This window comes from Macrobrachium rosenbergii, chromosome 44 (genome assembly GCF_040412425.1).
Source record: "Macrobrachium rosenbergii isolate ZJJX-2024 chromosome 44, ASM4041242v1, whole genome shotgun sequence".
Lineage (NCBI taxonomy): Eukaryota > Metazoa > Arthropoda > Malacostraca > Decapoda > Palaemonidae > Macrobrachium > Macrobrachium rosenbergii.
Window position 1 is genome coordinate 26,473,785 of NC_089784.1, and position 72,089 is coordinate 26,545,873.

The 72,089-nt window shown below is 38.6% G+C and overlaps 2 protein-coding genes across 5 annotated transcripts in view; one reads left to right on the forward strand and one right to left on the reverse strand.

Annotated features, from left to right (window-relative positions):
* Positions 1-16,532: 16,532 nt before the first annotated feature.
* Positions 16,533-48,211, forward strand: LOC136829444 (kielin/chordin-like protein). 4 transcript variants are annotated; one of them, XM_067088078.1, is made up of 13 exons: positions 16,664-16,795; positions 21,878-21,968; positions 23,839-23,973; positions 24,786-24,941; positions 25,024-25,255; positions 33,200-33,328; positions 33,703-33,831; positions 34,200-34,328; positions 35,434-35,634; positions 44,603-44,679; positions 45,292-45,460; positions 46,603-46,803; positions 46,888-47,164. In XM_067088078.1, the coding sequence occupies exons 2-13, from the start codon at positions 21,899-21,901 to the stop codon at positions 47,147-47,149; spliced, it is 1,890 nt and encodes a 629-aa protein (XP_066944179.1). In that variant the 5' UTR covers positions 16,664-16,795; positions 21,878-21,898; the 3' UTR covers positions 47,150-47,164. The 4 variants fall into 4 exon arrangements, with proteins under 4 accessions (XP_066944180.1, XP_066944179.1, XP_066944181.1 ...); XM_067088079.1 differs by lacking the exon at positions 33,200-33,328 and having other exon boundaries at positions 16,533-16,795; positions 46,888-48,211; XM_067088080.1 differs by lacking the exon at positions 35,434-35,634.
* Positions 48,212-60,902: 12,691 nt separating this feature from the next.
* The window catches only part of LOC136829147 (nucleolar complex protein 4 homolog), a 20,340-nt gene continuing 9,153 nt past the window's right edge, over positions 60,903-72,089 (reverse strand). Inside the window, exons 2-5 of the mRNA XM_067087472.1 lie at positions 70,275-70,377; positions 62,887-62,982; positions 61,182-61,296; positions 60,903-61,025 (exon numbers count right to left, since the gene is read on the reverse strand). Coding sequence (XP_066943573.1) covers positions 60,974-61,025; positions 61,182-61,296; positions 62,887-62,982; positions 70,275-70,377 — 366 coding nt within the window. The 3' untranslated portion in view covers positions 60,903-60,973. The remainder of the gene's footprint in view (positions 61,026-61,181; positions 61,297-62,886; positions 62,983-70,274; positions 70,378-72,089) is intronic.

Genomic DNA, 72,089 nt, shown 5'->3' on the forward strand with positions numbered 1-72,089 from the left:
AATTAACCTCATAATATCTATGGAATGGTTTTATGCTAAAACTGAACTCGGATTATACATATCGTAACAGATATATTTCCCAGTGCCCTTATGATTAGCTTTTTCTTATCGATTTTCACGTGAAAATGTCATTATTGCTTAAGAGGTTGCATTTAATATCTACCCGTTGTATTAAGGGTAATTCCATGGATTTTAGGGGATTTTCGCTTTTCATATGGAAGCGAGTCATTCATTTCCTATAACAAGCGACTAATTTCTGACGTTATAGAAGATACAGGGATATTCAACGTTTCCTTTCCAAGTCCCTGTTTATTGCCGCCATCCCCGTCCTTGGTAAAAGCTCTAAACCTGCCTTTGTTCGGCCTTACTCATCAAAATCCGGCAGTTTTGGGAATCTAGATGATAGGATTACTGAAGATAATGAGATTATGATCACAGTTTATCCCATAAGGAATTCGTAGAAGAGCCGTTACGCTTCAAGTCTCGTATGTTTTATCGACGACCAGTGGCGACCGGGAGGCATTTTCCCGGGATGTAACCGAGTACTGGGGGACCTTTCCCTGAAAAAAAGCGGGACGTCATATCTTAAAAACTAACCATAGAATTTTCTTGAAAATAATGTCATTATGTTTCCCACACCCAAATTACTCTTCGTGGTTCTACGTTAACCTAACCCAACTCAACCTAACCTAACCTAGGGGCATGGCAAAAAAAAAAAAAAACCGGGGCTGGTGCAATGCCAGCATTCGTCTCAGGAATTTGCGACCGGGAAAAGCCCATGAGTGTTTCCAGGAATGAGCATTTTGGGTTATTAAAAGCTGAGCTACTGGAGCGAGAGGTGCTCTCTCTCTCTCTCTCTCTCTCTCTCTCTCTCTCTCTCTCTCTCTCTCTCTCTCTCTATTGATTTCAGTACGTTATGTGGTACTTATGTGGCCATGTGGGGCCAATAATTGTATAATTGATTATTTAGGAGAAAGGTTATTTCCCTTCAGACATCTGTAAATGTTAAAAAAAATTAGAAGACGGGAGAGAAATTTAGATCTGAAGGTATTTAGATGTTTTATCACAAAATGGATTTCAGATAATCGCAAAATATATCCCCTTGTCTCAGTGAATTGAGTATGATGTTGAGCGCTGAAGCTATATCAGTCCTCAAGCGGAAATTAATTAAGAAAACACTAACTGGAAACTCGAACCCTACGAAAGTCATTCCGGTAAAGTTGCGCATATAATGCGTTCAATTAGCAATTAGAATAGATCAAAAGAAATCGGATACAAGACAAACACAGTAACTGCTTTAATAATACTGACAAATACACATATAACCCTAACGAGATGGCGACCTCGTTCTTTCACCAAAAAAAAAAAAAAAAAAAAACTCTTCTCTGAGAGCAAGGGGTCCCCAAACTATGGCCCACCCCAAAGATTTCATCCGGCCCACAGCAACTTGAATGATTTCCCTCCTTTTTTTCTCTCTCTCTCGACAGATGACATGTGCAGTCCCTGTCCGCCAGCCACGCTCCTTCGCCCCCATTAATCTTGTGGAAAAACTCCGCGATTTGTTGGTTAAGACTGAAAACTCTAATTGCCAGAATTGGGTAGAAAGGTCCAGACAGGGTTAATTTTTGTTCGACCTTCGGTAATGGCTCGGAATCGTTTTCAGTTTCTTTGCTTTGTTTGATCCCAGTCCTTTCTCTATTATCATGATGCAAGTGGTCTTGAAAGTTTTTCCTTATCACCTTTCCCCTTTTTAGCTTTCTGTAAAAGAAAACTATTGTGCCGGCTTTGTCTGTCCGTCCCCATTTTTTTCTGTCCGCACTTTTTCTGTCCGCCCTCAGATCTTAAAAACTACTGAGGCTAGAGGGCTGCAAATTGGTATGTTGATCATCCACCATCCAATCATCAAACATACCAAATTGCAGCCCTCTAGCCTCATTAGTTTTATTTTATTTAAGTTAGCCTTAACCGTGCTTCTGGCAATGATATAGGATAGGCCACCACCGACCCGTGGTTAAAGTTTCATGTTCCACGGCTCATACAGCATTATACCGAGACCACCGAAAGATAGATCTATTTTCAGTGGCCTTGATTATACTGAGATGTACAGAAAACTCGAATGCGCCGAAGAAACTTAGGCGCATTTTATGCTTGTATTATTATACATTTCCTAATTGGTGCATGACTGAGATGTAGAATGCAGGATGTATGATGTAGTTGAATCATTTTAACCATTGCAGATAATATACACAGATATAGGAAGGAAATCCTACGAAAAAGGTTAAAATCTTATATTGAGATGTATCTTGGCTCTCCATTTTCAGGTGGTTTGGACATGTGAATAGAATGGAGAGCAATAGGGCGAAGAAAATCATAGAAGAATGGAAAGGAAAGAGGCAGAGTAAGGAATAGAGTAAAGAGATGCTGAAAAATAAGGGCCCTAATAAAGATGATTCGTGGATGTTTGTAAAATAGAGGTGGGTGGCACAATAATATATATATATATATATATATATATATATATATATATATATATATATATATATATATATGTACATATATGTATATATATATATTATATATGTGTATAGTATTATATATATATGTATATATATATATATATATATATATATATATATATATATATATATATATATATATATATATATATATATATATATACACATACTTTCGTCTTGTTTTCTCCACGACCAGCCCCAATCAGTAGAAAAGGCTTATTGCAGAATGCATGTAATAAATTATTTCCACTGAATTGCTGTGTTCTTTGTATCTCATCAAACTTCAAATTCCTGCAATCATAGATATCTTTCCAAAGTATATCATTATGGGATTTATTAATTTTTTTCATTTTACAACGCTAACGAGCACACTTTTTTCTCCCTCTCTTGATGAAAGGTGACTTTGAATACTCGTAGGAGGGGAAGAGCTAGATGCTGCTCTTTTAATTCCCCGACAGAATCTCGCGCCAGAACGGAAATTCGGAGTTCACCATTACGAGATTTAGAGTTCTTCTTCTTCTTTATTTTTTCGATTCAGTTGTTTGCCCCGATCAGAACAACTAATTAAAAGTTTTAATGGAGCGAAAAGTCAATCACTGATTATTTTTTTATGGAGGAGCTGAAAAAATTTGCGGAAATTAATAAACATCGAAAAGACTAATTATATATGTGCATGAAGGCGTATTGGCCGATTGAAAACTGTTTGCTGTTTTACCTTTCGTTAAACAATGATTATTCTGTAGAAAAAAATAATTTTATAAAATAATGGTGAGGTGAAATAACATATGATAACAAAATGGCAAATGTACGGAAGCAAAAATTCTTATTTTTCATCGTTTGAGAAAAGTGAAAATAAGCGTAAACTTTTATTTTCGAATGATTCCCTAATGATCAAATTAAAATCTAAAATTTTTCTTTTGGTATTTAGTTAAATATTGAAATAATAGTCAAATATTTTTCCTAAAGCTCCAACACATTAGAGCTTTTAAGAAACCATTATTTCTATTAGTTGTGTCTACACAAAAACTAACAAGCGAAGGAAAACTTTGCCGAATCTGGGTCATCAGCAAACGTCAGCCCCCGTAGAGAAACTGCGCCATTCGTCCCTCTTCCAGCCTATCTAGCTGACGCTTTCTTTCCTTGTCTGTCTTTTAGACCTTCCTCTGTTTTCGTTACCTAATCCCCCGTAGTGGGGTTGTGCCGTCAGTGCACTTCATGCGGTGCACTGTAGGCATTACTTAAGGTTCTTTGCAGCGTGCCTTCCTTAGGCCCCTAGCTGCAACCCCTTTCGTTCCTTTCACTGTACCTTCTACCATATTCTCTCTGCCATCTTACTTTCCACCCTCTCTTAACAATTGATTCATAGTGCAACTGCGAGGTTTTCCTCCTGTTACACCTTTCAAACCTTTTACTGTCCATTTCCGTTTCAGCGCTGAATGACCTCACAGGTCCCAGGGCTTGACCTTTGGCCTAAATTCTATATTCAGTTAGTCACTCAATCAATCAATCGTTACCTGGTCATAATATTCCATACTATAGAATTTCATAATATATGAAACGTCAAGGGGGAAAAAGTTTTAAAAGTAACATATATCAGTACTCACTAAGGTCAGTCTAGTACTAAAAGCCCCCTGCATTATCCGCTAGCATTATTTACAAAGCGTATTATAGTCTCCTCCCACCAATGACTTGTCACGCCATCTTCAGTCATCTATATTGACCTACTGCCGTACATTACGGCGAGAAGTCACGAAGCAAAGATTAGGAAAATGCTACAGTAATTCATTGTCTTGACCTTCTTGAAACCATGGCGACTCTTAAAACCCTCTTAAGATTGGCCACATGTGATAGATATCAGCTGAAACGTATATTGACAGATTCGATTTGTTACCGGAAAAAAAAGATATACATAAAGTCATTGGTCCAAATAAAAAGTTACACCTTGACTCGGCGCATAGTTAATAAGGGTACGCTTACATAAGAATGTCACAACTATGTGCCAGAGAAATTATTGATATCATTTTGTTTCGGCATTCCTTTGTAAATTAGACACCAGTGAGCTGCGCAACTTGTTATGTGCGTTCCTAGAAAAAGGCTCAATGATAAATGAACTCCCCAAGGAATGGCCTAGAAATGACAGGAAATCTCTTCGTAAGGAACAACACCATTACTTGCGGATTGATAACTTGGAAAGAAAATCAGAGATTGCTAGCTTTTACTAAAAATAACAGTTATAATAATAATGAGGATTTCTCGAGAACCCGTGAACCGTTTTTCACGAAATTTGGTGATAACTTTTATCGGGAGACTACAATTTTATTGAAAATCGACAGACTTAGTTTATTTACACCAAGTTTCATAAAACTCCATTCATTCATTTCCAAGTCATGCTGCTAAAGTTGCCATAAGTACCATGAATTCCAAAAAATTACAGACTTGTTATTCCATTACTGTCCCAAATCACTTTAGTATCGCTCTTTCATTAATTCTCCGTTTTAAATAAGGAGTTACCTCCTAATTCTTGTAATAAAACCCAGACGATTATTTACAAGTTTCTTCTTCAACAAAGAATACCTAAGGAAACAGTCTATAAATACAAAGTCAGAGTAGTAAAATAGCGAAGGAATAAACAGTGACCTTCTTCTTGACCCCATTCGTCTTCTGGCATTGTCAACAAGACCTCCGCCCGCCCCTGGCCTTGAGGACTTCAAGGACTTCCACGGTAACATGAAGGCAAGTCACGAAATGCTCACACTTCGTCATTGTCTGCATAAGCACCTCTCTCTCTCTCTCTCTCTCTCTCTCTCTCTCTCTCTCTCTCTCTCTCTCTATTTGAACTCTTTTCTTTCATCATTTATATATTCTTATTTTTACGATGGCTGAAGAAATTTCCAAATGTATTTATTTGGCTGAAAATTTATTCACGTATTTCATTCTTGTCATTATCATTACTTCATCTTTCTTTGTGTCATAGCTGCAAATACCTGCCGTCAAGCGCAATAGGTGTGTTAATAACTCAAGTTCCTATACTAGAAACGGATACAGCTTCACATTCCCTGAGGTCTTGAAAAATACTAGTCCCATGAAGAGACCCAACACCGGTTTGTTTAAAATTTGCCTTGCTTATTTGAAAATGATTTACTCAGAGGATGTGATCAGATTTTAACTACATTTTGTAAATTAGTCATTTTAATAAGCTTTGCCATCTTGGTAACAAAACGATAAGTAAGAAGACTTAGTTAATTTCTGTTTATTCTCAAAGAAAAGTGTAGCGCTTTAATCACTGATAAATTGATTAGTTGAATTTAAGTTTCTCTGGACCAAAACATCAAAGAATATATCAATAGTTGTGGGAGATACTTTCAGATCGCTTAGCTTTGCTGAGTGCTGAAGCTTAAGGCGATTTCTCAGGAATGATTTGCTTTTCTGAAATATACAAAATTATGGCATTTTTCTTCTTAATGTCAGTGACTTCCTGTAACATCAACATTTATCTTATTTATATTTTTCTAGTCTTTTGCCGACTTTTCATTCATCGATTCCCAGCTACGATTGCTAGCTAAATCAAAAGCTGTAACAATTTATTCTTGATCAATGCAAACTAATGCTTGGATGGCACACATAGTTCCTCTTTGGGCGAGTCAGTACAGTTGTCGGCTAGCACTCGCTAGGCCCGAGTTCGAGTCTCCGGCCGGCTAATGATGAATTAGAGGAATTTATTTCTGGTGATAGAAATTCATTTCTCGGCATAATGTGGTTCGGATTCCACAATAAGCTGTAGATCCCGTTGCTAGGTAACCAATTGGTTCTTAGCCACGTAAAATAAGTCTGATCTTTCGGGCCAGCCCTAGGAGAGCTGTTAATCAGCTCAGTGGTCTGGTAAAACTAAGGTATACAGTACTTAACTTTAACATACAGCAGAACAATGTGACGAAATGAAATATAACAAACAGTGAATGAAAAAAAAAGTTGTATTCAGAGCCACTATTAAAAAAAATATGAATATGAAGAGGCTCCCCCTCAGCCAAACAAAGCCAGCCGTAAGAGGCACTCTCAGAAGCCAGACGTCTGGGTGAATCGGAGCCACAATAGAAGGCGCTGAATCTGTCACGCGAGGTAATCTAACGCGCCCACTGTACTCATTGTTTACCCCCGGATGCATATTTTTACCGGATAATAGTAGGACACCCAGTCAGTATACCTCCTACGATTCTGATGCTAGGTATCACACAACTTTTTTCTCATTTTTTTTTTTTTTGTGACTCTTCTCTTAGTGTTCTGTGGCCATTGGTTTAGATCTCATATAGGAATTTCATTAAAAAAAGGTCATATTTTCTGGGATGATTTTTTGTTACCGGATACACTGGGCTATATGTGGTCTTAAAATATAACTTAAACATATATATATATATATATATATATATATATATATATATATATATATATACATATATATATATATATATATATATATATATATGTGTGTGTGTGTGTGTATATATGTACAGTATGTTTATATACAGTATATGTATAATGTATGCATACACAGTTTTACATTATGATTTAAGACCACATACAGCAGTGTCTCTGGTAAATATATATATATATATATATATATATATATATATATATATATATATATATATATATATATATATATATATATATATATATAACTGCACACACACACAGACAAACACACACACACACACACACACACACACACACACACATATATATATATATATATATATATATATATATATATATATATATATATATATATATATATATATATATATATATAGAATAACCATTTTGAAATAACGGAAATATTCGGAAATATTCTGTATCGCACCAATACATTCTATTCAGACGAATAATCATATACATTACCAGATTATCCAGAGTCCATTTCCAAACGCAAAAAAAAAAAAAGATATCAGCATTCAAAACCTGGATAGCTGTAGGCTTCACTGACATAGCTCTCTTTAAAAATATTCATGAAAGGAGTTTTATCCGGATCAATATATCGCAAAGTTTGGTATTACAGGATTTTATATATATATATATATATATATATATATATATATATATATATATATAGAGAGAGAGAGAGAGAGAGAGAGAGAGAGAGAGAGAGAGAGAGAGAGAGAGAGAGAGAGAGAGAGAGAGGAGATACATACGATTAGGTTTGTATAAAGAACAATATCGACGTCCCTTTTGAATGCTTATGTATGTATGTATGTAAATATATATCTATATATATGTGTGTGCGTGTATGTATGTATGTATGTATGTCAGTGTGAGTAAGCGTGTATACGATGACCAGTATACCTTGTTTAAACAAATGTAAAATCAGTTTGTTTTCCGCGCGTGTATAATCATGAGTATGCCTATACCGGAGGTGTTCCTTGCTTACATACAAATTAACCTCTATCTACTTATACAAGGAATCATTTCTTGAATTAAAAATAGCGTACGAGAAGATGTCAATTTGCCAAAACATTCGATAATCACCAGCTCTGACTCAGTCATTAAAACGAATCAGCGATACCTAACCCAAAATCCTTAAGAAACTGTTGAAAGCATAAGAAGCGAAAGAGACACAGAACAGGACAGATATTTCTGGCCCTCGTGAAATCAAAAACGATGAGTGATGTGAAAAGTTAGGAGAAAGGTCCTCGGAGGAAGTCCTGGGAATCCTTCAGAAGGTTATCGTTCTTTAGAAGATAGAAAACTCGCCCTTAACACATTTCAGGAAGAGATATCGATGATATATTAGCTTTGTATCCTTCCTAACCATTTTTGTTCAGGGAGGAGATACGGTGAGCAGGCTGGATGGCAGCGGGCTGTGTGACAGTTTATGGATCAAGGGTGAAAAGTTAGGGGACCTCTTGCGTCATCTCCGGTCGGTTAATTTTCACGACATGGATCATAACAAAATCTGAAAGGCTTAGTCTTTCCTTTCCTTTCCTTACAGCGAAAGCAGATTTAAATGAAATTCCTGCAGTAACCCTTCTAATAACACCCAGAGTCTAATCCTCGCCCTGACACTGAACCTCTATAAGAGGAATCTCACAAAATTACATACATCTGATTTTGAAAAACTTACCTATATTGTCACTCTTTGTCTCATGGAAATTCCTTGTAATCAGTGTTTTTATCTAGTGCGGATCTGGATCTTCATACTTAGGGGGGGTCTTTGGCTTACCTTCCATAACAGTTTTATGACAACTACATTCAGAGAAATGCAATAATGCAAAAACTAAAAAGCTTTGATCTCTGGATACCCGAGCCACAAGCCAGTTGTGGGACCATCATTGCAGCAGCTGTTGCAATACAGCCTTGACCATCACAGTTATTTGTCTGACTCATGTAGGTCATGGACACGCCTTACCTTCCTGTCTAGTACTACCACATAAATTTGGCCATTGACCTCATTTCAATCCACTTCAACAGCGATTGCCCTCTTGAACAAGTCATATCGAAATATACCGAAACGTTAACATTTCACTCTTGCACATTTCGAGCTTTAAATATTTGCTGTAAATGATAACCCGCCCCATGTACCCCAGCCCCCCCCCCGCCCCCGCCCCACAAAAAACAATTATTCTAAAGAAAGTTAATGAATGCGAGACTACCATGAAGTATAAAACACAATTACCTTTTAGTATAACATACATAATCAATAATCCGTTATGCTTGTTAAAAAAAAAGCCTTTGTTAAAAAAACTGACCTCTGTCAAAGTGGAAAAACCTTTAAAGGTGACAACAAAACTCGTAATCACGGGACCGGGTGGAGCTTTGTGGTATACGTCCTAATTATAAAATGCGGATTTCCAGTTATTACTATTTTCCCAGTTCCGATACGAAATACAGAATGTGTTTTTAATTGACGCTTGTTAGTGTTTCAGTTCGTTCTGTATCGCGTAATTGAGCATTTTACGTCAGACAGTAGAATTATAATGAATTAAGCCCATGCAGTGGATTTTTTTTCCACTCCAAAGTGGTCTGCATATAGTATAAATGTAACGACGTTTTAAACACTTTTTAAAATAGACACATGAGAAATTCGCTTCTAGAATCATTACTACTTTTCAAAGTCGACCGAAAATTCTATATATGGTCTTTTTAAAATTGCGATTTGGAAAATGAATCTTTTAAGATTTATATTACAATGTAACTACTCGCAAAAGACTAGATCTTCTCTTTCATTATCAAAAGGGGATAGACTTCTAAATTCCCATTCATAGGAATGCCGTTACCAGGAGTATGGCTGACGAGATGTGTTATAATGAAAATCTTCATGGAAATTATTTGGTAAGCGGAAGCTCCAATGGGGCCATTTTACATTAAACTTACCGTTATTGGAAGAAACTATGAACTTTATGGAAACAGTTTTCGACTGTTTTCACTGTCGAAAAGAAAATTCATTATCACAAATATCTACGCGTTCATTTTGACACAAGCTAACTTTTCATACAGTAATTCCTTGCCCCTTTTGTCCTCTTTCGGTAAACATTAATAAGCGGAGTCCCCGAAGGTTTTTTGGCAATTTTCCCCCAATTAACGTGATCTGGTACTGAATAATGAATGGCGATGAATAGAACACAATGAACAGTCATTAATTTCCTCTAAGTTGAGAAGCTTATAAGTATTAATGAGATCCACTTGCATGTGCATGTGCTTCTTCTAGTACTGCACATGGATCGTGTGCTTCCTCTAGTACCGCACATGCATCTCACATTAATGAGATCCATGGGCAGTACTAGAAGCACATGCACATGCAAGTGGATCTCATTAATACTTATAAGCTTCTCAACTTCCAGAATGTTGTTGTTGTGATGGCCAGGTAAAATTAATCACCAAAATGTCAGGATAATGAGAAAGGTATATGCTTCAAAAATAACCATTTCTCAAATGGCATAAAGAAGTGATTGCTGGTGTTTATCGAAAAGATAATAAACGCATATTACCTGCTTCCTTTACCATTTTCTGTTTGTTTGTACGATCTGTTTTGTAACAATCTCTCCTTAAGACCGTTGGTCACCCTAACAAATTTTCCTCAGTTAGAAAGACGTGGTCTTTCGCTCACAAAGTGAAAAGAAAAACTTGAAAATTAAGCAGTACTTATAAAAGCCGATAAGGGCGAGAGTTTCTGTGAGAGTTAAAACCTAACTGAAATCTGAGCAGACGGTACATTATTCTGTAGTGTGGGAGCTTTCATATAAGCTTAGAGTTAATTCTGTGTCTTCGATAGGTACTCTTGACAGGCAGCGTCAGTGGAGAGTGGTTTTGAGGCAAACAATCACTTACCACGTAAATTGAAGACATTGGCCTCAAACAACGACTGAACTTCTGTAGTTCTATGCACCGAAATATAAATTTCATAAGTTTGGTTTGCGTCAGATGTTCGTCCATGGGAGAAACTTTAAGCAAAAGTACGTAGAGCTTCAGTGGCTGAAGTATTGCACCAACCAACAGATCGTTTCGTGTATTTTTAAATGATGCTATGATATACTAAATCACTGAACGTGTTCCTGAAAGTGAACAACAAGCTTTCGGCTTGCTCTAAAATTCATGGTAAGTAGTGATTAAGTGCTATTACTTTCACACTGTATATTCAACACTGCGTGATAATACGTATCAATGCAAAGCAATGAAATAGCCATTGAGCCTTTGCTTTTAGTTTTCTGTAAAAGAAAACTATTGCGCCGGCTTTGTCTGTCCGTCCGCACTTTATTTTGTCCGCAGTTTTTTCTATACGCACTTTTTTTTCTGTCCGCCCTCAGATCTTAAAAAGAACTACTGAGGCCAGAGGGCTGCAAATTGGTATGTTGACCAGCCACTCTCCAATCATCAAACAAAATTGCAGCCCTCTAGCTTCAGTAGTTTTTGTTTATTTTATTTAAAGTGCTTCTGGCAACGATATAGGATAGGCCACCACCGGGTCGTGGTTAACGATTCATGGGCCGCGGCTCATACAGCGTCATACCGAGACCACCAAAAGATAGAGCTATTTCCGGTGGCCTAGATTATACGCTGGAGCGGCTGTACAGAGATCTCGATTGCGCCGTAGAAACTTCGGAGCATTTATTACTTGTTTCTTTTTAGATCAGCAGTGTAACTTCTGTAAAACTGTTGTCAGAAACGAATGGAAATTACTAGCTAACCATGAAAAGCATAACAGTTTATGAGACTTCTTTTAATATTAAGCGCGGAACATTTTGAAGGGCGTTTAATGGAAATACCTATATAAACTTGTCGCTGTAGTTACACTAAAATGCTTGAGTGGCAGCACGGTCTCTTAGTCGTACAAGCAAAACAATGAAAAAAGAAAAAAGAATAACACCAATGAAAGATACGAAACATATAACATTTAAGTATTAGTGGAAATGTAACGTTATGTAACCGGATCTGCTTCACAGATTAGCGGAGGTAATCAGATTAACATGGCAAATGGATGTCCCCCTTTCCTAAGGCCTCATTCATTGAAGCATGATCAAAATGTAAAAAGCTGATTACCCAGATAATGAATTTACGTCGAGGGCGGAAGGAAGACCAAAACGTACTCGAGTAATTGTGATATCAAACTGAAAAACCCTGTGGTTTTTCACAAGGGGTTAATAAGCTTTTTTTTTAACGCACACACACACACACACGCACACACACACACACACACACACGTACACACACTGTTGGTTCATGGCAAATCAATTTACGAGGTTTTGATGAAGTAAAATGGAATAAAAAAAAAAAAGAGGAAGAAGAAGCGTCACGGGAAAATAAAATATCTTCCCGGACACCCAAAGGAGAGATAGAAAGTTAGGCGGTGTTTAGGGGAAGCGAAAAATGGAGTCAAATTTTGCCCTCAAGTTTCTGATCAAAGTTTGGGAATTTTTGCCGGCAGTTTTCGAAGCAGAAGTTCTTTTTATGGGAAATTTCGAAAGCATATTCTGGGGGTAAGCGTTTTACCTTTCTCGTCGGCGGATAAAAAAAAAAAAAGATTATATTGAATCAAAATGCGGCTGAATGAATCATCCCCCAAAAAAAGCTTGTCGAAAAAGGTTGGCTCTCTCTCTCTCTCTCTCTCTCTCTCTCTCTCTCTTCTCTTGGAAAACTTATGAAGAACGGTTTACCTGCACGAAGGGTCTTTTAGGGTCTTTTTTTTTTTTGCCCTAATTTCAAGCTGCATCAGAATCGCCTTTGACAAGATTTCGAGCTACAGTGATCAACCTGTTTTTCCCCTTAATGAAATTACAAGAAAGAAAGTATTCAGTACGACTTAATACACTGAGACTCTCATCCGTATTGGTAAACTGAAAATAAAGTTTTGACTCAACTTTGCATTGCATTCTTATGCCGCAACTCCCCTGCCTTCTCCCGGTGCATTTCGAAATTCAATAGCTTTTTTTGTTTATTGGGCGTTTGGGTAAGTTGTCATCCTATCTGCAAATTCCCTGACAATTGTGTTTATGCAAAAGGATACTGAATACCTTTCAAAACACACTATTCCCGAAAAAAAAAAAAAAATATATATATATATATATATATATATATATATATATATATATATATATATATATATATATATATATATATATATCCAGTACTGATTGAGGATAGTGAAGAGCAACTGCAAAGATTAGTGAAGAGTTTCAAATTGTTTGCAAGAGTAAACAAGGATAAAAGTAAGGTTGTGGGGGTCAATAGGAACGAAGAATGGAACAATAAATGTTATTATGAACGGTGAGAAAACGGAAGCACTATTACTGCTAAGCCTTTTGTATAAATGAATAAGATGGTTAGTCTTGTGGAAGCTCCCTGTACATGGAGTTTACCCAAACTTCTTGTTTCAATGGGAACGTAGCGGTGATCATTGTCTCTTCTTGGGAGCCACCCCTTTTATGGGAAAACGGCTTAATGTCGACTGAAATGGTAGACAGCTAAATAGACAGACGCGTCTGAGAACAACGCAGTCTGAACAAGCCACCATAATTTCAGGAGGAATGTTCGAACGCGCGCCTCGGAATGACGAGCAATGCTGCTCGCTGCCTCCTGAATGGCGATGAGAGAACGCATTGTGTTAGTAACATGTGGGAACGGTGATAAATGCTCTAACTCGGCGGTCCGCCTTCCTCCTCCGACCTTCGACGAGAGCAAGGGATGCTTCGCCAACTACCACAGTCAATTTCACTTAGTATGCAAATTGAAATAGTCTCAGACCCCTAATATAATGTCCAGACCTCTATCAGACTCACATGGGTTGAAGGATGCGGAAGGGAAGACCAATTATACAGGGGGTGTTGTAGTAAAAGCAAGATAATAAGAAGAAAGGAATTGACAGAGCATTCCAATTAGTTTGTGCAAGTCAGTGACTTTGTTTGGCTCGGTCTGGCCATAAGCCTGTCTGTCTATAACTCTACCAAAAGTTATTGATCTATTTCTTGTAAAGTCTCGGTTAAAATATATCCACATTATAGTGTATAGTGGAGGGGAAGCTATGTCAAGAACGATTAGGGGATCATTAACGGTAATAGGATGACTGAAGCATTCTACATTTGGTAACACCTCTAACCAATGGGCCTACCATTCCAGGGGTCGTTTACCTTCATTGTCAACAGTCAGTCTTGTTTCAGCGTCGTTCTTCATCAACATTTTTTCGAGCGTTTCAATGAACCTATATTTAGTTAAAGCGTATGTTTAGGCGTCTTGTTATTCAGATGAGACGACAATCTTCCTTTACATTTACGCTAATTTTAAAACAAGTCCACTTGCATGTTAGTTCAGTACGGCACTGAGCTGTAAGAGCATGTGGATGCGTGCATATATCTATCTATCTAGTTATATATATATATATATATATATATATATATATATATATATATATATATATATATATATATATATATATATATATATATATATATATATATATATATATACATGTGTGTATGCATAATATATATATATATATATATATATATATATATATATATATATATATATATGTGTGTGTGTGTGTGTATGTGTGTGTGTGTGTTGTGTGCGTGTGTGCGTGTGTGCTCTGTGTGAAGTGAGGTTGTTTAACGCCAGCTCTCTCTCTCTCTCTCAAAAAAAAAAAAAAAAAAAAAAAAAAAAGTGTGTTCCCGGAGACTGATTTGCTTTTAGAGTCCGAGAAGTTGATGCAATGACTGATTCAGTTCAGCTGATTGGTAATTCAGCCTTTTCAACGGAACCTTCTTCTTTCTTTGCTCAATGCCCTTCATTTAAGCTCCTTTTTCTAGTCATTCACACAGATTAAAAAAAGGAAAAGTTCTTTTCTCTATACCCTCTTTATTCCTGGTTCCTGTTTCCTAAGCGCTCATTCCACAAACACAGTTGCTGGCACACTATACTATTCGCGTAAGGTGCAGAGCAGTCAAAAAAGAACATTTCCAATTCTTTCTTTCTTTCTTCTTCGTCTTCTTGTGGCTTGTGCAAGCCCCATTTTTATCTAACCTCAGGAAATGGCTTAAGTCTTCAGTCTCTGTACCACATGACCTGCATCATAGGCTACACCATGTTGTTCAATGTATCTTCATTCTTCTCTTCTTATTTTTTTCTACATATGATAGTTAAAAGAGTCAATTTCATTCCAAGTATTTTTTTTACCTTTGGTTTTCCACTTCTTCAACATTAATTATCCTTACTAGCCTCCTATTCTAAGCTTCTGGAGATTCTCTCTTTTAACCCTGTGTCCTTCATGTGTCTTTTAGCGTCTGTTATCCCCCTGTGAGTTTCATCCCCTTTTATTTCTTTCATTAGCTTCAGTATCAACTCATTTTATCATTCCTCTGTCACTTCTCGCTGTCACCAACCTACTGCTCTATCATAGTAATTTCCAACAATTCTATTCGCAGGGGCGTTATTTCAGATTTTGATGGGGCGGGGGCGGGGAAGGGCGTTTGGCGAGCGAATCGAGCCTAATCACCCTGGGTTTTTTTATTTTGAGCTATTTTATGTGCTTTTTGAAGCACATAAAATAGATAGATAGGGAGACAGATATAACTTAATGTGATGACACATTTGAATTTCGGTAGGAAAAATGGAAAACCAGCTGCTGTTACTTCTTGGGGCTTGGTGGGGTGAGGGGGGGCAAGTTGAGGCTGGGGGGGCAACTTGAGTCTTAGGGGGCATTTGCCCCCCCAGCCCCCCAAATGACGCCCCTGCCTATTTGCCTTTTAAGTGTACCTTATGCTGCATATTTTAAAAGTCTTTAAATCCCTCTCCTTATACCATTTTCTATTTTCCGTGATCGTTTTTATGTCTATTTTTCCAGTTTGTTTCTCCAATTAATATACTTTTTGGCGGATATAGCTATTAACTTTTGCTAGTTTTTTCTGCTTTCACCAAAGTTGTCCTCTTTCTTTTCATAAACATATTTCACATTCTTTCTATTTCTATAAATTTGTACTTTATACTCTCTGCTGTGTTGAGGCGTTCAGATTCTTCTGATTTGTTTTTTTTTATCATTATTATATGCATTTCTCCATTCACGAGGGCTGGGCTAAACCTATATCACTCTTTGAAGTCGCCCTTCTTCCATCTTTTAGCTTACATTTGATTATATATTCCGTCAATCTTTGACAACATGAGATTACTATCATTTATTGTTCCACATTAATTTTCCACTGGGTATTCCAAGAATCTCAAATGAACTTTGGGAGAAGTCAATAACCTATTATCATTTTTAAAAGAGTCTACCCTAATAGGTCGTTTTCTATATTACCTTTATAAGAAAACTTAATTTAAAGGGGAATATTAACTAAATACAACAGACCACTCATCGTGTCGTTATTTGGTTCATTACAAGGAAACTGAAGCTTTTTTGAACGGATATAACTAACCAACACGTACAAAATGCGTTTCTATTTATTTATTTATTGGCCTTAAAATGACCGAAATCGTTGTTTTGAGGTGAGTTGCCTCACTTTTCTTCTTTGTGCCAGTTATCTCAACAGATGACGCCACAGTAAGCGTTGGCTACTTGAGTTTTACCTTTAGGGTATTCCGTGCGTGATACCTACTGCATTGTACCTCAAGAGTCTTCCGCCTTTCGAGATCCTTGTTCTGTCAAGTTATTTGGTATGATTTGCATATCATTGAAAGAACACGTCACAAGAGAAAGCCGGTTACTTATACAGTATTCGAGACCTTGGGCTTGGAGTAAATTAGTGGCCAGTGCTTTGCAGTTGTTGTACAGTGCTTTTAACTCTTGTTTTAATGTTGGGAAGGTATGTTTTGAGTTTTATTGCTTTTGAACTTCTCTTTTGTTTGTGATTATGATGGGTTTTGTCAGTAAGTTTTATGAGTTATGTTTGATTTCAAGTATTAGGTAAAGTATTAGAGCTGGTCTGTGGGTTGTCTAGATTACCAGGCTTATACCAGCATGGGCTTGACCCAAATGCGACCCTTTAGAGTGGTAACTTGGAATGGTGGTATGAGGCCTGATGTGGACCCATGGACTTTTGATGACAGGAATATAATCCTGGAGCATGAAGATTCTCAGGCTAACCAATGTCAAAAGTGGGTGATTTGTTAGTTCGAAGAGTGATAAGGGTTTGGGAAGTTTTTACCTATGATCCCCTAAAGATCTTTGGTTTAATTTGGCGATAGTTGTTTAAGGATGAGCTTTGAATGTATGGTGTGCATATTTTGGGAACTAAACTTTCTAACTTGGCCTAATCGTGGCTAGCCAAGGCAATAGGCCTATTGTACTTGGAAAAAGGTTTTTGAAACATCCTGTCAAATGTAATTGATCTAGAGCAGGAGTGTTGTCTCTGGTAGCTTCTGTGGAATTTTCCATAAATATTAGGGTAGCCTAATTCTAAGTACTTGCTCCACTTTTGTTTTTACTTTGAAGACACGTATTTTCTACACTCTTGGGGCTTCTGATACTGGCGGTGAGTTACCCATACGTTAAGAAGTTATTGCACTTGCCAGACAGATATGAACTGTTCGAAGCAGATGCACCCATGCTAGGTCTTGTGAAGATTGCATATGGAAACCCCTTGTTGGATGGACTTTGGCGGTTAATTATTCGTGCGACAAAAATTGAAGATAAATCATAATTAGCAACCAAAAATCTGTAGAAGTTAGAAGGAAATTGCTGCTGCACAGCTTAAATCTACCAATATTAGGTTGCCTTTTATCTAATGCTATGCTAAACAGATACAGGATAAGTTTCAATTTGACAACTGTTATTGGACCAGGTACCAAAGTGTAATAAGGACGACGGTGGTCAGTGAGAATTTTGGTTTGAGTAGGTTATTGTTAGTGATGCTGTGGGATTTATCCCAGCCTAACCTAGATCATTAACTGTTAAAATTTGGGGCTTCAGATCTTACTGGGCCCAATGCCCCATCTACCCTTTAGTGCCCAAGGAAGTTTTACCAAATACTGGGATGTGGTCCTGAACTTAACATGGGTTTGATGAACTACCTGACTTGAGTTGTTTGCATAACTCATGACACTATCCCAGAGTGAATGGGGTTCTCATGGCTTGTCTCGGCCCACTCTTTTACTAACCTTTAGACTGGTATTTTTATTGGTTGACAAGGGGATTGGTTTATAGTTACCAGAGATTTCTTAATTGGTTATCAGATCTTACCATATTTGTTGGTGGGCTGTAGAATGTAGCTTAAGCAGCCCTTAGGTTGCATTGAAGGATGGGTGTTGACTTAATTTTTAACAGTATTAGATATATATAAAAATTAGCATAGATATTGTAATTTTAAACCTTGCAGCACATACATTTACAGTGGAGTTTACTTATTGAAGCTTAGTTTCAGAAGTAAAGTGGAAGCAGTAACAAGTTGCCAAAAACTGTCCTGAATGATGTAAATATAGAAATGGTTAAGGCTACCTGAATATCGTTTGTGAGCTTATTGCAGAGGCTGGGTAACGTAGGACACTATCCCAGAGTGAATGAGTGTTTCATGGTTCTAAACTCATTTATTTTCATTAACATTTAGACTTTGGATTTTTATTGGCCTTCAAGTGGGGGAAATGAGGTTTATTGATTGTAAAAAGTTACCAGAGATTTCTTAATTTGGGTATCAGTTCTAACCATATAAGTGGGCCTTTGAGTATTGTTGCTAATAGCCCTATTTTGGTAAATGAGGTTCTTTATGTTAGGTTGCATTGCAGGATAGGTTTTGAAATTTTATTTTAATGTGACATCTAATAATGGGTGCAGGTATTTTGTAGATTTAAACCTTACATTCAGCATATACATTTACAATGTAGTTAACTCATAGAAGTTTTATCAGTTTCAAAAGTTAATAAATTTCAAAAGTTAAAAGTGGAACCAGTTAAAATTAAGTCCTGAGGATTGGCATAAATGAAGGAATGTATAAGGCTACCTGAGTATCTTTGTGGTTTTACTGCAGGAGATGAGAAATAAGACTGAGAAAATATAGTATGATTGTCCATAACTTTCATATGGAAGTAGCCTAGTGAATATAGTGTAGAGCCATGCCAAAAACTTAACCCCGGTAGATATAAGGTCCAGTTATGTTTAATGGGTGCACAAAGTTTCTAGGCTCTTATGCTGGGAATATTAATGTACTTAACAGTTCTTTGCATATTCAAGCTAAAGCCCCTGCAGTATTGGAATTGCTTCAGGTTGCCAGCTCAGAGGTCTGGTTAAACTTGATTATCGGTTGCCAGTGTAGCTTCTGCTGAAATTGAAAGTAACTAAAGAACATGTGCACATGAGACTTTTAATAAAAGCTGTAAAGAGCACAATGCAGATAACTGATTTCAAAGCAGCTGGTCAAAGTAGGGTACATTTTTACTAGGTTATCTTAAATCTACTGAAAGAAATGGTTTGCAAAGGCTGTTCAAATAACCAAAGCAACTAATGTGGCTCCTCAAGCAGTCTTTTGTACTAGTACTTCTAGACCAGTACTGTATGAAAATTATATGGAAGCTGCCTCCAAAACAAAAGGCATTCAATACTTTCTGTAGCAGGTACCAGAAAACAGGTTGAAGTGGGTTAGTGCCTTCTGTAGCAGGTACCAGAAAAAAGGTTGAAGTAGGCCAAACATTGTGGTACAAACATAAAGCCTTGAACTGTGCTGTACACTTCAGGATGATTCCCAGCAGACACAGCCTAACTGTACCCAACCACATCCCAACAGACATAACTGTGCCCAACCACAGAAGTTGGGGAGATCTGTCTCCCTTGCATATGCAGTGAACAGTTAAAACTGTGTGGCAGCACAAACAGCATACCATTCTTGCAAGATTAAAAAAAATTTCACTATACTCCTTGAATGTGAAAGTAAACCTGCTGCTTTAACATCTTTGACCATTCGTGTCTGACGAGTGGTCACAATCATGAAGGTTAAATTGTTGTAATATGGCTTTTGTTGGTTTGGCATTGTGTAGTGGCTGAAACTATTCAGATGCATGCTAATGTGATATTTGTAAAAGGCACTAAGCTTAATCCAAAGCTTGACCCAAGAATTTTAATTTTCCATAGGTATCACATGGAGGTATAATAATTTCCAGTCAACTGAATACATTTGGAACCCAGAAAAGCAGCAAACTTAGCCTTAGTCAGTATGAAGTTGATGACCTGGTTTAATCTCCAGTTTGATTTGAATCAATGCCAGGGATACATTATTTTTTAGAAAAAATATTTAATTTGATGAAAGGTTATTGGAACAAGGTAGTCTGATTTGACTCAAATGCCAGGGATACATTATTAGGAAAATTAATTTGAAGAAAGGTTGCTGGAACAAGATAAAGCTGATTACTGTGATACATGGAACTAAGCTAGTAACCTCGTTAGGGGTCTGGTATTGACAGTTCAGTAAAACAAAGATATTGATGCTTGAGAATGGATACTTTACACAGGTGACTCACTGATTAAGGGGTTGGTTTAAAGCTGTTGTGCATTGTGGCATTTGCAACAAGCTTTTAGTTGTTTACGTATTCATTGTTAGAATGCTTTCATTGGCAGTGTACGAAGGTAGGTTGATAGGTAAGTTACATTCTGGCAAGTACTTTGTACACCCTACTCTGAAGGTCAAGTAAGGGATGTAATAATAAAGAGGATATGAAACCTTCAGAGAGCAGCACTTGCATTTAGAGAACTCTCAAAGCGTAGAAAGTGAAGGTTGTATGGTAGATTGTGCTGTGGTGACCGAAGCTTTCACTTTACTGTAGTTCTCTTTAGACTCCAAGCCCCTTGAAGGGATTTTGAACAGATTTCCAGGTTAGTCTGGAAGCAATGAAAATGCTGTATGTAGGGGCTGTTAAAAAAATTTTTTTTTTTTTTTTTGGTAATATTTTAACTCTCCTCCCCCCTGTAGTCACAACTCGTAACACATGTCCAGACCCCCTAGAAAATTGTAACATCTAGTACCCCCATCCCTGAATTAGTATGTTTCCATTTTTCGAATGCAATATATATTAAAGTCTGGCCTAATTCCTGGAAATTATTACCTTTAGGTTTTTCTTAATACTTTTTAGTAAAATTTGCAGATAAATTAATGTTATGCCACTCATATTTCCTAAGTAATTTAACCATCAACTCTAGAGCGGTAGCCAGTCTTCAGTTTGTGATACTATTCATTGTTTATCATAATACACGTAGACGACCATGCCTAAGTTTAGAGGATTAATTTAATTTGTGATGTTTTTCCAAGTCATATTTATGCATAAAGTAGAGAATGTCGTAGCTAAGAAAAGGGACGAGTTTGTGGTAATTTTGTCGTGTAATACTCGGTAGAAAATGTTGAAGTACAAACAAGAGTTGAGTTTGTGATATTTTTTAAACATGATTATGCAAAAAAAAAAAAAATTAAAACTACCATATTCTCAATATTACTAAATTATAAATCTATTGCAGAATTATTGCTGAATCTTTACTGCCTCTTTTGTCCTAATACATTGATATCTTTTCGAAAGAAAGGAAAATAAAAATGCAATTTATGGCAGCAAAACCCTCCCCACTATCACACTCAGCACTTCACTATAGCCCTCCCACCCTAAAGTGCTAGTAATTTTGAATTGCCCCATACTTGCTTATTTTATGCTAGTTTTGCTCACTTAACTGTCATGCCAGTCCACCATTGACTATTGATACATATCATAAAAATGGTATTTATAAAATTTAGTGTAGTATTAACTTTTGACTAATTTCCAAAAGCTGTTTTTGTAGTTAGACCTAGATCAAAATAGCGTAAAAGGTCACTGTTACTTTTGAGTAGCTTGGCATTACATTAGAGGTAGTACAATTTTCCAAAAATTATGAAATTGGTTCAAAATACAAAGTTCATTTTAAAGTTTCTTTTTATCAACAGGTACATGTTTAGTGTTTAAGAATGGATTTCTATGGAACTGTGTTGTTGCTAACATTACTTGCAAGTTTTAGTAGTGCTCGATGGCTCCCAGGTAAGTGTTGAAATATTTCCAACTTCATTTAAAGGAAAAAACTTAAAATTTCCAGTGCTGAATGTATTGTGTATCCAGTATTGACTGGATGAGCAGTGTGATTAATTAGTAATTGTCATGGTTTGGTAGATAGTGGTAAGGATACATGGAGACTTGAGTTGTAATTTTAGTAGAGGTTGGTCAGTGAATTATTTGCAACTAAAATATTTGGTATTCAGTTGATCTAACCATAAGTTCATCCAGCATTCTCTATTTTTTTAGTGAGTATATATTGGGAATGGCAACTTGATTTCTATAGGTTGAACCATGTACAATATGGTTTAACCATGATGAACTTAATGACAGGATTTTAAAAATATGTACTGTACAGTACATTGAAGTTCTAATTGGACCAGTTTAGTTTTACAAAAGCTTCCCTAACTGTTGGGAGCTAGCTCTTTTGAGAAATAAATTTAAATTCAAACAATTTTATTGAACCTTGACTCCTTAAGCTGAAGGGTAATTTTTAAAGTTTTACCTTGGTGAAAATCTGTAATGGAAGGCATCTGGGATGATTAGGCAGTATTTTTGGTCTTGAACCTGTTAGGCAGTCACAAGTTTTGGCCATACGAAGTTTAGGCCGTAAGACATGGCAGAAGCTCCTTAGGACAGTGTTTAGTACTAGCCCCTTGGGGATCAAAGTATTAAATACACCCATTTCGGCAGTTTGCCAGTTTGGACGTTACGGTTTAAATGACTTGCAGCCAAAATGACCAGGACCCATTGGAAGTCTGACTTGAACACTTGAAAACTACAGGATGATTAAGATCTCGAGCTACTAACTACTGTAATTGTGCTTGAGTTGATTACAAACTAATGAAATTTGACACCGTGACAAAATTCTAACCTATTCCAGTTTCTTTGGTTTTTTGTAAAATTAGTGCCTTTGATCTGTTGTACCCTAAATTCAATAGGGCTTTGCCAAGCAGTTCCAAACCTTAGGACTAGTGATTTAGCAGTGTATTACTGTACAGTACTTGTTTTGGCATTGTCAACCCAGATCAGATTTAAGTGTACTGAAAAGGGTCTTTGAAGTAACTGGTGCATACATTTGCCCAAGTTAATGCAGTCTGTGATTGGGCTGTGAGGAATTTTACTCATTGGTTTTAAGCTTTACTTGATTGAAAACTGTTGACATGAAATATATATAGATGAAAAGAAATGAAAATCCCACAGTTCCTGAATTGGCAATATTGTACTTTATGAAAAAGGTGAAAATTTAAGTTGAACTTAGTTGTTAGATTAACTGAGCTATTGTAAAAATTTTAATGGTTTTTAGTGAACAGATTTTATTTAGGGGCTGACAAAGTTACTTTTAAAGTTCACCATAAAGTTCATAATGCTTTTAGCTGTCAGAGGTAGTGATCTTGTCATATTCCATATTGAAGGGTTAAAACTCGAAGGGTTAGATGCTTCAGTGACATGCACCTTAGTGTTATGGTCTTGAGGACATTGCTTTTCAATGGCTTTGAATTCTAGATAAAGTGATAAGGCAGAACAGTAACTACATCTTTTTCCTTTTAGTGAAAATATTTCAAGTGCCCAGCCACAGTATTCAATGGTTTGTTCTTGAATTTTTGTGTGCTGTATATATTTTAGATAAACTTTTTGGAGTGGAATTTTTACTCTTAATATTAGATATTGCTCTTAATATTAGATAATGAATTGTAGTGCATTAGTTTTGATGGCTGGTATTGAGGTAGTATATGGTTTTATCATGAAATAAGATTTTGATTGCTAATCTTTAATTCTTAAAATGCAAGAGATTGCAAGATCTAAGTAATGAGATGAAAGTGATATGTACTTGTGAATGTGCTAATTTTCTTGTCAGGACCTACAGAAACTGTGAGAGAAGATTGTTTTACTGCATGGGAGTGCTGTACTTTGGAGTTTTTGTCAAAAGAGTTCCAAAGATGCTGTTTTGATCATGGATGCTGTCCTCTCTGCGATATATTTTGGCCCAAAGGTAAGATTTATCTGAACTTAATTCAGTGTGTGCTGCTGGTATGCAGGGATGCTGTTGATCTTATCTGCTTAGGTATTAGGCAAGTTTTTCTAAACCCTGCATTACTTCCCTTAGGGGCTAGTTTCATATTAGGGTGTGGACTTCATTCTGTACAGGTATTGAGGCCAAATGGGTGTTAAGGGCAGGACAACTTTGGACAGGTAAGAGGTAGCCTACCCCAAAGTACTTCAAATGTATCCCTTAAGATTCTGAAGAAACTATTAATTACATAAAGTTGGCCAGATTTTAGGAAAGCCAAACTTGAAGCAAATACTGAATTTATATAAACTTAAACGTTCATTATTAGTAGTTCGAATATTGGTGAATGTGAATATTGAAAAAAGGCAGTGAATACCATAACTGGTTTGCTGGCCAGATAGAGCACATTTTAGAATGCACTTAACAGTTAAGGTGCACTTAACAGTTGAAGGGCATGTAAAGTCCCATAGTGAATTTTGGGAAATGTGGATAGAGAAATCATGACCAGGTGTTAAAACACAACACAGCTGCTCAATTTAATTCAGAACAAATTGCATCTGAATAATCTAGCTTGACTGGTACTGCATTTTAAGCAAAATTGCATCCATTAATCTTAATTCAGTAATTAGTGCTTGCTATTTAAGTGCATTATTTGCAGCTTGGGTAACACTAATTCTTTTTCATCTTACTTCACTGGATGGACAGTGTGGGTTACTATATTAGCCCTCTGGACGTATGTGGGTTGCTATGTCTCAACTAAATTAGGATAATAACTGAAGCTTTTTATCTTCCAGGATGTTTCTACAATTATAAGAACTATGACTTTGGTAGTGCTATAGAATACAATCCACAAGAATGTAAAAAGCTAGTGTGTGTTGCAGAGGTATCAACCTTACCACCATATGTAAAAGGCATTATAATGCAGACCACTTATAATACAGGGATTGCTGGTAAGTGTCATTTTTTCTTGAATGATAAACTGCCTGTGCATAAATTTAATGTACTGTAATGTTGTACATACTGGTATTTCAGGGCCCATCTGCAGGACTACAGTGAACACAATTTGTGTAGATAATTTTGGCATACATAGAGCTGAGAATGAAGAATGGTTTGTAAGCTCTACTTGTCAGCAGTGTTGGTGTAAAAATGGTGCAATACATTGTCAGCGTGCAAAGTGGCAGTGTCCTTCACCACCCCACCCAAACTGTATAGCTGTACCTTATGGCTGCTGTCCTAAGTGGGATTGTGGTGGTGGACAAACAAGGTAGGTGTTTAATGAATTGGTAAATTTAAAGGGTGTATAAACTTACTGTGAAAGCTTTGTTTTACTGGTATGTTAAATTAGTGATTTATGGTTTCTGTTGAGTAAAACTTTTCCAAAATTGATTGGTAGTTTTTGGTAACTAGGAACCCCACAATTTGGTAGAGGGTGCTTGATAATTGAGTCATGAAGCAAGGCTATTTATGGGTAGCTTTGTGGGGTAAGTGAAAGTAGGGAAGGGTTGGCATCAGCAGAAAGTCACTTATAAATTCTTAATGACATTGGTAGTAAGCCATTCCATTAGGTGGAGACATGCTACAGCTAATCCATAGTTGTGCCCTGTGGGTGAATTTTAAAATTTACAAAAAGGATTTTGACAAAGGAAAAATCTATTTCTGGGGAGGGGCCCGTGTCACCCGGTGAAATAATCCATTCAGCACTTATTTCTAGGTAATTCCGTTGCTAGATACCAGAGAAAAGCTAAATGTAAAGCTGGGGTTACTACCCCCAGAGCGAGCTCCAAGAAATGGAGTCGTATATGGTAAAGGGTGAGATTGTCACAATCATGGGACCCTGCCCTATAAAGATTCCCAATGTCAAAAGTCCCAATGAGAGAGGAGCCGATACAAGCCCATGCACTACTCGCGGACTGTACACAAGGCAACACTAGCCGCATTCCATATTAGCACCCACCCCACTAGAATGATGGTTACCATGGGAGGGAGAGAATGAAAAAACAGGGGTGGGTCACTGGGTGACATGGGCCCCTCCCCAGAAATAGATTTTTCCTTTGTCAAAATCCTTTTTCTGGATCGGGGTCCCGTGTCAGCCGGTGAAATAATAAGAGAAATAAACATCATTCTTATGCTAATAAAGACTTAAAATAGACGTTGAAAACTAGGAGAATTCTACCTTGAACATTAGTAAGGTCCTCTAAATTCATGTAATGAAAATGTAAGTGGTCACCGTCTAAGATAATGAGCTTAGGATTGAACCTGAATAGGCTTGTATTAAGAAAATACTTTCTGCCTAATAGCAGACACAATGACAACAGTAACCCCCCCTTTTTTTTTTAAAAAGGGAGGATCTGACAAAATTGCGAGGTCCTGTCGAAAAAGCCTGTAAGGAGAAAACTGGGCACAGAAACAGACCTTGTAAAAGGGGGAGTACTTTCCAAGGTGACCACCGAAAATGAGGACCTTCAACTGTAGATAGAAAGTTAGGGTGAGGAATTCGCAACACTACCCCTGATGAGGGGAAACCAAAATGATTGGTTCCGCTAGACAGGGTAGACAGTACAGGAAAACTAACACTAGAAGCTAAGCTGATTAAAATTTTTGGGTCTTCCCCAACAAGGAAAGGTAAGAACAAGATGATTGTTGGTTACCAAAGCTAACTCCGATACATTACTCAGACCAGGAAACTGAATGTGGACGGAGTACTGGTCTTAGACGAACACAGACCTTAGGGATGAAAGTTAAGAGCCTGTGAGTCTGGTTCCAACAAAACACTTTCCTCGAGGCCAGTGCAGCTGCATCATTACTGTAGCTTTGAAAACTGTGAAGAGTGCTAGTTACTTGACTGCAGAACCATACTGCAGTAGAGTAGGATCCCTTAACTGATTTTAGGAAAACAATAATAACAGGACCAATATCAGTTTCCTCCTAAACTGTAAGATTCACAAAGACCACAAAGCCAGGGCATCAGAACTTGAGGGGGCTGACGCAGGCTGAGTTTATACCAGATGTGACAGCTTGATAGTTTGTGGCTGAATTGGGTTGCAAACAGACCTACTTCCAGGGCCAGGAAAAGGTCACAAGACTACCTGAATGACGCTCCGTCTAAGGACTATTCCGACACCAGGGGGGAGGCCCTGGATAGGGAAAAAGTAGTGACCTTTTGGACCCCTACAAGAAGGGTGGTAGACAGAGGCACTTGTCTGTTGGTTATGGAGAAGAATGAACCATAACCTGAATGAAGCAACTCTAGTCCAAAACCACTTGTTTACGCAGCGCACTATTGCTGTTTTGTTCAGAACCAGCCTAAAATGAAACCTCTTGGGAGGAAGAAGTTTCCCAAGGACAGGAAGACTGCCACAGCCCTCCAAAGCGTTGATAGGAACTGCCGGAACGTGACCGACTAAGTTCCATGTACTTCATTGGGCCAAAAAATATCCACCCCACCCGCCCAGAGAGGTGACGGTGTGGAATACTGAGGCCGGAGGGGAAAGCTGGAGAGGAACTGACTTCGATAAGCACTTGATAGTTGTGCAAGGCCAGAGGCCACTATTCAAACAGGAGGAATCAGGGAGACACGTCCCTGACTCCGCCATACCCCGGTTATAAACTCCAGCTTTGACCTCAGAAGGAGAACCGTCACTGAAGCAAACTGGAGAGAACCCAAGACCTTTTCTTGGGCACGGCGAGAGGTATGTTTGAGTTGATGAAATGATAGGTCGCCCTTGCTATCTCTTTCCCCTTCCACTGGATTCACAACTACTGAAGGCTACCCTCCGGAATCAGGTGGGATTCCTTCCTGTTTACTTAGAAGCCCAGAGACTCTAGAAAACCGATTATAATGACCGGCACCCTCAGGCAATTCCCGACGCTGGGTGCTCAAATGAGCCAGGCAACTAGATATGCAGCTAGCATAGCCTTCTAATACCGGAGCTGTTGAACTATGGTATTGTTCAAACTGGCAAAGACTCTGGAGCTGCATTGAGGAGGGCATGAACCTGAAGGGGTATGCCTGCTCCCCGAGTCTGAATCCCAAGAAGGGATAGAACCTTTCTGCAACCAAGATGTGAAAGGAAGCATCGGAAAGGTCTATAGAGGTGGTTACGGCTCCACGGAGCAGTAGGATCCGAACTCACAAGACTGTAAGCAACCGAGACTTGCCGCATTGAATGAGGAAAATAAACGGGACATGCCCGGAAAAACTTTCCAGTGGAAGGGAACTTCCTTGGCAGACTGAAAAAACCTGACAGGCCATTCACAAAGACCCCCAGAACTCTGGCCGGAGGCAGATTGAACGTGATTGGGGGAGGGGGACAACAGTCCAGCTCCACCCCAGACCTTGATAACTATACTCTGGGCCCAGGGACTGAAGTTCCAGTGGCCCCGAAAATGGTACAGCCTCCCACCCATATGAGAAATACTACAGGGAGAAGGCTTGATTGTCTCCCCTGAAGCGTATGCCTTCCCAATTTCTCGGAGAGGAGTAGGATGCTTCCTGCTCCTATGATAACCCTGAGGGTCAGAGCCTCTGGCAGAATGTCTAGTGAAAATTCTTTCCTTGGGTTTTTCGTATGAAGCAAAGAAAACTCCGGCGGAGGCACATGGGGGAGGCAGAGACACACGGGGGTGTTACAAGGGGCTGATGTGTTGGCTGAACCCGCACACACCGAGGTGGAGGCTGGGAGTGAGAGGCTGACGGCTGTCCAGGGGCAGAAACCTGAAGAGCCTGCACCACCGCCTGAGCAGGGGGGGCTCTTGAACTACATGAACTTCTTGCCGGACTTGGGATAGGGCCCGGCAAGATCAGATTGTTTCCGCTCGTAAGGTAGACACCCACGAGAACAGAGGCTCTGAGTAACATTAGTAGCCCCAGATGGACCGTAACAACGCCCACCTGGGGAAAAGATTAATTCTCCAGGTGAAACTGTTCATAAGATTTTTCGGCTCAAGGCGGAACGGGCAAGCCTGACTTGCACCCTGTTTCAGCTTCTGGGAATTGACTCCGGAAGCTTAGGGAGCTGTATGCTGAATAAATTAGAAGCGTAGTCCGGGGTTAGAAGATTCATTGTGAACGTATCTGATATGTCTCCCGGAAATGCCTCAGCGGTTTATTTTCGAAACAAGCCTGTTGATAAGAGGGGCTACATTCGGAGCACAAGGGGTAGGAAGCAGGGCTCTCAGAGAGCACAGTAAGACCCCATAGCTGGCGTGAACTTGGAATTCTCCGCCTGCCACTCCGTTAGAGTACTCAACGGAGACTGTGCCCAGCCCCTAGGGAAGATGAGGGCTCACTTAGGGAGCCTGCCAGATAGATGCTATGCTGCTCCTGACAGTCTGGTAAAACCCGGATAAGGGGATACCAGGCCGGAAGGGAAGAAATGCAATTCCACCAACCTCCGTGTGCCCACACCCCCGATAGGAGGGTGCCTTCATGCTGGGAAGCGTAAAGGGTTAGGCGCCAAGGTTCCCCAGACTGGAGGGGAAAAGAGGTGGAGGTGTCCGGAATGATAGAATTCTGGAACGGAGCAGGATTTAACAGGTGATCCATTGACAATGAGTCTTGAGATTCTCTTTGGGATTTAAGCTCCTGGGAAAGGGAAGGCACGGACCATGAGGTAGATAGTTTGATAGGTTGACAATGACCCTCAAATCGAGCTCCTTATAAGGAGACCTGTAAAAGAGTCTCCAACAAAGGAAGGAGGGGGTAACCGCCTTGCTTTGCTTGGGCCGTGTCCCTTTCCAGAAGACGAGGCCAAACTCGTAGACGGCACCGGATTAGAGATCCGAGACGTCCTCGAGGGGGCCCCGGAGCAGGTCATCTTGGTTTAAAAAAGGGTCTTTTTTGACTGACTTCACCTTAGGGACGGTAGACCAGGAACCGTCGAAAAGGGATGAGAAGCTAACGAATCCCCTAAAGGAAAAGTGCCTCGCCTAATTCCGAGCTAAGCGGAAAAGGTTTGCCTCACTTATTCTTGCACATACTTATCGCTCCAGGACGATGTTCACAGGTTTGAGAACGAGACAGAAGGCCGCAACGTCTTCAGAAAACTCTCCGTAAACAGTTAACTTGAAGCGAAGAGTTAAGAGACTTGCGGCCGGCCTCCAGGAGGGGAAAAATAGGACCCCAAACACCGGAGGAGCAACTATTAATAAGTCATATTTGAGAGGGAGTTTGAAACCTACCGAAAATCGAAATCTCCGATTTGGCGGGGTGTATATGAAACCTACCGATTTATCGAGAATCTCCGCATGCCGGAGACGGAGTTTGGCGGAGGGAAATCGATAGGCGTATATGAAACCTACCGATCCACCGAGAATCTCGCCCGGAGAGAGCCCAAACACCGAAAGAGCGACTATTAATAAGCCACATGAGGCGGAGCTTGACGGAGGTAAAACAGACAGGTGTATATGAAACCTACGGATTCATCAGGTAGCCTGCTCTGGAGAGCATAGCGTACAACGCAATCTGCCGGGTGCCAAACGACTAATAATAAACCAAATGAGGCGGCGTTTGGCGGAGATAAAACAGACTGGTGTACATAAAACCTACGGATTCATCAAGAAGTCTGCTCGGGGAGAGCATAGCGTACTTTACAACCTTCCGAGCCAAGAATAAGTCACATGAGGCGGAGTTTGGCGGAGACGAAACAGACAGGTATATATAAAACCTACGGGTTCAAGAAGTCTGCTCGGGGAGAGCATAGCGTACTTCATAACCTTCCGTGCCAAACTATAAATTCTCCAAAACAGACTGCGCACCGGAATGGGAACTATAGACTGTGATCGCTGGCTTGTTGCAGGATAGCAGAGCATTCCTGCACTCGACAAAACCAGCTGTAAACGTATGAGAAGTGGGCATGCTGGAACAGATGCCAGAGCAGAGTACCGTAGCAGCGACTTAGCCTAGTCAGACCAGGAAAACCCCCGGAGAAAACCGGGCTAACAGGACAAAACTCAGACATAAAAACAGAGTCAGCGGAACATTCCGAAGCGACCATGTTTGAACAATGTGACGGAAACAAAGTGGGAAGGTTATGAACTGTTCGGAAGTGGGCGCACTCAGAGCCAAGAGAGGAAAACCCCTGGAGGAGGATATCCTGAACGAAGTGATAGCGGTGGGTGGAAAAAACGCCGACCGCTAAACACTAAAATTGCCGGAGCAGTAAGCAAGGAGAGCGCCCAACAAGATAACGAAACACCGAGCAGGTAGTAGCAAAATGGTGGGGGAACGCCGAAAGTAAATAAAACAGAAGACAGTTAGGTGGAAAACGCTAACTGCCCTCGTATGAGATCCCAACAGTGAGGTGCGAACATGTAGGAAGCACCACGAAGGGAAACAGTCGATGTAAAAGGAAGGGGAAGGATAGGCCAGGAGGTTGGTAACCCAAAGTAGCGACCAGGGGTGGGACAGCACTCCCCGGGCGCCCAGAGATTCTCATAGATCCCCTCGCTATGTGAGCTGTGTTGCACGACAAGAGCGAGAGAAAAGGAGAGGAAGGGCAAAAACCTCTACAGCCAGGAGAGCAAAGAAAGGAAAAAGGAGTGTGAACAGGAGTGGGGAGAGCACTCCCGGTCACTTCCAGGTCCAGGTGGAGTGCCAACCGATAAGGTCACACCAAGGGACAACCAATCAGTGCAGAGGGAGGGGATGTAGGCTACAGCACAAAATAAGGATAAATTGCTCTCAAGCCTTGGAAAGTTAACAAACCTTGAAAACAAACCAAGGGGAGAGAGAGAGCAAAGGATAAAAGGGAGAAGGGGATTCTCGATACCACAAAATAATATATAGTCGGTAAAAGAAGTGTGAACAGGAGTGGGGAGAGCACTCCCGGTCACCATTGGTAAGCAACCCAAAGGAGGATTGAACTAGGATAGGCTACGCAGGTAAACCCTTGCTATTCCAGTTTAACTTATTAGGAACATTAGCCTAAGTAAAAAGCTGAAACAGGGAGAGGGTGGACGTAGGCTATATATCCAAGCCAAAACCAAACAAAAGGAAGCACCAGACATAACACATAATGTACAGAACGAGATCAGACATGAAACTCATACGTACAGATCGAGATCGTCCCTCCCTTAACGATTTTTCCCCGAAGGGAAAAAGTGTTATAGCCAACCCCTAGGCTAACCTAACTGAGGCGATGCAAAGGAAGGAAGCCTAGGAGAGGGGTAAAGGCTAACTAATAACTCAAATAATGCATAATAAAACAAAAATTTTCTGTAAGGTACATGTAGGAGGATAGGCAGGCCCAACACATGAACGTGAAGGGAAATGGCCGACCTCCAGTTAAATAAAAGTACACAAAATTAACAAAATTCAAAAGCATCCGAGCACAAGGTCAAAACTAAATGTACCAATGAAAATCATGTTCCCATAAGCTTAGAGAAGTGAGTCTAAAACAAGGCAAAATAAAGCCAAAATAAGAAGCGAATAGGCCCGAGGGGAACCACGTAGCCTAAACAGCAAGACAGCACTTGACCAGGAAGGGAACACAAAATTCACAAAATAAACAAAATTATAAAAACAAAGTAAAAACCGTAACAGTACCAATGAAAATAAGATCCCAAAGGCTAAGAGAAGTGAGGGACAAAATTAAGGCATAATGAGGCCATGATAATAAGCGAATGGGCTCGAATAGCTTGTAGCCTAAACGCTCAACAGCACTTCTCGTAATGAAGCCACGATAAAAGCGAATGGGCCCGAGGGGGTAGCCAGCCTAAACGCTAAACATCACTCTCTTAATGAAGCCATGTTAAGAAGGAATGGGCCCGAGGGGGTAGCTCAGTAGCCTAAACGCTAAACATCACTCTCGTAATGAAGCCATGATAAAAGCGAATGGGCCCGAGGGGGTAGCTCGTAGCCTAAACGCTAAACAGCACTTCTCGTAGTAAAGGGGTACAGAACAAACATAAAATTAATCAAACCCACTAAAGTTAGGAATCATTAATTGGTAAAATATCCCAAATAAAAAGGGATACTAATAAATAACACAAACATGCCGACCCAAGACCAAGAGAGGTCAAGAGACGCCGTGAGAGGAGATCGAGATGGGCGTTATAAATCCCTTTAATTATTAAACTAAAGGAAAATAAGGAGCCTCAATTGCCTAAAAAACAATAAAACACTGGTACTCAAGTTTGCTGTTAAATGATGCAATAATGTTGCTTTGTTAGTAATTTCACGTAGCATGAGTGTATTGTATATTTCCAGTGGTTGTCCAGACCCAAATTCATATGGCAGAGTATGCAAACAGTACATTGACCAATGCCAGTCTGACGTAGATTGTGGTACAGAAGGGCACTGCTGTTTAGTTGCTGGTTGTGGAAAAGAATGTATGAGGTATGCAATCTTATGTATGACACAAAATGCTTTACAGTATATAAAATTGTTGGAGAGTCATTACAAGGCTTAAGTTGGTTCCTTTTGGTATCAGAATTAACAAACCAAACTACTATACTGTAGATAAGAAACCTAGCCACGGCTTTTGACATTTTTCTAGCCTGGTAATATGTAATTGCTTGCTCTCTATGCTGTCATACTAACTCTGATTCCTATGTTCCATCTGCCCACCACTGCAGGTTGTCAAATTTGAATAACGTGCATTTTGGTATTCCTCTAATGCAGAATTTATATATACCTTTATTTGCTGTTAAATGATGCAATAATGTTGCTTTGTTAGTAATTTCACGTATCAGTGTATTGTATATTTCTAGTGGTTGTCCAGACCCAGATTCATATGGCAGAGTATGCATCCAGTACATTGACCAATGCCAGTCTGACAGAGATTGTGGTACAGAAGGGCACTGCTGTTTAGTTGCTGGTTGTGGAAAAGAATGTATGAGGTATGTAATCTTGTTTGTATGACACAAAATGCTTTACAGTATATAAAATTGTTGGGAATGTCATTACAAGGCTTAAGTTGGTTCTTTTTGGTATCAGAATTAACAAACCAAACTACTATACTGTAGATAAGAAACCTAGCCACAGCTTTATTTTTCTAGCCTGGTAATATGTAATTGCTTGCTCTCTATGCTGTCATACTAACTGATTCCTGTGTGCCATTTGCCCACCACTGCAGGTTGTCAAATTTGAATAATGTGCATTTTGGTATCCCTCTAATGCAAAGTTGACACATGCATTTATTTGCTGTTAAATGATGCAATATTGCTTTGTTAATTTCACGTAGTATTAGTGTATTGTATATTTCCAGTGTTTGTCCAGACCCAAATTCATATGGCAGAGTATGCATCCAGTACATTGACCAATGCCAGTCTGACAGAGATTGTGGTACAGAAGGGCACTGCTGTTTAGTTGCTGGTTGTGGCAAAGAATGTATGAGGTATGTAATCTTGTTTGTATGACACAAAATGCTTTACGGTACATAAAATTGTTGGAGTGTCATTACAATGCTTAAGTTGGTTCTTTTTGGTATCAGAATTAACAAACCAAACTACTGTATTGTAGATAAGAAACCTACCACAGCTTTGACATTTTTCTAGCCTGGTAATATGTAATTGCTTGCTCTCAATGCTGCCATACTAACTCTGATTCCTATGTGCCATCTGCCCACCACTGCAGGTTGTCAAATTTGAATAACATGTGCATTTTGGTATCCCTCTAATAGTGTCCCTCTAATGCAGTGCAAGTTTAAATATATTTTGAGGACAAAAAGCAGCCTTTACCAGTTACGCAGTATTCTTTGTAATGCAACACCTGCTGGTTAGCTAAAACTTTACCAGTTACGCAGTATTCTTTGTAATGCAACACCTGCTGGTTAGCTAAAACTTCCAAGGCCGTATTGCAGAGTTTGCTCCAGATGGGTTTGCTATCCATCCCTTTTGGAGTGTTACCCAAGATTCCTTTTTACAGTATATATTCGCTGTTTGGCTTTGACCCAGGCAGTCAAGATACTGGGTAACCCCTAGTTACCACCCACTCAAGATTGAATTGCTCTGTGTCACTTGTTTGATAATGTTTATTTGATCCCTGGCATTTTCATCACAATCTGTCCTTGTTGGCCATAAGTTTTTGTACATTTATCTTTTGAGACAGTTATTAGATCTTAATACTGTAGATTTTAATACTGTACTGTATCTAAATGTTGGATCATTGGGGCCAGGAGTTCTGTTTTTCCTTCGTCACATGGTGTACATGCTTATAGTTCTTGAAAATTTTCTGCAGCCAGTTTTCATATTGACACTTCAATTAAATTGCTCAATGTCAAATGTCCAGGTTTGTTAGGGAGGTACTTGATTCTGGAATTGCCATTGTTATGGAAGGGGAATGTTTACTTTGGTCCTGATACAAAGAAAGTGGTATGGATATTTTTCTCGACTTAGTCTCACGTTGAGGACTACTGTATTTTAATTTACTTACATTCCAGGGGTATGGTGTAGAGATGTAGCCAACTTAACACTTTCATATGTCCACAGAAGACTTTCTAGTTTCAGCCATTGTGTAGATGACTATGGCACTACTCGTAACACTGGGGAAACATGGTGTTATCCGGGTAATCCAGAGAGTATGTTCATTTGTCTGAATGGAGAAATACGTCCTGTTGATGGTTCTTGCTTTGCTACGGCTGAACCTTGCACAGAGGCTACACCACCAGTGTATTCTGATTCACCTTATGATTGTATAACAAGGCAAGTAAAATCTTTAAGTTCATGTATTTTTTCTTTGTAACAGTGGTCTTGTGTAGCATTTAAAACTGAACGGCTCTTCGAGCCGCCAAAGAAGAATTAGAGGAATTCATTTCTGGTGAGAAATTCATTTCTCGTCATAATGTGGTTCGGATTCCACAATAAGCTGTAGGTCCCGTTGCTAGGTAACCAGTAGGTTCTTAGCCACGTAAAAATAAGTCTAATCCTTCAGGCCAACCAGCTCAGTGGTCTGGTTAAACTAAGATATACTTATTACGTAGGTTATTAAGTTTATTAATCACACACAACCTTAGCACAGTACAATATTGCATTTATTGCAGTGAAGTCCTATAATGGTAATGTATTGCAGTAATGCTTAAGTGGGGAAAATTCAACATGTGGACTTATCTCCATGTATTAGTTCATATTACATGACTCGTGTGACTGGGTAAGAATGTTCAGCATTTCTTAAATTCTTATTGCCTGTTGATAGTAGTTCCTTATAAAGTGCTGATGGTTAAAATTAAAGTATTCGTCTCAATGTTTCAGTTCATATTACATGACTAGTGTGACTGGGTAAAAATGTTCAGCATTAATTCCTATTGCCTGTTGATAGTAGTTCCTTCTAAAATACTGAGGGTTTAAACAAAGTGTTTGTTTTTAGTTTTTCTCATTCTGGAAGCTCTGAGATTGACACTTGGTTTCATATTACATCTTTTGATATCAGTTAAGTGCACTGTAGTCTTTAAAAAGTGATTTCCAATGTACTTCCAGACCCTGGCTGCTGGTTTTAGTTTTACCTCTATTCTACTGTCTTCTATTGGTGCCCATGCCAACTCAATTTGTCTTCAGTGATGAGTGACCTTAGTTTCCAGTGCTTTATTGCCAAATTTTTTAAGTCTACTGTATATGATTTTGATATGCCTAGTATTTGGTATACAGTACTTTGCTTTCCCCCCCCCCAGTAAACTTGTTACAGTAAACATTTAAGTACACCCACCAAAGAAACTGATGTTGCCTCGCCAAACCTTGCTGGGAGAGATCATGTTGTTCTTGCTCTGAAATGTAGCTGAAGTTCCAACTACCAATGCATAGTTACGATGGTTCGAATGAGAGGAGGGAAATTACCAAATTGAGAAGTGAGAGAAGTGAGAGAAGTGAGAGAAGTGAGAGAAGTGAGAGAAGTGAGAGAAGTGAGAGAAGTGAGAGAAGTGAGAGAAGTGAGAGAAGTGAGAGAAGTGAGAGAAAAAGTTAAGAAGGTATAGAGAAGACCCTTTCATGAAGGAGAGAGAGAGAGAGAGAGAATTGATTTTATTTTAAGAAATGTAATCGTATTTTATTTCGATAGTTATCTCTCTTTAAGCACTGAGCACGTGGGGGTGGGGGGTAGGAGGAGGATATAAGGAGGTTAAAGGTGATGGGCAATGGGGTGATGTTAATGTAGGGCTTGACGAGATTCGCTTACCAACATATTTGAAGTGATGATATTAATACCCTTATTGATAAGTTAATATCAATTATTCCAATTCACCATGAAGACAGATATGTATCATTATAGCATTATTTACATCATTGTTTACGTTCTGAATAGTTTTGAGGGAAAGTGGGGGACCTGGTTTTCCGACGGAGTTTGCGACACAGCCATGGACGATGCGTATCCCAAAAGCCAGTAGCTGAGTAGTTTTGACGGCTGGGGATTTGCGGCCTCTGTGTAACTTTATTAGCTGGTATTCTGATGTTTAAGGGTTTGAGCTTTGAGGGGGAAGGGTATTTTTCCAAAATTGTCATTACCAAAAGTTAAGATGTATATCAGTTTCCCTAATTTGAGAGTAAAAACAGTCTAAATATGCTGCATCAAGTATAACCAAAAAGTAGCTTTGTTCTTTGCAAACTGAACGGAGAACAGAACCGTAATAGCAGATGGCCGAACCGTCCCAAATAGCAGCCACTCGAGACAGTTATCAACAATAGTATGATTAATCTCAGGTTTTCTTAATCAGGGGTGCTCGCTCCTCTATGGTATGTAAAGCCGATTCCTAGGGGACCTTTCAGACGAACAAAATAACGCCGGAAGCCAGGAAATACTCGTAAAAATTCTGGTAACACTTCAACAGAAGTTGTCACAAGGATGTTATGTCCTCGCTACTGACGTCATTTTGTTGACTATCCGATATAGTAACCATGTTTTCCCCCAGACACTTGACAGTTCGTCTAGAAGGTGCCTAATGGGTGCGAGGATGAATATGAATAAAGACAAATATATATATCTTTATACTGTATGCATATTACTTTTTTTCTCAAAACTAAAATAATGCTAGCTTTGTGAATGAAAAACAAAAACAATTATCAGTACACATCACATCAATTTTAACATTTCTTCAATATTTTTTTCCTATTTTCCAATTCTGAGGGTGCGGTAACGGACTGCTGATTTGGAAAGGGTGCACATGAGAGAGAGAGAGTGCTTTTATTTTTCTTTTAATAAATGTAATTGCATATTGAATAAATGTAATTGCATATTGAATAAATGTGATTGCATGTTGAATAAATGTAATTGCATATTGAATAAATGTAATTGCATATTGAATAAATGTAATTGCATATTGTTTTGAAAGTAATCACTAAGAAATTTCATGACCTTCGTTTTATTTTAATTTTGTAATGTATCATATTTAAGAAAAATCCATAAATATTGATGAAACTGGCTATTCATATTAATATTGCCCTAAACAGCCATTTAAGTATGTCCTGGTAGTTGGAACGCAAGACATCTTTCAGGGCAAAAAGGGCATTCTCTCTCCAGCCAGGTCTGGCGAGGTGACATTGGTTTCTTTGGTGGGTGTACTTTTTCAGCATATCACCAAAACATGCTTTATAAACTCATGAAAATTTAGTTGACACAAATTGGTAAATATTCCATAATTGGTTAATGGGTAGGGCTTATTGCTAATTCTCAAAGGAACAGTAAAAAGGTTTAGTAATTACTTTATGAATTGCTGGGAGAATTCTGGAGTAACAGAAGGGCCAGTGTAATGAAGATTCAGAAATGATGATGGTCATGCTTAAAAGCTGCTCTTATCCATATGGTGAGACCATGGATTACTCTTGCCTCAAGCTACCCTAGTGTATGAGGCCTCTTCTAGAAATTAACTGATGTAAGAGGTGTAAGATTTTCAGGGACCTGCTCACTGCCCAAGTAATCCTCTAGGATGTTTCATAATTTGAAAAACTTGAGTGGCGAGCATTTGGAGTTGGAGGGTATTAATTGTTTAGGACAGTATAGCAAAATTAGAAAGCCAGTTTGTACAGTTTCATATTTTTTTCTGTCATAGTTACCTAGAGGAATAAAGTATAGCAGTTACATGTAATTATTTTCTCCCAAAGGTGTTTGAAAAATCTGATTTTCTCCATTGCTATTTATCCTTGGTGTCATGGGGGAGGGTCTTAGAAGAATATGGGGAGGTTACTTTAAGAGCTGGGAGTGGTTTGATGCCTGATGGCTTGCCCTTTATGGGGTAATTTTCGAGCCTAAGGGAATTGCTTTTGGTGTAAAGGTATCTCTTTACACTACAGGTATTTTTTCCCTGTTGCATGTTTTGGTAGCTTTACCTTGCTGACCAAACTAGCTACTACACTTCTGTTCAACTGTGTGGGTTTCCTCTAGTAGGGAAACTGGTTTTGGTTTTAAGTTGAGCTTGTCTTGCTATCCATCCCTTTTATTTCAAAGGAAAGGAATGGTATTGCTTGGCAAGTTCAATTTTTTACCATATAGGACCAGTATTGGTATCTTCATCCACTTGATGAACCCAAAGAGGTATAATCTAGAGGGTTTTGTCTCTAGGGCATTTCAACATGAGACAGCCCACTAGATCGATCATAAGAACAATCTTAAGGGCATTACTGCCCTGGGACAGCCCCTGGGTTCTAGTCTTGTTAGGGATCCAGTTTTTGTTTTATAATTTGCCATGATCAGCCTTAATTGGTTTTTTTGTAGGATAAAAGTATATATTTTTAGGGTAAGAGTATACATTGTTCAAGTTAGCCATGACCTAGTCTTATTGGTGGAAAGGTTGGCCTTTTTGTAAGGCTAATTGTTAGACCTTTTTTTCTCAATTATTGAAGTGCTAGTGTCCACAGTTTACCTGGAATATGACCCTCTCGTGACACAGGAAATGTGTGGTATTTGTTGATTACTTGGGGTAAGTACTGTTGGACCTTAATGCTAACTTGGACAGTGATCAACCCTTCAGGTAAAACCCACATCTGAAAATGCTCATGTACAAAAAATGTAAAATTGTGATGCCACTTTTATTTTAATGCATGCAACACTTGAAGCAAAGGTAAGACTTGTACTGAATGATTTATACTCTTATTTGAACTGAATACTGTACAGTATAGGTGAATTCTGATTTGCTGCTCTATAAACTTTTAAAGATGATTTAGGTTTGAGATATTTTGTTTAAAAGATGTACTGAAGTGCTGAAAGGATCTTTCATTTTAGCCTCCCCTTTCATTTTAGCCTCCCACCTCTTCCCAAAAGTTAATTTAGGTCTTAAAATTTAAGATAGGTTAAAAAGATCCTTTTTATTTTTAACTCTTAAGTAGCCGTTTTTTATTTTAACTCCCAAGAAGCTGTTTATTTTAACTCCCAAGAAGCTGTTTATTTTAACTCCCAAGAAGCTGTTTATTTTAACTCCCAAGAAGCCGTTTATTTTAACTCCCAAGAAGCTGTTTATTTTAACTCCCAAGAATCCGTTTTTTTTATTTTAACTCCCAAGAATCCGTTTTTTTTATTTTAACTCCCAAGAATCCGTTTTTTTTATTTTAACTCCCAAGAATCCGTTTTTTTTATTTTAACTCCCAAGATTTTAACTCCCAAGAAACTCCTAAGCCGTTTTTTTTTATTTTAACTCCCAAGAAGCTGTTTTTATTTTAACTCCCAAAGCCGTTTTTTTATTTTAACTCCCAAGAAGCCGTTTTTTTTATTTTAACTCCCATTTTAACTCCCAAGAAGCCGTTTTTTTTTATTTTAACCCCAAGAAGCTGTTTTTTTTATTTTAACTCCCAAGAAGCTGTTTTTTTTTTTTAACTCCCAACTTTTTTTATTTTAACTCCCAAGAAGCTTTTTATTTTAACTCCCAAGAAGCTGTTTTTTTATTTTAACTCCCAAGAAGCCGTTTTTTTATTTTAACTCCCAAGAAGCCGTTTTTATTTTAACTCCCAAGAAGCTGTTTTTTTATTTTAACTCCCAAGAAGCTCTCCCAAGAAGCTGTTTTATTTTAACTCCCAAGAAGCTTTTTTTTTTATTTTAACTTTTTTTATTTTAACTCCCAAGAAGCCGTTTTTAACTCCCAAGAAGCCGTTTTTTTTTTTTTAACCCAAGAAGCTGTTTTTTTTTTAACTCCCAAAAGCCGTTTTTATTTTAACTCCCAAGAAGCCGTTTTTTATTTTTTAACTCCCAAGAAGCCATTTTTTTTTATTTTAACTCCCAAGAAGCTTTTTTTTTTTTTTTTTTTTACTTTTTTTTTTATTTTAACCCCAAGAAGCTGTTTTTTTATTTTAACTCCCATTTTTTTTAACTCCCAAGAAGCTGTTTTTTTTATTTTAACTCCCAAGAAGCTTTTTTTTTTTAACTCCCAGAAGCCGTTTTTTTATTTTAACTCCCAAGAAGCCGTTTTATTTTAACTCCCAAGAAGCCGTTTTTTTTGTATTTTAACTCCCAAGAAGCCGTTTTTTTATTTTAACTCCCAAGAAGCCGTTTTTTAAACTCCCAAAGCCGTTTTTATTTTAACTCCCAAGAAGCCGTTTTTTTTATTTTAACTCCCAAGAAGCCGTTTTTTTTATTTTAACTCCCAAGAAGCCGTTTTTTTTTTTTATTTTAACTCCCAAGAAGCTGTTTTTTTTATTTTAACTCCCAAGAAGCCGTTTTTTTTATTTTAACTCCCAAGAAGCCGTTTTTTTTATTTTAACTCCCAAGAAGCCGTTTTTATTTTAACTCCCAAGAAGCCGTTTTTTTTTATTTTAACTCCCAAGAAGCCGTTTTTTTTATTTTAACTCCCAAGAAGCCGTTTTTTTTATTTTAACTCCCAAGAAGCCGTTTTTTTTATTTTAACTCCCAAGAAGCCGTTTTTTTTATTTTAACTCCCAAGAAGCCGTTTTTTTATTTTAACTCCCAAGCCGTTTTTTTTTTTAACTCCCAAGCCGTTTTTTTTTTATTTTAACTCCCAAGAAGCCGTTTTTTTTTATTTTAACTCCCAAGAAGCCGTTTTTTTTTATTTTAACTCCCAAGAAGCCGTTTTTTTTTTTTTTTTTTTATTTTAACTCCCAAGAAGCTTTTTTTATTTTAAGAAGCCAGTTTTTTTTTTTTTAACTCAAGAAGCCGTTTTTTTTTTTTTTTTAACTCCCAAGAAGCCGTTTTTTTTTTTAACCCAAGCCGTTTTTTTTTTTTAACTTTTTTTAACTCCCAAACTCCCAAGAAGCCGTTTTTTTATTTTAACTCCCAAGAAGCCGTTTTTATTTTATTTTTTTTTAACTCCCAAGAAGCCGTTTTTTTTTATTTTAACTCCCAAGAAGCCGTTTTTTTTATTTTAACTCCCAAGAAGCCGTTTTTTTTTTAACTCCCAAGAAGCCGTTTTTATTTTAACTCCCAAGAAGCCGTTTTTTTATTTTAACTCCCAAGAATTTTAACCCCAAGAAGCCGTTTTTTTTTTAACTTTTTTTTTATTTTAACCCAACTTTTTATTTTAACTCCCAAGAAGCCGTTTTTTTAAACTCCCAAGAAGCCGTTTTTATTTTAACTCCCAAGAAGCCGTTTTTATTTTAACTCCCAAGAAGCCGTTTTTATTTTAACTCCCAAGAAGCCGTTTTTATTTTAACTCCCAAGAAGCCGCTTTTTTTATTTTAACTCCCAAGAAGCCGTTTTTTTATTTTAACTCCCAAGAAAGCCCTTTTTTATTTTAACTAACTTTTTAACTCCCAAGAAGCCCTTTTTTTTATTTTAACTTTTTTTTTTAACCCCAAGAAGCCGGTTTTTTTATTTTAACTCCCAAGAAGCCGGTTTTTTTTTTTTTAACTCCCAAGAAGCCGGTTTTTATTTTAACTCCCAAGAAGCTTTTTTTATTTTAACTCCCAAGAGCGGTTTTTTTATTTTAACTCCCAAAGAAGCCCCAAGTTTTTTATTTTAACTCCCAAGAAGCCCTTTTTAACTTTTTTTATTTTAACTCCCAAGAAGCCCCAAGAAGTTTTTTTATTTTAACTCCCAAGAAGCCGGTTTTTTTTTTTAACTCCCAAGAAGCCGGTTTTTTTTATTTTAACTCCCATTTTAAACTCCCAAGATTTTAACTCCCAAGAAGCCGGTTTTTTTATTTTAACTCCCAAGAAGCCGGTTTTTTATTTTAACTCCCAAGAAGCCGGTTTTTATTTTAACTCCCAAGAAGCCGGTTTTTATTTTAACTCCCCAAGAAGCCGGTTTTTTTATTTTAACTCCCAAGAAGCCGTTTTTTTTTTAACTTTTTATTTTAACTCCCAAGAAGCCGGTTTTTTATTTTAACTTTTTTTTAAACTCCCAAGAAGCCGGTTTTTTATTTTAACTCCCAAGAAGCCAGTTTTTTTTTTTAACTCCCAAGAAGCCGGTTTTTTTTTTTTAACTCCCAAGAATTTTAACTCCAAGTTTTTATTTTAACTCCCAAGAAGCCGGTTTTTTTATTTTAACTCCCAAGAAGCCGGTTTTATTTTAACTCCCAAGAAGCCGTTTTTTTTTTAACTTTTATTTTAACTCCCAAGAAGCCGGTTTTTATTTTAACCCCAAGAAGCCGGTTTTTTTTATTTTAACTCCCAAGAAGCCGGTTTTTATTTTAACTCCAAGAAGCCGGTTTTTTTATTTTAACTCCCAAGAAGCCGGTTTTTTATTTTAACTCCCAAGAAGCCGGTTTTTTTTTAACTCCCAAGAAGCCGGTTTTTTTATTTTAACTCCCAAGAAGCCGGTTTTTTTATTTTAACTCCCAAGAAGCCGGTTTTTTTTATTTTAACTCCCAAGAAGCCGGTTTTTTTTATTTTAACTCCCAAGAAGCCGGTTTTTTTTATTTTAACTCCCAAGAAGCCGGTTTTTTTATTTTAACTCCCAAAGCCGGTTTTTATTTTAACTCCCAAGAAGCCGGTTTTTTATTTTAACTCCCAAGAAGCTCAAGTTTTTTTATTTTAACTTAAGCCGGTTTTTTTTAACTCCCAAGAAGCCGGTTTTTTTTATTTTAACTCCCAAGAAGCCGGTTTTTATTTTAACTCCCAAGAAGCCGGTTTTTTTATTTTAACTCCCAAGAAGCCGGTTTTTTTTTAACTCCCAAGAAGCCGGTTTTATTTTAACTCCCAAGAAGCCGGTTTTTTTATTTTAACTCCCAAGAAGCCGTTTTATTTTAACCCCAAGAAGCCGGTTTTTTTTATTTTAACTCCCAAGAAGCCGGTTTTTTTTATTTTAACTCCCAAGAAGCCGTTTTTTATTTTAACTCCCAAGAAGCCGGTTTTTATTTTAACTCCCAAGAAGCCGGTTTTTTATTTAACTCCCAAGAAGCCGGTTTTTTTATTTTAACTCCCAAGAAGCCGGTTTTTTTATTTTAACTCCCAAGAAGCCGGTTTTTTTATTTTAACTCCCAAGAAGCCGGTTTTTTTATTTTAACTCCCAAGAAGCCGGTTTTTTTATTTTAACTCCCAAGAAGCCGTTTTTTATGGATTTGCAAATCTGATCCTTTCTTGGCAGATTTTTTTTTTTTTTTCTTAGAAGAGGTATCAGCAGTATGCTAAGTGGCTTAACCCTTCAGCTTTTTTTAATGTATCTTCTGGAATGTAATTTTTCAAGTTTGTCTTGAACGTGTCAAGTGACATGAAATTTTTCTCATTACGGTAATTTTTTTTACATTACAGTAAAATTGTTAGTCCAAACTACTACTGAGCACAGGTTGATCAGTTTTATGAATTTCAGATCTGGGCTAAATTTTTCAGCTGTTGCTGGTCAAGTAGAAACCTTAATGAAGATAAAAAGCAAACTTCCCTTTAAAGGTAAGTTTTTAATGTTTTGTGGTATTTTACTCCCAGAATGGTAATATCCTTAACTATTTTTGTCAGATTTTGAAGTTTTGTAAGGTTGCGTTAAGCTAAAAGAAAAGTGAGCGTCCCTTAGTTGTAGCCTTTGTAACATGAATTTGTTTATGTAATGCAAGTTTGGTTTAGTTGGTCAGTCTTTAGACACTTAATACATAATTATTTCTGGAGTGTGTTTGTGTTGGATTGATGAAGTAGGCAGTATACCGTACATAAAGAATTTCTCGGAATTAAGTTTCATAGTTATCTTGGGCTTGTAATATTCCAAATTACAACCTTTAGGTATGAAGATTTTAAGTTTTAATCTGAGCCTCTAATAATACCTGAGGCATTTACTGCTGCAGTCTAGGTCAGTATTGTCTTTAGTAGTTTTCATGAATTCAGTGTTGTAGCAAGCAGATAGTAAAATCTGGTAACTTTTCATTTTAATTTTCTCTAGGGGAATCAGATCTTGTTACAAGATAGTATGTATTCTAGAATTGTGCATATTAAAAAGATTCCCATATCACTGCACAAACCTGAAATCTTAGTTTTGAGAGAAAAAAGGTAATTTTTTTTTTTTTTTTTTAGATGTCAACTTCTTTGTGGAGGGATTTAAATCCCTTGTGACCCCTGGGAATATTACTGTCAATGTATCTTTTGGAAGTGAGGTTGTTGCGGAAATAAATTCTCGAGCACAAACGTTCAAGTGGGATTCTGTTCTTCCTCTATTAAGTAAAGATACATCAAAACTACAGACGTAAGTATTTTTGGTATTGAAGTTGTGTACAATGAGTGGTACAAAACAGTAATCGAGAGTGGTAAAATGGTAAGTGAAGTATAGTGGTGAAACCATGGTCTTGCCATACATTGGCCAATTATAGAATGTTTTAATTTTGTTCTAATATAGTGGCTTTATTTTTTTAACCGCTTCTTAGTGAAGTGCATTGGTATGGGTGAAATGGAGAAGGTAACTTATTTTCTTTGAGTGGTGTGCAGATCTATTTGAAGGGAAATCAGATGGATTTAACCCTAGAATTTGGGAAGTACTACTTCTGTATTAAAATGTAAAAAAAAAAAAAAAAAAGTTAACAGGGCAGTAAAATTAAACTTGGGGATATCAGTACAGTATAGAAAGCCAGTGACCATATTTTATAATTTTTTTTTCTCCACTCATTGCCTTGCCGAGTGAAATTTCTTGATATCGAGTGTGTAAAATCTTATTTTATCACTATCTAGTGCTTTTTGTTCTAATGAGCATAAAATGTTTTTCTTTTATGCAGTCATTTTTTCAGTTTTATTGTGTGATGTAATGTCCAATTGCTGCTGCTACTAAATTCGGTAGAAAAAGGGGGGGCTGCGCTATTGAACCTAGTTGAGTTCTCAGCAGTTGTTCAGATTGTCCAGGATTGAAAAAATTTTAAATGTTGTATTTAAGTGTATAATACCCTCTGCATTCAGTTTTTTATTACTTAAGTACTGTGCTTTATACTGTAATTTTCACAAGCAGATATTGTGCATTGCTTAATAGGATTTAATATGGTTGTATTATTTAATCCTAAGAGTCCAAAACCCTAGAGTACTGTATAGGTAGTGAGCCTTGAAACATTTAAAATTAAAAATTTTGCTTTTGTCCATTTGTACCTTAATTTTTTGCTACTGAAAATTTTCAGTTAAAAGAATTAAGGCTGATGAAAGTTAATACATAATTTAGGTTGTATATATTAAGGCTAAGGTATTCTTGAATTTTTTTAATAGGTCCATCTCCTCTCCATATAAATTAAGAACTTATTTTTTTTAGTCTTTCCTCCTTGCACATAAATTAAAAACCAGTTGAAGTTTTTTTTGCCAAGCCTCCCCTCCTTCAGTGCACAAATTGAATTTTGAAATTTTTTTTACTAGGTCTGCCTTGTCTGTTGGGGAACTGAGCCTACAGATAAGTAATGTAACATCAAGTGTTCTATTTAATAAGAATGTAACAATAGAAGAAAGATCCCCATCCAGTTTTCATCAAGTATCCTTTAGGAGGACAGATCCAATATCAACGCAGATGGCTCAGTTAGGTCTTGCAGTGGGTGAGGCTACTTCAAAATTTGTTTCCAGGTAATACTTGATATTTTTCAGCATTTTTTAATATTGACAGTCATTGTGGTGTAGGGCATTTGAGAATATTTTTTTTTCTTTCAGTTTGAATCTCCCTCGCTCTGCTGCTTCTGCTTTGACGTTACTTGGAGATACTGCTGGTTGTGAAACAAGGTTTGTTAACTTCATGAGACCAGAATTAGAACCTCCATGTAATCCAAATCATCCGTACAGAACACTAGATGGTACATGTAACAACATTGAAAACAATCTCTGGGGAGCAGCTTTTACTAAGTTTAGACGTATTTTGCAACCGGATTATGGGGATGGTAAGAAATTTTTCACTGTTCATATATTTGCTTTTTAATAGAATGGATTGAGTGCAGCATACAGTGTGCTTTGAGGTGTAAATGTCTGAGGTTGTCTGTAGGGTCCATGATGTTGCATTTTATTCTCACCTCTTCTGTGGTCTCTTCCAAACAAAATTTTTCACATCCACCAAGTACAATTTCTAACTACTTTAGAGTATTAAATTTATCCTAAATTGGAGGATCCTTGTGGGTAGAGGATGTGCAGCTGCCCCAAATCATGAAGTCAAGGGTATGATTTTCACACATTGTAGTACTGTACTAGTAAAATTTAATTTTCCTTAAAATGTAACTACAATAAAAATATCAACCATACAAATATCACAGTTGGTCTTTTAGGGTTTAACAGACTTGACAGAATTTTAAGTGTATGGCACCAAGCATACAGGCAGGTAATGCAGTGTGAAGAAACTTATTCCCAAACTTTTTTTAACTATTCTTGTGTCCTACAAGAGTGAGTGTCCATTCTAGGTTTCAATGAGGGAATTTCACTAGGCCTACCCTAGCTAGGATAGCCTATTCCATGGAACAATTCAGTAGCCTATGGTTAAAACTGTATGATAAACACTTGACAAATATACTTGGGAAATTAAGCAAAATTGCATGGTACTTGAGTGTTTAGGTTTTCTGCAGATGTTAAAGCAAATTATAAGGTTGGGTTGATTTTTGAGTCAGCTTGGTATTGGCTAAGCGTGGTAATTTACCTAACGTGCTCTTGGCAGTTTTGCGCTCCCTTTAGAAGTTGTTAGTAAAGGTGGGTGTTATGCAGAGTAGGGAGACAGGCCAATACATTGGTTATTTGGCCTACTAGAGAAACTTCAATAGTATAAGTTTAAATGCTCTGAGCCACCTGAAAAACTTCCATACTTAAATTCCATCAGTTTGACAAAGAAATTTTTCCTCAATGTGACAATATTAATTTGACATGTCATGCAGTACTGCTCTCCCTTAGTTCTTAGGTGACCACCACGTGTCGCCCCGAGTTCAGGTTGGGGAAATCTGATTCTTTCAAGAAGGATTATGAAAATCACTTTCCTCTTTTGTTAACAATGGATGAACTCGGTGTCGTTACTTACAATAACGACATGGAAAATCAGTTATTGAATATCTGTGTGTTGTATATGGAAAGTGTTTTTATATCGCATGGTGTCAAGTGGAGATGTGCAGGTTTGTGTACAAATGAATGTTTAATTTATATTTAGTTGTAATAAGCGTTAACAAAGAATATTGTCTTGCAAATAGTTTATATAATTGGTTAACAATGCGATGTAAATTTTTGATAGTTTCGTTCGGTTCGTGTTGTTTTGGTGGCTTAGTTCGTGTTGTTGTTGACTCTTGTCGTGAGCGGACGAGGCCAAAGTCGTGGGTATGGCTGAGAGCAAACAAACTATTTTCATAATGAGAGGTGGACACACGGGCCGCGTTCAGTTCGTTCCTCAACTTTGTAATGTGTGGTTAGGTAGCCGGAGGATTTAGTAATATTTAAGTGAACAGAATTTCACTTCGATTGGATTAAACATGTCGTTCCTTCCCAGCGTTTAATGAAGTAGATGGATGAATCAGCCGAAGTTTGGATAAGTATCATATATTTGATTTGCCTTGATCGGGATATGTCGCTTGGGATATGCATATCTACGCGTGGGATTCCATGACTGAGTAAATTGAATATATATTAGTGGTATCGTGGTTTACCTGTGCCTATTGTAATCCAAACCCGGCAATTGCGTCAATAACATCATATAAAACTAGTAAGTAATAATTTATGGGTAAACATATAATGGTATGTCCTTTTATGGAAATCTTTATAACACAACACAGTGCATTCTTTAAGTAGAGAAAGGGTCTTGAATTCTCTAAACAAATCTGGTAATTTATAATTTTCTGTAATTGATTGAAGTCATTGTGTTGTCGCTCGTTTGACCCTAATGAGTAACAAGATATGGTGCCGTGACCAGGATAATTATTTGTGGTAATTTTCGGTATTTCTTTTTTTTGAAATCGATCATGTGGTAGTTCTTTGGTTTAGTCACATGTGGTACGATTAGCACCGTTGGTGATTCTATAGGACATTTATGCCGGTTTTTCTTGCTATTAACTATGTTGCGTTGAGGTTTTGCTGAATTATGCCTGCCTTCCCTAACCTTGTTGTATCCCTTATAGCGCGTTTTCTTTAAAATTAGTTTGCGGTATCTTGCCTACATAAACAGACGTGGTTAACCCTTCTCCTTTTTTTCTCTTAGTGAGGTGCCGCAAGAAACATTAAATTTACTTTTTTTTCGTGCAACTTGTAGGTAGGAGAGTATTTAGGCTTAATTAAAAGTTTTTTTAATATGTTTAATTAAATTAGTAAGGCCTTGTCCTGCTTGCCTTAAGCCCTAATTTTGGTTTTGTTATTTTCCCTTACTTTGAATTAATGTAAGTTTTCTCGTTTTGTTAGTATATTATTATTTCTCATTTACCAATTTAATAATGAATTGTAAAGTAGCTATTGTGGGACATTCTCATGTCACCTATATGGAGAATTGTTTTCATAGTGGTAGATCGGCATTATTGGAACCCTTAGAATTTAAGACATTTGGTAGACCAGGGGCTGTTACAACCAACCTTTGACACCTTCCCTGATAACCGAACTTACTACCTATGGGCCTAGTATCACTATCTTGTTCATAGGTAGCAATGACTTAGATGTACCTGGAGATAATCCTAACCTGGTGAATAGTATTCTCACAAATATTTTAGGTTTGGTAGAAGGTCTACTTACAGTTAATAATTCAGAGTTTTTATGTTAATAGAAATACGTAAAACACCATCTAGAACCTCTGCCAAAAACTATCAAAAGGGAAGAAACTATTTTAACAAAATTAAAGTGAGATACAAGAGTTAGGGTGATCCCTACTCTATTAATAGAATGTGATTTAGCAAGAGATGGGATTCATTTTCATCATGAAAGTTACAGGGCATTGGCTCAATGTATTTGTGTTGAGTCAAGCAAATATGTGAAAAGTAAAGGGCAGTAGAAGGTGCGTAGGATCATGGTTACCCCGTCCTTCCCCTTTAGATTAGGAGCTGGGTTAAGTATGGTACAGGGCCTGCACATTCCACTACACACGTATAGTAAAATTTCTCCTTTTCATTGTTTAATTTGGGAGAAAATTATTGGGTGATGAGTCACCTTTGTGAAATTTTGCGAATTTAACTTTTGAACCAGTTATTATAGTTGGATGCATATTTATTAATCGAAATTGTGAATATATATTGTATTTGTATTTTCTGAGTTTGGTCTTGTCACAATGGAGTCGTTGATGCATAGACGTGGCGGTTATAAATCCGTTATCACACATCTTCTTGGGAAGATGACCGGAGTGATCGATTCGGGAGACATTGATGCTATAACTTCCCTTAGGGATTCTATTGAAGAAAATTTGAAGAAGTTCTTGCTTTGGATGAACAAATTTTGGTTTCAGTTAAAGTAGAAATAATGTCTGATGAAATGGTAAATCAAGCTGAATATGCAAGAGACGTTCGTACACATATCAGCAAACTCAATAGCTCCATTACTAGCATTTTTAAATTAATAACTTCTCCTTCAATCCGCTAACGCAACCACACCACTATCTAAAGCCAGTATTAGATTGCCCAAACTGGATCTTCCGCATTTCTCTGGAGATATATTAGAATGGAATTCCTTCTGGGAACTATACAGTGTCAGTACACCAGCAGAAAGACTTGGAACCAATTCAGAAGTTTTCATATCTAAGAAGTTTGCTCACAGGAGAAGCTTCGAAATTAATCTCGGGATTTAAATTTGAGGCTGCCAATTATCCACAAGCTGTAGCTCTTCTATCTACTTATGGAAAGAGATGAGATTAAGCATGTTCTGGTGAGAAGATTGCTGGAAATGGAGTCTCCTGCTGCCAATTCTGAATCCCTGCAAACTTTCAGAGCTAGTTTTGAATGCTCAATAAGATCACTTGAAAGTGAAAAGCTGGAATTAAATGAGCTTTATACTATTTTGCTCTATACCAAATTGCCTAAGTGTCAGTGAGACTGTGAAGCATAGGTGTGGAGACAATTGGTTGGTATTACACCTTTAAGAAATCCCTAGAAGAGGAAATTAGCAATTTAAGAACTTTTGTTTCAACTGATGTGTATAAATCTGAAACTGTCATCAATATCTACCTTCACAGTAAATCAATCCCAAGCTGTTAGACCAAAAAACAAAGGAAATGAGAATAAGTCCAGTCATCAGCAATCCAGAAGATGTGCTCTTTGTGATAATGAACATTGGTGGACACAGTGCAAAAACTTACGCAACAAGAAATGAAAGGTTGAATAGCATCAGAGCTTTGCAGTTGTTTTGTGTGTGCTTCTAAGAAGCATTTTAGTGTGGACTGTGACAAACCAAGTTGCAATAAGGGTTGTAAGATGAGACATCGCATCTTGTGTGATGGAGACCAAGCAGGAAAACAAAGCAAGAATAAACCAAGTGGTGTACAAGTGGGAACGCTATCAGTAAATGAACAGGACAAAACAAATAAGTTGGGTAAGCGATCCATATTACCAACAGCAACAATTCCCTTGAAAGGGAAGAAAGGTCGCATGGTACGACTAAGAGGGCTGTTGGATACTTGTGCCGAGAGAACGTTCATTAAAAGATCAGCTCTAGAGAGAGAGACTGCAATATAGGTCCAAAGGAGTTGAAAAGATAGCCTTGAGAGGCTATCTAACTAGTAAACCTGTTCATGAATACGAGATGATAAGCATCGCCATACCGCATAAAGGTAAATTGATAATAATGGACTGCATAGTGGTGGATGAGCTGCCAGAATATGCGAAGAAATTCAACGTTAAGAGAAGTTTGAGGTAGTTATGTAAAACTAAGATCAGCTTGGCTGATATAGATTTCGATTTGCCTGTTGAAAATCAATCAACTACTGAATTGTTAATAGGGTTGATAATGTTTACAATATTTTGCATCCAGGGTTCAAAAGGGTTAGAAATTTAATATTGCTGCCGACCATATTCGGTTGTGGTGACCAGCACATGTAGTGCTTCCCCACTAGGGAGACTCCTGTGACTGTTTTGAAGCTAGCTGTACAAACTGAAGAAATTGAAGCTACTAATAATGAAAATCCCAAGACTGATCTGATGCGTTGTGGAGTTTGGACAGATTGGGAATAGATTGCAGTGAGTTGCAGAACAAGAAGAGGGTCAGTATGTTGATAAACAGTATGGCGTTGCCGTGGAAAACCAATAGATTCAGATTGATGACAAATTTTGGATTAGCCATGAGCAGACTTCGAAAGCAGAGCACATTTCAGAAGGATGTGGATTACTTGGATCATTATCAGAAAATCTTGCAAGAGCAAGAAGATAGAGGATTCATTGAGAGGGTGATCTATAATCTGATGTGGATTGTCATTACTTGGCACATCATGGAGTGCTTAGAGACAGTGCCACTACTCCAATAAGAATGTTTGACTGCTCATCAAAACAAGGTAAAAATGGATTAAGCCTGAATGATTGTCTATGGACTGGACCACGTAATGGCTGATCTGCTCAGTCCTGTTGCAATTTAGAACTAAAACCTTTGCTTGTATAAGTGATATTGAGAAGGCATTTTTGATTCAGTTGCGTGAAGATGATTGCAATTATACGCGTTTTTTATGGTTGGAAAATCCAACAGATCCCAATAGTAAACTAATAGTATACAGATTTATAGTAGTGTTATTTGGAGCTACATGTTCACCTTTTCTAAATGCAACCATCAAGCATCACTTAACCACTGTGGTCTCATGGTTACCCCGGTCCAATACAGTGGATGTAGTGGAAAAAATGGAGAGGTCTGTATGTAGATAATTTGCAATTTACGGCTAATAGTGAATCTGAGTTAATGGATTTATACTTTAATGCCAACAAAATTTTTGCTCAAGCTCACTTATTTGAAGGAGTGGGTTAGCAATAGCGAGTCTATACAAACTATTGCTGCTGCTTATCAAATTGAAGCCAAACAAAACCAATTCATAAAGTATTGGGATTAAAATGGGATAAAATTAAAGACTTCTTAACTATCAATCCAACTCATTAATAAAACAAGTCAGAGAAAACAAAGAGAAATTCTCAGTATTTCCATTGCCCCGATATACGATCCATTGGGTTGCTTCTCCTGTTACTATGAAAGCGGATATTTTACAGAAATTGTGGAAGGAACATCTGGATTGGGACGAACAACTCATGAACCCGCTGCAAGAGGAATGGACTGGATGCAAGGACTTGAGAAGTGTCTTGGAAATATCTTTCTAAGTGTTAGCCTGGGAACTGTTGATAACTTGCACATATTCTGCGATGCTAGCAAAACTTCATGGTTGTGTGGCCTATAGAGCAAATGGTGAAAACTCTAATATAATTATGGCAGGGTAAGTGGCGCCCATTAAAGATTAACAATTCCGAAATTGGAATTAATATTGTTGCTAGAAGGCAAGAATAGCCAAATTTATTAATGACTCTTTTTTGATGAAAAGGAGTTTAAACAATTATATGTCTGGTCAGACAGTAAAGTCGCCATAGCTGGATTGTATCAGTAATGTTCTGCCTGTGTTTGTGAGAAACAAAGTAGTGGGTCACTCTTTGATTCTGGGGTCAATCTATCTTACGTACCCTCATCTGAAAATCCCAGTGATTGAACGACCTGGGGAATGAGGGCTGAAGTATTGTAAAACTCCTATTGGTGGGAGAGGACCCCTTGGTTAAAAATCACACTCTGCCAATCGACATAGGTCATGGTGAGAGTACACATATGCAGGAGTAGACAGGACATTGTACGTCAACGTTGCTTAGGGGACATAGATGAAACACGTCTGCTGGATTAGGAAAAGATTCAGCAGAGCTGACAAAGTCTTTAAGACCATAGCTTGGATAATCGCTTTATAAAAGATTACCAAACTATCAACCAATGACAGAAAACTGGTGGTTTTGACTCTGGAAGAGTTACAAGAAGCAAGAGTTAAAACAATTGTTCTCGTGCAGTACTTTCAGAAAGTATAAAGCCCTGAAGGAGGTAACAAACCAAAAATTGACATTAATTCGCCAGTTGAATTTGTTTTTGGATAATAATGTAATGAGATGTAGAGCGAGTTGGAACACATAACACTGCCTGAAGAGAATCAAATTCTACCTTACTGCCAAGGAGTTGTGCTCTGGTAAGTTAATAATAAGACGACATCATGTGATGCAGCACACATGAGGGTGAACATACTGTAGCTAGTGTAAGACAGGAGTTCTGGATTCACAGCTGCGACAACTAGTCAGAGCGTGTTACATCATTGTGTGATCTGTAAGAAAGTTCAAGGAAAACCATATAGAACTAATATAATACCCCATTGCGAATTAATTATTCTGTGGAAACAGCCTTACAGTGTTCACGGGAGTAGATACCGGGCGTTATGGATAAAAAGAAGGAAGCAAATTCGGAAAGGTGTATGTCATACTATTCACATGCCCGATCACCAGGGTATACATCTGGAAAGTAGTCAGAAATCAGTCCGCTGACTCATTCCTCATGGCCTTCCGGAAGTTTAGCAGCCGTAAAGGCTTTCCTTCACTAATGTTAAGTGACAATGCCACTACTTTCGTAGCAGCATCTGAATATCTGAAAACAATGGCAGACAGCCCCCTTTTTCAAAAACATCTGGAGAACATCGAGTGTAAGTGGAAATTTATACCAGCAAGAGCACCTTGGTTTGGTGCAATCTGGGAGAGACTGATTGGACTATTGAAGACCTGTATGAAGAAGGTGGTCGGTCGAGCTCTTCTCAGTTATGAGGAATTATCCTGCATTTGGTGGAATTGGAATCTATCATAAATGACAGGCCACTAAGCTTACATCAGGGGACCTTGATCAGAAGGAAATTTTAACACCTAATCATCTGATCAGTGAAAATTAAAATCCTTTCCCAAGGAAACAATTAATTGGGAGGAAGTATCTGAGAAGATCCATTTAATATAGTAAAACTGAAATTGTCGAAAAGAGATTCCTTTACATATCAAATTGTCAAGTCAATTATGGAAAAGATGGGAACATGAATATTTGGTTTCTTTAAGAAACTCTTCAATTGGAGTCAACATAATTCACTTGGCCCAAATAGGAGATGTCGTCCTTGTATGATGAAGGGCCAAGAAACAAATGGAAGTTGGGTCAGGTGATTCAGAGTGCATGGCAGGGTCTGACCGTGTAGTTAGGTAGCTGCCCTCGAGCCTCCCATGGCCAGATCATCGTCCTATTGTGAGGTGTATCCGTTAGAGTTGTGGCAAGTTGAGACTCTGATCCTGCCAAAATTCCTGAAGTGAGTACGACCATCAGGAGGGCTGCTCAGGTGGCTACCAGAAACTAGAAAGGATTTGATTCAAAGGGACTGTTGTAAATAGTGTATTACGCAATTTTTTCGTGGTAGAATATGTCATTACTTACAATAACGACATGGAAAATCAATTGTTATTGAATATGTTTATGTGTATGTGGAAAGTGTTCTTTTATATCGCGTAAGTGTCAAGTGGAGATGTGCAGGTTTGTGTACAAATGAATGTTTTAATTTATATTTTGTTGTAATAAGCATTATTGCAAAGATATTGTCTGCGAATAGTTTGTATAATTGGTTTAATAATGCGATGTAAATTGTTTGATAGTTTCGTTCGGTTCGTGTTGTTTTGGTGGCTTGAGTTCGTCTTGTTATTGACTCTTATGGTGAGCGGACGAGGCCAAAGTCGTGGTATTATGGGTGAGAGAGCAGACGAATTATTTTCTATGGTGAGAGGTGGACACACGCGGACCACGAGTGATTCGTTCCTCAACTTTGCCAATGTGTGGTTGGGTAGCCGGAGGATTTAGTGAACAAATTTCGGCACAAATTGGATTAAACATATTCGTTCCTTCAGCGTTTAATGAAGTAGATGGATGAATCGGCGAAGTTTGGATAAAGTATCATATATTTGATTTGCCTTGATCGGGATACGTCGCTGGGATATGCATATCTACAGCATTGGGATTCCAGGACTGAGTAAATTGGATATATATATTAGTGGTATCGTGGTTTACCGTTGCCTATCATAATCCAAACCGGCAATTGCGTCAATAACATCACATAAATTAGTAAAAGTAATAATATATGAGTAAACATAATATAATATGAGTATGTCCTTTTATGAAATCTTTATAACACAACGCAATTGCATCCTTTAAGTGAAAGGGTCATGGATTCTCTAAACGAATCTAGTGATGTCAATTTTCTGTAATTGACTGGAAGTCATTATGTGTTTGTCTTTCGTTTGACCCTAATGAGTGGCAATAGGCATGGAAAGTCTGAGGAACAGTTGGAATGGTTCCAGGTACCTGGGTAAGAGGGCGCACTAGTGGTACACCTGACTACCCATCGGCGATTGCCGCGAGTTTTGAGAAATTCACGTAGCGTCAGGACTTAAGCTATATATAACTACCAGGTGTGTGTTCAAAAAATTTATTTTTATTGTAAATATCATTTTACATGGTAATATTAGCAGTGCAGCATCACAGCAGTTGTATGTTCAGCATCCAGCAATGAAATAACTGAGAATGAATTTCATTTTTAAAACGTAAATTACTTTACATACTTGCTGCATTCAGGTTTATAAAATCTGAAACAGTTTGCTTTCAATTGTTGTAGTGTTGTCAGAGCTGGTATCTGTTTGTACGGTTGATTGGCATTTGCAAATAGTTGAACAGCTGTTTCGAATTTTTATAAACCTGGAAGCCAGCTTTAGTAGGTAAAAACAATTTTACGATTTTAAATAATCATTCTAATTCATTGCTGAATGCTAATTTGCTCCCCAGCTTTGCTGTGTTTTCACACTGCTAATAATACCATGTAAATGATATTTTCATAATAAAAATAAATTTTAATACCTGGCAAGTCCCTGACGCGCTGGCAGGCTGAAACTCGCGACAGTCTCGATAGTAGTCAGAGCACACCACTAGCTACTGATCTGCTGAACCATTCCATATTCCATGCCTATTGCTCATTAAGTCGAAGCAGCGATGGCACACATGTGACTGGTGTGAAAGTATTGATTACCGGGTGGGCTGACTCTCTGCGAGATGCACTGCGTTATTATAAGGCACATCAAAGCGCCGCCTGTTGCTGACCATGTTTGCTCGCTGCTGTTGTGCGCAAGGCGTGGCGATGTTGTGACGCAGTGCGGAGTTTTAGACCCTTGACTGGGCGGTGAAACCACTGCTATGTTCGATTTACTCGGTCCTGAATCGCGGCGTGGGCTTCATGTCTGGCGACCTGTCCCGTCAGGTAAAATCAAGCGCTATATGATGCTTATCGAAACTCATTTGGTCGCTCCGTACTACTTCGATGGCTTGGCATGTTTAATCCGCCGTCATAAATTGTACGCCTGGATTGAGAACAACTCACTGTGATCGCGTCGTCCTCTTCGCTATGAATGAATGGATTCGCTCTCGCGCTGCCACGACACTCGTCGCTGCTCACTGAAGTCGGCAACGGAACAACAAGCCGCGAAACCGAACGAGCTGTCAAGCTGAACCGATTAACCTGAAGCTGATAGCGAACGCTAGCACGATGGCTGTGCTGACACAACAGAAGGCACTCAGGGTAAACATTCATTGGCTGCACAAACCTGCATCTCCCGCTTGACACCACGCGATATGGGGCGCTTTCCGCTGCTGCACATGAAGCGCTGTTCAGTAACGGTGATTTTCCGTGTCGTTGAAAGTAACGACATATTCCACCGCGAAAAATTATATAATGCGCTATTTAACGGTCACTTTAGTCAATCCTTTCACAATTTCTGCGGCACCCAGCTGCAGCCTCCTAGATGATCGTGCTTCAGCACGGCGAGATCGAAGTCTCAACTTTCTTCTGCAACTCCCAACGGGCTCTGTTCTGTGTAGAGCATGATCTGACCGTGAAGGGCTTTTGAGAAATGGCTACTCTGGCACTACATTGTCGGGTACAGCCTGAATCACCTGACTAACTTTCCATTTGTTCTTGGCCGCTAAATGGCTGAGACCAGGCCAGGGTATGTTGGACCAATTCATCGAGTTCTGAAACCCGAATATTCATGTTCATCTTGTTGAACGTAATAGCTAACAAACAATTTGGATTTTACTGCTACGTGGATGTTCGAATACCTCGGTATTCTCGCGGGAAAAGTTTTGCAGATCGAATGTTAGTGTTATAAGCTACTGATCAGATACGATGTGTAGTGACATGATAGATTCAATTCACCAAATACGAGATATCATGTCGACCGACGTGCGCTGCCCTATACGGAGTCTTCGGTCTCTGTTGAAACCAGGTATGCTGCTATTATCGTCTCGCCTGCCGATGTTCTCCGTGTTTTTGAAAGAAGTATTGTCTGCCATTGTTTCGAATATTCGGATGCTGCTACGAAAATGGTAACGTGTCGCGTGTGAAGAAGCTTGCGGCCTTCGGAGAACCACATGAAGTGATCGAGCTATTCCACGACTGCTTTCGAATGTATGCGGTGATCGAGCGTGTGAATAACCGCCTTTTTCGGAATTTGGCTCGCTCTTCCATCCTGGCAGCCCGATGCCGGCGCAAAGGTTGTTTCCGTTGCGGAAATTTCATGAGCTGTTACGCTATGGTTTCTTGAACACTAACACGAATCGCAATGTTCTCTTGTAATCCGAAACTCTGTCTTGGTAGCGTTCACCCCCATGCATCACATGATAATCTCTTGTGTGCTCGAAACACAACAACGTGAAGTAAGAAATTTGATAACGAGCATTGTTGCGTATTCCCTCTGTACATTATTATCAAAAAGCAAAATTCAACAAGCAGTAATAAGGCCTGGACAATATCCTAACTCAGGCTTTACTCTTCTGGAAAGTACTACTGCTGCGAGAACAGTATTTAACGCTTTCTTGTAACTCTTCGAAGTCAAACCGCAATTTTCTCATTGGTGATGAACTGCAATTCTTTATATCAAGCATGATGTAAAGGTACTGTCCTTTCTGCTGAATCTTTCGGCCTCCGGCTGGGCATCTCTATGTCCTACGGCGTGACTGTGTCTGTTCGCCCTGCATATCCACCCGCGCGGTCGTTTTTAACCATGGGGTTTTTGTAGCACGCTCGGCCCTGACAATCACTTTCAGATGAGCTGCGTGGAGTATTGACGAGTCAAGAGTTAATCTCAGTACTCTGTTTCTCTGAGCACGAGCAGTATTCACTGGATACGATCGGCTAAAGAACGGCATTTTAAACCTTTTTCATCAAAGAATCATCAATTTGGCTATTCTTGCTTCAACTGTGTACCGATGATCCAATTTCGAGAATTGTTTGCCATAGTGTTGAAGTTTCACCATTTGCTTCTATGTTCAGCTCATATATTTTAACATCATCGGCAGTCTGGAAGATGACCTATACCTTCTCTGATCTTAAATGTTCGATCATTCATGCGATTCATGAAGTTGTTCGTCCCAATCGAATATTCCTTCCTGGCTAAAAAATGTTTCGCTTCATAATGGCGGGAAAGCTGTAATGGTATATTTGGGCAATATTACTGAAATTTCTGCTAACGTTTGACTGTTTTATTGGCATGTGAGTTGAATTGATATTAAGACGTCTTTATTTATCACAATTTAATCTAATGCTATAAATTGATTTTTTTGTTGGCTTCAACAACGGCGGCAATAGTTTGCAGACTTTCTTATTGCTAACCCGCTCCTTTAAATAAGTGAGCTTGGCAAGAAATTTTGTTGGCATTAAAGCCTAACAAATCCATCAGCCTCGGAGTGCACTATTGGCAAATGAAGTACAGGTATCACATGCATTTTCGCCATCACTGTGTTAATTGGATGTTACAATACATATAAAATAGTAGCATGGATTTTAGTTAAGTAGAAATACTAATAAGCCACAGTAATTAGTGGCTATGCGAACATTATCCCATCAAATTATACCATAATATTAGGCACTGTTGGAACAAAGGCCCATTGTCAGTCAAAGTATATTTGTACTGCTTACTTAACCTAATTAAATTTGGCAAATCTTTACAAATGAAAGAAAATTCTTTTGCTGTATATGTGTTCCTAGAATAAAAAAAAAAAAAAAGGGGGTAAGCTTAACTACACTAAAATAAACACACCTAAACAAGGAGTATAACTGGCACCACTACAAAAAGTGAGCATTTACCAGTGAACAAAAAATTCCACCACTGTCTCTTCTTGCTTAGTCAGCAATACAATTTTACTTAGCATACAAAACACAGGCCTGTATATCCTGACACTTTTGAAAGTAACAAGCAAGGAGGGCATTAATTTTGTTCTGAAAGAGAGTTTGATAAAGAAGTAAAATGATAAGTGAGCACCAAGAACACTAACCAGAATCTGGTTACTTCTACCACTAAAAGAATATTGCTAGATTACACTGAGATTCCCCTTAGCAATGAGCGTAATCAACTAGGAGAATTATGCCAGTTTTTATATTGTGAATGACTGTTGCAAATAACCAGTTATACTGGAATCATTGCTAAAAATGTAAAAAAACATGTTTACATTGTATATACTGATCACTATACAGCTCTTTCTGATACATCTTCTTAACGGAAAATAGCAGCTCACATCTTTACAGTCTGTGCAAAGGAATTGTCAGTCCAATTTATGCTGACATGCCATAAACACAAATGGATATGAGACATTGAAAAGTAGGGTATGTATTACATTAATAAATATTAAACAAGGTGACTTACCTTAAGGGTATAAAACAAAAAATCGTGACATTCTGTGTGTTCTTTCAAGTTTGTTATGCATTTCTGGTGATCATAATTATCTGATATGAGTTCATCCAACAAGGCCTGAAAAGAAAAAAATTTTATCAAGGGAAGTAAAGTAATACAGCATATCCCATATTTAGTGTCCATCATATTAATTTCTTGTCCAAAGAAAGTTTTTTGTCTAAGAACTGATTTGGGAATTTCTTCATAAAATCTCAACAACTCATTTTTACTTACTTGTAACCTCTGAGTTGGAAAACTAGACCTCCTTCGGTTTTCTTACGGACTGGGCGTCGGTTTTCAGCTTTCATTAACTTTATTATTGTTGATAAGGCAGCTTCTTTAACAGCACCTGTTTATAATTTGATTAATATTATTTCCAATGGAATGGACAACCTAATGTCTATAACCCAGGCCTAAAGAACACAAGAAAAAGGTACAATGGGAAAACAAGTTACCAGAGTAATGATACAGAAGCAAAGGGAGAAGTCCAAAGTTTAGCAATAGCAAAAGTGACAAATGTAATTCCAATAAACCCCTCGCAATGTTCCTTGTGTGGTTCACTTTAATAGTACCCTAGATTCTTTAGCCCATGATGTATTGATTACGCCCTTTACTTTTCTCTCATTTCTTTCTTTTGCCCTCTATATAACTCCTTATCCTAAAACAAACCTGAGAAAACACTTCACTAAATAAACATTTCTCATTACATTTCTAAACATATTCTAGAGATAACTCCTTGCAAAGGCCACAATAATATATGGTTACACAATTTTTAAGTACTATGGTAATTATTTCACCTGTTTCAACTCTGGATCCCTTCCAAGGAAAGTTTGTTTGCCTTTCATTATGGTGTTTTATTGTATGCTTCATCTACAACAAAAGGAAAATACAATGTACCAGCTCACTCATTGTGAGGGCTGAATACTTGTAATGAGGATGAAAATTTGAACAAGCTGCCAGACAGCCTGAGCAGCTATGCTGGAAATATAAAATATGTATAAAATATGTATATGTCACTTTTGCATGGCCTGAATATTGTTGGTGTGAATGTCTAAATATAATCGACAATGAATTTCAGGTTTTGGGAACAAATCAGTTAAAGAAACCTCATTACAATCTCCATTGTTATAATTATCCCATAATAAAATTTTTACAACGCTGTAATTTAATGGTAAAAATCTCAACCTTATCATACATAAAGACAAATCCTTTGGGCCAGCCCTGTGAAAGCTAAATAAATTAGCTCAGCGATCCAGTAAAATTACTTGATTTGTACACAGTGTGTGAGCTAATGTGTTCATACGCATTTGTTTGTGCAATATGCATTACAGTATTTGCAAATCTATGCCTATGTTTACAAGCATTGAGTTTTTGCCATGTCTCATAGCATAACTCATAAAAATTTGTCTCTCAACTTCACTTGAAATTTGTACAGTAACTTTTGCATGTCTTTTGAAGCTAATCAACTGGTCATCAATAATCACATTTTGAGTTATGGAAGGACACCATCCTGCACCTATTTTTGTTTTTTATCTCTCTCTCTCTCTCTCTCTCTCCTAGCAATAAACTTCAGAAAGAAAAAATGATGGTGGGGGCAGACAACATTAGACAGAGAGGTAAAAAGAGAGCAAATGGAAACATGGAAAGCAATGCAGATGGGCTGAAAGGATATCTTAATGAATCTTTAGTGTGTTTATAGTGTGTCATACAAACCAAGCTTAAGGCCCAAACAACTCATTAAAAGAATTTTGATAAGGGTCCTAACAGAGTAATCAAAGATGGCAATATCTGCCTCTTAGAATGTGGATTCTGGCAAAATCAACTGATACATAAAAATCATACATAGCTTCTGGCAAAATCAACTGATACATAAAAATCATACATAAAGACAATAATTGTAAAATTACTACAGCTAAAAGTATTTCAAAACTGCACTGACCTTCATGTCTTAGAAGACTAATTAATTTTTCAAAAGCTTCATTGTATCTTTCATATAACCACTTATCAAATTTTTTACTTGCTGTCATCAGGTCATCTGAAATGAGGAAAAGCATTGAGAAACTGATACAAATATTCACACATAGAAATCACTAAAAAATAATCCTGGGTTATCTATTTACATATGTGCTGTATATAATATGCTTTAGAATTAGTTGAGGGAGCTGATAACAAAGTTATTCAGGCTTCAATCCGATGGTTGAAAATAATTGTCATGTTTATAACAGGTACTCGTAATTCAGTCAAGCTCTATAGCTTCTGCTGACAGTATTTCTTGAAAAATCCTTGCAGATGGATGCCTGTGCAGTTTTTGATCCCCAGTACCTGTATTCATATAAAGCACCACAAACCAAGTTTGGTCACCACTGAACATGCATTGCCCAGATTGGATAATGACTTGGGCATTAGTATATAAGTTCTCTAGGTTAATGAGGTAGATGATGATGACAGCAGCTAGCTGATCACCTTCCATTTGGGATAGCTGCCCTTCTCAAGAAGAGTCCAGAATATATGACTGAAATCACCGAAAAAAGCATGGCACATGAAAATTAACATCTCCAGCAACTTCGACCACAGACATCAAATTTAAAGCACTCTATATTTTCTTGTAACCTGATTGTAGTGAAAGTATAGCCTTACTACAATGACCCACAGCCTCATACTATGGGAGGTATAAATGTAGGCAAAAGTCTGCAGAAGTTGGTCTCAACAAGAGAGAGAGAGAGAGAGAGAGAGAGAGAGAGAGAGAGAGAGAGAGAGAGAGAGAGAGAGAGAGAGAGAGAGAGAGAGAGAGAGAGATATGCACTATCCTTGCTTGTCATAACTTCAAATTCCTAAACAAGGCCATCTTTAAATGGCCAATGCTGGGAATGACAACTGCTGCTACATTATTCCCTGTGCCTCTTGACTAGCACACATAAGCCAAAAATCTCATTTGCCAGATTTTGTCTGACTACACTGACATATGGCTTTCTTCCATAACAAGGTCTTTTCTAACTTGAACAGTGTTCAGCTTCCAACCACACTTTACCTGAAAAATGAAATTTTCATAATAAAACTAATACAGGCAGTGCCCGTTTTATGACAGGGTTCCGTTTTTTACGCCATGTCGTAAACCGAAAATCGTCGTAAACCGAAAAATCGTTGAAAATTGTCAAAAATCCTAAGAAAACCTTACTTTTAATGCTTTAGGTGTATTGGAAACAATATAAACTGCATTTTTATTGAGTTTCTCATCAAAAACTCCAAATTTTTATTATTCTGCTGTTTTGGAGCCATATTTCTTCCGTCGGATTGACGTCTGACGTCGTCAATAAACCCGAACATGTGTCGTAAATTGGGAAATAATTTCTGATGAATATATTTGAAAAGCGTCGTAACCTCGGAACGTCGTAAGCCGGACCCATCGTAAACCAGGGACTGCCTGTGTTGTAATACCTACCTGAACACCTGAATTCGCCCTTAATCCCACTAGCCCAAACAACTCTCAATTACCAATCCACTAGCGGGAATTTTAACAGCCAGCATTACCAATGCTGCAGGTAAAATCTTGTCACTGAGCTACCATAACAAATGGTTGGTAACACTGGATCGCCAGCAACAAACTCTTGCAGAGAAAGAACCCTAAACGAACGAGGCAGAGGGTTAACTTTCGACTCCATCTTCGCCACAAATTCCGGAAGAAAAGACAAATGCATATCCTTTCCTGCATAGGAGACCAGCCTACACACCGCCTGAAGCTCGCCCACCCATTTTGCTGTAGCTAAAGCCGTAAGAAAAAGCACCTTCTTAGTCAGCTGTCTTAACGTTAGAGCTTCAATGGTTTCAAAAGCAAGGGAACGTAAAAATTGAAGTACTTCCGACAAATCCCACCGAGGGGTCCAAGTCGGCAAGACAGGACGTTCAAGCTTAAAAGAACGTAATAAACCATGGATGATTTTGCTACTAGAAATTTCGAGGAGATGGAAGCTAAATGTACTGCTAAGCATTGAGCAGTAGCCAGCAATAGCCGAATACGAAAGGCCCTTCATTTTCCGAAGGAATAAAAGAAAATCATCTATCTTAGCAATAGAAGGCCTAGAGATGGAGTTACCTTCCTTACGACACCAACTTCTATACACTGTCCATCTGACCTGGTAAAGCTTGTGGGTTGACTTTCTCAAGCTGAAAGAAAGCTGTCTAGCCACAGCTTTAGAGTCTGGTCTGTCTAGATGCTTGCTTGATAGTCGCCATGCAACTAGGTTCAGCACACGAGGGTTTGGGTGATAATGGTGAAAATGCAGTTGTCTGAGAAGATCTTTCCGGATGGGTAGGAACATCGGAACTTCCGTGAGGAGCTCTAAGAGTTCCAGAAACCAAGGGTGTTGGGGCCAGCAAGGAGCTATTAGAGTCATAGCCGTCTTGACACTCTCCCTCAATTTCCTGATTACTTGATGAATGAGCCCGAAAGGAGGAAAAGAATACACCTGCATCTGATTCCAATTTTGTAACATCGCATCGGTGCCTATCGACATGGGGTCCACCACTGGTGAGAAGTAAACCGGAAGACGATGGTTTAATCTTGTCGTAAATAAGTCTACAGTTGCTGGCCACTTCTGGAGAACCTGACATACTATGTCCTGAGCCAAAGTCCACTCTCCCTCCAATATTTGAAGAGAGTGACTTAAAGAATCAGCCAGCACGTTGAGACTTTCCGATACGAATTGGGGAGGAAGAGACACTTTCCTTTCTTCGCACCATCTCAGGACTCTCTGAGCTATAATATTGAGTTCTGTTGATCTTGTTCCCCCCGAGTTCTTCAGATACGACACAGCAGTTACGTTGTCGCAAAACAGAGCCACTACTCTGTTGCGCACTAGGTCTGAAAAACACCTGAGGGCTTCTACTGCCCTGAGTTCCCGAAGACTGATTGACTCCTTTCGTTCCTGATCCCCCCGAGGCCTGAAGCCTGGGTTTCCTCAAGGTTGCTCCCCAACCTTGATCTGAGGCACCTGTGTACAGATGAACGTTGGGAAGAGGGGAGTCGATAGACCTTCTGGGTGTCAGATGCCCTTCTTCTGACCACCACAGAAGATCCGACAGGCACGAATCGTTCCAGACTATGACCACGTTCTCGTTGCGGAAGTCCCAGCGATTCCTGAGACATACCTGAAGAGAGAGCATCCGGAGACGAGACCCTGGAATTAAGAGAGAAAGAGAAGACATTCTCCCTAAGAGGGTTCTCCAAGCTGATACTGCTGTTCCCTGCTGGACAGGAACACCTCTACCTGTTGAAGGACCGACTGGATCCTCTCCAGGGTTGGAAAAACCCTCAAAGGAAAAGAAAGAATCCTCATCACTAAATAGGTCATGGATTGTGTTGGCACTAGGCAGCTCTTGGCAAAGTTTAGTCGAATTCCTAGTACCCTGCATAGTTTTAAAAAGAAGTCCCTTGCCCTTACTAGCTACTCTAGAGAGGAAACAAGGATCAGCCAATCGTCTAGATACCTCAACATCCAGTATCCCCGACAATGCATAATTGCCAACACTGGAGACATGACCCTCATAAACACCTATGGTGATGTGGTCAGCCTGAAGGGGAGAACTTTAAACTGGAAGGTGCCGGCAGAAGACACGAACCTGAGGTACCTCCAAGAATCCTGATGAACAGGAATCTGGAGGTACGCGTCCTATAGATCCACTGAGACCATCCAATCCCCCCTCCTGACTGACCGCAGCACCAACTGCGAAGTCTCCATATGAAACTTCACTGAAACCACCTGACAGTTGAGGCCCGAAAGGTCTATAATGGGTCTCCACGAACCTCCGGCTTTTGATGCGATGAAGATTCTACTGTAAAATCTGGAAAGGGAGGAGCTGGTTCTAACGCACCCTTCTCTAACAGGGCCCCGAATCTCCCTCACTAGAGCCATCACCTTGATGGAAGACGGGGAATAACTCAGAAGGTTGACAGGGGAGGAGGACAGAGGGGGGAAGGGAATGAAAAGGAATTCGATAACCCATCCTCAGGACCTCTACAACCCGATCCTCTGCCCCCAACTCCTTCCAGATCTTGCCAGAACAGAGCGAGAGAACCTCCCACTGGAACAGACGAGGGACATATCTCCTACTTGGTAAAATCCTGAGACGAAGAGGGCCTAGAAGCAGACACTGTTGCAGCTTTGTTTGCAAAATGCACCCTCTTGGGTGTTCTAAGGGGAGACTTCGAAGCTGTAATTCCACAGCTGAGTTGGTAGTCACAAAATTCACCATATTGGCCACATCCTCATCCCTGAACAATGAACTGGCTAAGGCTGAAGGTGCTCTAAGCAATACCCCCTACGACGTCTGGATAACGCAGGGGAAGATGACCGAGAGAGAAATCTCGTCTTTTCTTACTAACAAATGTCGTCGACGAAGCCAAGGCATTGGCCTGAAACAGAAGTTATTAAACTGTCAAACAGCCCCAGATCCAAAGGGACATATCTGTCATTCTTTAAGAAACCCATTAACCCAGACAACATCCAAAGAGAGTGCGAAAGAGCCTCAGTCTGATTATGCAACACGTCCTCCAGAGCCGCTTCCTGAGAGAAATCCCTCGAGGTGAGATGATGCCAGAGACCTAGACAGGATTGCCTCAACAGAATCGTTGAGTGGCAACCTGACACCTGCCGAAGGATTACCATGAACTGAATAGATCGCATTATGTGGGGAAAGAAGAGAAATGTCCTGCCTATTAGAAGCCACCGCCCATGCCAGATGACCGTCCGCCTTCTCCAAGGCCTGCCTAACCCGATCAGACCAAACCAGCCCACACGAAAAGGGAGCAGGACTCAAATAAAGACTGATTTGACGAATGCGGTTGGTCCAGAGCTCTTGCTTGAGGGTACAAAGAAGTGACATACTCAAGCATATGTCTGTAGTCATTACTACTGGCAAGAGGACATTCCGGATCTTTCGGAATTTCCTGAACCTTCGGATGAGAATCCTGTTCCGCCATGTCCGAAAAGTCCAAGACAGACGAAGGAGGAGGAACTGAACAGAGCCCAGACGATGACAAAGAGTTTGCAAACAGACCGCCATACTCAGAATGCTGAACACCTACACCTAACCCGGTACCCGGAGCTGGATCCACATTGTTGATTCCGCAGAGAGGAAGAGAGGGAGGAACCGAGAGACCCAGAACTGCTTCCACATTGCTACCAAAGGGAAGACGAGTGAGAGAAGCCAAACCCACATTATTAAACCCTGAGGGAGGATGCACAAGTGGAACCGCTTAAGGAGGGACGGAAGAAGATGAAAAAGAAGAAGAAGGGAGAATGAAAGAGGCAGGAGCTGCCATCGGAGTTTCCACAGCAGCAAATGTAGGTGATGAAAGCCGCGGACTGATCAGAGAAGGTACCGCAAGCCCAGCCCAGAGCCGTGGATGGCAAACCCCAACTGGAAGTGACAGGCAAACCCTGTGAAATACCTGGAATACTTGATGCTTGAAGCCGAAGCAAGGGGTTGCGCATACCCGAAGGGATGGAACATAAAACGCCTGAGGCGAAATTTTGCCGAAACTGTGTTTTCACCTGTCCAGAAGATCCTCCTACCAAGGAAGGCTGTACTGTGGAGGGAAAGGCGGAAGACAGAGGAGTGGTGTACGAAGAAAGAGCTATCTGAGAAGAGGAGATGCTGGGGTTCGTAGAAAGAGGGAAAGCGGAAGATGTGGAAGCTGCAGGAAGGGCAGAAGAAGAAAAAGCTGAGGAGAAGACTTAAAAGGGTGCGGAAGGTGAAGCTACAGATAACCCAGAAGAAAAAGCAGAATTCTAAGAACGAAGGGACAAACGGTAAATGGAATCCGCCCATCCCTGATAATCCTGAAGCATGTCTGACCTGAATTTTGGACACCTCTGAGTCACATATTCTCTAATGTTAGAAAACCCATTAAAAAAACAACCTCTCACCAAAAGTCTATACCCTTTTGAAAGACCCAACAAATCTGCATTGTATATTGCCACATCCCCATACTGATCACACAAGCCATTCTTAGAAGCCGAAAGAGACACACCTGAATCCGCCTCACTAGATGGAGGAGACCTTGCACCAGACCGAAACATATGCGATGAAGGCGAAAATTTTGCCGGAGCATAAATTCCTGACTAACACTCTCAACATTAAATTTTTTCAACAACACTACAAGGGGATGGGGAGGGAGGTCCTTCACTGCCTGCTCTGCGCTGAGGGGACTGGCAGAACCTACTCACTCGGAGGCTTGCGGTTCGCCATTACCTTCAGCACCCGTTAGGGCTGGTTCTGGAACAGGCAGGAGCTGAAAAGGAAGATGGATTAGACATCCTAACGCTACTACTATCCCTACCTGAGAATTGTTGTAAAGACTAGCTACTAAGTTTGTCATACTGCTTGTAATCCTATCCTCTATCTGTTTAACTATCTCTGAACTCGCTAAATCTGAAACAGAAGACTGAGATCCTTGAGGCAATGAAGAATCTGACAGCTGTTTGCCGCCCACGATTAAATCCCGCCCTGCTGAAGGGAACAACCATTCAGCAGCGCAAACAAAAAGCAATAGACGAAAGTGGGCGTGTCGCACACACCTGTGTCAGTGTTATTGTTCGGGCTAGTGGGATTACGGGCAAATTCAGGTGTTCGGGGAGTGTATTGCAATACAACTTTTTTTTCACCTGAGTGCTTCATCATCAAGCTATCCCCTACTTGGGTTCAGGATACCTGGCTGACCATTGGGTTTTAAGCACCTATGACCAGAACTAACTTTACTGCACTGCCAGTAATGACTGGCTTCCTCATGGTTATTAATGATTAGATTACTTCACATAGCAGTCATTGGTTCTATTCCTGAGAGGTCCTCTCCAGGCAAAGTTGACCTTTTCTGGTCTTCCCTTTCTCTTTTGTTGCGAGGCTTCATCAAGCAACAGCTTATTTGTTTAGACCAAACCTAAGATACTAATAGTTTTTGTGCCTCTCCACCAGAGCCAAGGATGAAACCACTAAAGGTGGAATCCATGGCTTCTAGAAGGACATCGACAACTGCCCTGATAACTTTAGGATCATCCTGCACACTTCTCAGCTGTAGGTAATCATTGACCCTTTTAACATACCCTGTAATTACTTCTTGATGTCTGCCATTATGAGGGCATGGAAGGCGTCTGGGTCATCTACTTCAAGGAACAAGGTCAGACCCACTTGAACAGATACTGAACTCTGAACATGCAACCCTCTGGAAGCTACTGACATAAAAAAAAAAAAGAATCTCCAATTACTTTTCAAAGGAAATAATAGTACTAATCCCCACTAAAATGTTAAACGGTATATAAATCTCCATCTTACCTGGTATATCAGCATGGATTTTGATGTCACCATTCTTCAATAAGTGAATGAAAATGGCTCTAAGGCCAATAATTCCTGATTTTACTTTCTTTTTATCATTATCCTGAAAAAAATTAGATAAAACAGATGTAAATTCAGTGGCTAATTTCAGGTCATGCAGATTACATACATAAGTACAATTGAAAAAAAATTAAAAGTAAATACTGAATGGCCCTGTACTGTACCTTGACATATTTTTCATAACCCTCTATACCCACATATCCAAAAGTTTTTGGCCTTGAGGACTTCCATCTGAAGATCATTTAATAGAGGCTTACACTATAAGTATTATGCAAAAGCCACCAATTTCATACCTGAAGTTTGTTTAGCAAGCTTGCTGCTGCCATTACTGTACAAGTGAAATCTCTGTTCATAATTAGAGAAAGGAGTAGTTATGTTTTGGACCACAAGGATTTATTTCTCTAGGTAAAAGAACAAATAGAGTGCACAGTGTGTGCATGTGAATGTTTTCCATTTTTTCTAACTGATACAGTAATTTTTCTGTACTAAAAATTCATTATAGTTTTTTTCCTCCTAGAAAGTTACAGTTTATATTTCCTCTAGATCTCTACATTACAAGACAAGCATACTACTGGCAGTAGCTAAACAGTACTTCTAAAGGCAAAAACAGTGGAACAAAAATTTATGTTGATTTTTAATGTTGCAGTGAAAAACAAGATAGCTAGCACCTATGCTAAACTTAACCAAATGATATCTAGAATAAAACATTGCACATTACAAAAACAACAGGATTTAGAGTAAAAATATGAATAGGTAAAAGCTACAGCAAATACCCAAATGACCATAAACACAGCAAGGGAATACAGTACAGTACTGTAATCCAACCCCACACTCAGATGTGGTGTCCTACAACGACTGGGGCTCCCCAGCTCCATGGACAATCCTTTAAACAACATAACTTCACCTATGATATCTAACAAATGAATTTGTTGTGCACATTCATTTGGCTAGCCTATTTACTGAAATTCACACCATATGAAAATATGAAAATTCTAAATTCAAAAATGAATATATGAAAATTCTCAATTCAAAGTGGCTTAACATAGCCTGGTCTATTATATGAGCTTTTAACTGATAAGTAAGGCAGCTAGCACTAGTTTAAGCTAGCATTTCTCCTATTCTTAGGGCATTGTTTAATTTGAATTCAACACAAGCTTATCAAGCCTAACCTAACCTAACCCTTAATGATGTTTCAATTATGACAATTTCTCACCAATAAAGAGTAAAATCAAGTTGGAGAAATTACAAACATTGTAATAAGTAAGTCCCAAACTGATGGCCTGAAGGTACCTCTTAAAGGTCCCTGGGCCTTGTACATGAATATTATGTATGATTATGGATTTCTAAATCTATCCTGACAGACCTCCCCCATTTGTTGTGGCAACCCTGGCGGATTTCTTTTGCCTTAAAAGGTGTGCTGGCCCCACCTTGTTGACCAGTTGCTTTCAGTGCTTTTTTCATTTACATACGGTTATGTATATTTATACTTTTAACAGAATTTTTGTAAATAATGTAAATACTGTTGATGATGGTATTGTTGTTTATTATTCTGTTGATATTTACAATGTTATTGTTATGAGTCTATTTATTAGTTTTGATATTGTGTTATTGTTATGAGTCTATTTATTAGTTTTGATATTGATTTTATGTTGTTAATTTCAATTCTTTCGGGAGACATCGAGCTGAACCCTGGGCCTGTTACTCATTACAGTATGAAAACTTGCAGAGTACTTTACTCAAATATTTGAGGCTTAA

Excerpts from the sequence above, each read along its gene's own strand:
- LOC136829444 (XM_067088078.1), top strand. The coding sequence starts at position 21,899 with ATGGATTTCTATGGAACTGTGTTGTTGCTAACATTACTTGCAAGTTTT. Across the intron at positions 23,974-24,785 it reads CGATATATTTTGGCCCAAAG|GATGTTTCTACAATTATAAG; the intron begins GTAAGATTTATC and ends TTTATCTTCCAG. Across the intron at positions 33,832-34,199 it reads TGTGGAAAAGAATGTATGAG|TGTTTGTCCAGACCCAAATT; the intron begins GTATGTAATCTT and ends GTATATTTCCAG.